The sequence below is a fragment of the Pan troglodytes genome, chromosome 13 (assembly GCF_028858775.2).
Source record: "Pan troglodytes isolate AG18354 chromosome 13, NHGRI_mPanTro3-v2.0_pri, whole genome shotgun sequence".
Taxonomy (NCBI): Eukaryota; Metazoa; Chordata; class Mammalia; order Primates; family Hominidae; genus Pan; species Pan troglodytes.
Window position 1 is genome coordinate 10660489 of NC_072411.2, and position 72089 is coordinate 10732577.

The window sequence follows — 72089 nt, forward strand, 5'->3', positions numbered from 1 at the left end:
AGGGGGTGCTGATCCCCAGAGGGAGGACAGATGGGCAAACAAACAGTAACCGGGCCACCACATGCTTCACACTCACTGATCAAGGACTTCTAAAACCACTTTTCTTTTCTCTGAATTTATATAGGATTTTGTATCACTCATAAAGGAATGTCTTATAGGCTGATAACACCTTTCTATTCAAGCTTACACTTAACGTTTAGGCTAGGATAATTTCCTAACCTCAGTGTCCTCACTATAAGATGGGAATTATTATAATCCCTACCTCATAAATTGTTGGAAGGATTAAAATACTTAGTAAAGTGCCTGACTAATAGAAAGGCATTCAATAAATGTTAGCTATTCATGGTGTCATCATCATTATATTTACCATTATTACTAATCTCCTGTATTGCAAGAATTACAGTTTATATTTTTGTAGACCATCACTGTAGCTAAAGGGTCTTTGGGCCATAGGTGATATTCCATAAAGGTTGGTTAAATTGATCTGTGGTTTTTGACTATGGAAACTCAGAACTCCCTCAAAATGTACAAAACAGATTTACCTGCTAAATAAATCTCTTCAAAGCTGACCCCAGGTTTGATTGAATTATTTCCAATGAATTTGTCACAATGATGGAGAAAGGAAACTTAGAGGGCCCCACAGTTGTTTGCTGGTAAAATGAGAAGTTTGGATTAGATCAATGTTTCCCAAAATATTTTCCTCAGAATGTTAGTGCCCCTCGAATCCTGCACAAAGCAAGAGTTTCATGACCAAGTAGCTTCTAAAACTCCTGTACACTCTACTCCCATTCTTCACAATGCACACTTTCATATTAAAAGTTCTGAGAGGTCCTCAACAGAAGACATCACTTAACTTTTTTTTTTTTTAAAGACAGATTCTCACTCTGTCACCCAGGCTGGAGTACAGTGGCTACCACTCCTGGCCTAAAAATTTTTTTAACCTGGTGCTTCCCAATCTAAACTCACAGGGACCAGTTTTCTTAATGAAAGAGAATCAGACTAACTTGTAACCATAGCTGGTGACACTCCCCTGCCCCATTCCTTGTATGTCCTCAGTGGACTAGGTCAGGAATAAATAAATTTTCCTGATTCTCAAGGGCTGGTCACTCCTTTGCACTGAGCTCAAAGCTTCTCTGTAGCATGGGTCACAATGAATGGTAGCCCTGATAGCCTAGAGTAGCCTTTCAGCCTTCTCTGAGCCTCTAAAGACTGAGGATCCTTGGCATGAAATGGAGCAACTGATATACCCTTGCTTCCCCTGGGGACTCTCTTGCTCTCAAAAAGGCATCAGCCATCATCTCCATCTAGAGAATATACTAGCTGACTCAGCTTGACCAGCCTGTACCAAAATGAGAATCTGGGTAAAATAAGCATTGAAACACTTCATTCCTTGTAGATTCACAAAACATATTAGCATATTAAAGACTATGAAGTTCTGCAGGAAAAAAACCTATTTAACTTTAATCCAACATTGCCAAGTTTTATTTGACCATGGAAGATTTTTCCAAAACACTTACAAACAGATCAAGGACATTAATCTTTCATGAAACACTAGATCCCCAAGGTCCTCTCCAGCTACATCATTCTGTGATTTTCTTTTTTATTTATGATGCATTAAAAGATTAATCTCTATCAGACTTCCATTTAGAAATTCACCAGAATGTGCAAAGGCAGCAGGTAAAATTGCTGAAGGGTATTATAAAAATACCCTCCAGTGATTTTTGAAACTTAAACTGAAATATTTATATAACTATATATTTCAGTTTGTATATTATATATATATGTATATACACACATATATATGTGTGTATATATATTGGTGTATGTATATCTATATCTATGTATATATGGCATTATATCCATTTTACAGATGCAGAAACTGAGCTTTAGAGGGGGTGAGCAATTGGTCCAAAGCCACACAGCACACAGGTAGTCATTGATAAAGGTAAAAACAAGAGTTGAAGCCTGAGGTGTAAGGACACAGAGACAAGTACACAAATGTTTACAAGTTACACATATGACACGTGCCTTTAACATGAATTTCTTGAACATTCCTTTAGAGGCCTTACAATGAAGACATCAGAGTGGCAGCAAGTTCTGTTGGAATCAGGGGAGCGTGTTCTTCTATAATCCCCTGGCTAACAGGAAAGCACACTGATTTGGCCCATGGTAGTTATACACTCCCATTGAGTCAGGGGCCACTTCTATGCACACAGGAGGTGCTAAAAATACGCTGTTGACTCATTGCCTCTAAGAGCAGAAGAAATGCCAAAAGTATAGGACAAGAGGCAGAAAAGCACACGGAAAAATGTCGTAGGGCAGTCCTCTGAGGAAGTGTTAGATCCCTTTGAAATCTGTCCAAACACTTTCTTGTGCTGGGGAAAGTCAATTACATATTTCAAGCAACCCCACATGTCATACGAGTATCTTGTACGTGTTTGTGTACTCGTGTCTGTGAACTTACATCTCAGACTTCAACTTCTCGCTCCCCACCCTTATCAATGACTGCCTGCATGGCCTTGGGCAAGTTGCTTTCCCTCTTCAAAGCTCAGTTTCTGCATCTATAAAATGGACATAATGCTACCTACCTCATGGGGTTAGTGATCACATTTAAGGAGCTAATATGTGGAAATTGCTTACACAGTACCTATCACATAATAAGGGTTTAATAAGTGTTTGATGTAATTGTTTTGATTATTACTACTATTACTAAAATAATAATTACTACAATAATAATGATTCTTATTCTCTATATTAGTATTATCTTTGAAAATGGGCATGGATTATGTCTATGTAACACTTTTGGCACAATATCTAGCATTATATCACACACAAATTAGAGAATTCATGTTATTAAGGATGAAAAAATATTTTTACTGACCCTTAAATTCTTCGTAAGTAACTGCAAAAGAAGCCATTGTCCCAACACATGAAATAAAAAAAAAAATTCAGTTCCTCTGGAGTTTGTTTTTGGAGGTAGCCACAGGATACCTAATATTTTTTTTCTTTTCAGAGAGACCGAGGGGCTCACTAGGTTGACCAGGCTGGTCTTGAACTCCTGGTCTCAAGCCATCCTCCCACCTCAGCCTCCCAAAGTGCTGGGATTACATGCATGAGCCACCACATCCAGCCTACCTAAAATATTGAATGCTGTTAATAAATCTCCTGAGGCCAGCATAAGAAGGTGATGGGCAAAACTAATGCAGGTATGTTTTTCTGGCTTTTTCATGTATTGGGCCAAACTTTGAAAAGCACTTACTATTAATGGCTAACTTGCAAAATTTGTGATTTATTAAAAGCAGATTTTAATTGTTTTACCTAAAAATAATAGGCCTCTGATCTGCCAAAGATGAAGATTTAATTTCTAGGTGTTCCCCACAATACCTAGAAACATCAGTGGAATCGAGTATTAAACACTTTAGAACTATTCTCATCAAAGTTCTTTAATATATAATACAGCAAAAGAAAAGTTTCTTTTCTAAAGGCTTCTCTATACTTTTTTTAATAGTTGAATTTCATTTCTGAAGGCTCCTAAAAAGAATAGAATTTAGATCTTTATTAAAGAGGAAATATATTTTCCATGTTTAATTTAAATTACATTCCATCAGTCATTTGCAATCTTAGCCTACACAGAATTTTTTTTTTTTGGTAGTTTTTATGTTTGGCTTTAGGAGGGGATTCCCAATAATCTCTATATAAATATTTCTAATCTCTATATAAATATTTTAACATTTCAATGTAAATTAGATTTTTAAAGCTATTTTATCCATAAAAATAATGAATTTGCATGGCTGAGGGTGAAATAATATGTTACCAGGACCCCTCAGTTTTAGGGGTTGTGAGTAGATCCCATCTTCATGTTCCTCCAGCCCAGCCCAAGCCTGGCTCAGGGCCTCCTCCCCCATTTGCCAGGAACCACCATCCCCAGGGATTCTATGTGCCCTGCCTGACCAGTGTTCTCCATCAGAGTTTACCAATCTTTTGTTCATTCCCTCAGAGCACAGCTAAGCAAGAGTACACTAATTTGAAAATTAACTCAAGCAAATAGAGGAACAATATCCCCAACACATTGCATTTTAACATAGGGTTTCCTGGACACACTGTTTCAACCCAAGAGTTGGGCTAATAGTAGGAGTTCCATCTGCTAAAATACGGCTGTCAGCTTCAGAGGGAAATTCATGAACGTCTTCGTAGTTTGTTTTTACGTTTCACTTGGCACTGTTTCTAAAATTTCCTCTGAAGCCAAAAAATAAGTTATTTCCCAGCACACTGGGCACTTTTCATTTATCATTGGATTGATTTTTGTAACTTGCAGTAGGAGCTGAAATCGACCAGGGGGTTCTTATCCAACAGACAGCAGCAAAACTCTTTGTGTATCTGCGTTCCTTTCAACAAGCGTGACTTCCTCAATGGCATCATTCGTGAGCGTAACACAGAGCTCAGCAATAACGTTTCTTCACTAACCCTACCAGGTATCCAACATAGGATGTTACTTCCTTTCACTGTTTTCCGACTCCTGGCAGATATTAATCATTGGGATTTGGGAACAAGGAAATAGAATTTCTGAGAATGCTTGGGAATTCCCAAATTCATATGATTTTCATAACACTTCACTTACAAGTTTTTGAAAAATAATAAGTGACTATAATAACAAACAAATAGTCGTTTTTTTCTGTAACAGGATTATATGAAAAGTTTTAGTAGTCTTCTGTTTTAAAGAGATATGATAACAAATGATGATTTCTTATTATTAGGAGCCAACATATTGTAACAAGATTATAAAATCCAATAGCATTAATAGAGAAAACATTAAAAAGAAATGAATGTTATCACAAAATAAATGCTAAGGAAAAGTCCTTTAAAGATTGAAAGGTAACACCACAAATACTTAATGCTTTAATCGTTGTTTACATCACATTGTTATACAAGGCATCAATCATCCCCTCCAATACCATTTAAATAACATAACATTCTGATCTCCTGGCAAGATGAATAGCCCTAGAAAGAAGCAACTGTCAAAATTGCCGATTTAAGGGTATATTTTGTTTCTAAAACTTGGCATTTCTTAGAAAACCTCTCATAGGATTTGTAAAACATATACTATGCCTAGGAACACATTAATATTTATTTGCAAAATGGTTCACTGTTAGCAGTGGACAAGGCCATGAACACACACTTGTAACACAGCAACAGATACAAGAAAGTCTGACTGAGGCTCCTTTACTGCTCCTGTCCTGTTCACCTTAACTTTCATCTCCACATGTCAGTGCTTCCTCATCTTGCTTGACTTGAAGTCAGTGCATTTCTTCAAGCCAGTAAGTTCTCTATACTGACTATTAAGCTGTAATTTTCACAGGAAAATTAGAATGTTCCTTCCCATTTTCCTAATTTCTCAACTGATTTTTCTCAGAATTCAGAATCCATAAATATTGAAATGCCAGGAGAGAATTTCCAAATGGAAATGCTGTTCCCTTCGTCCATTTTCAGAAGAAACCGTAGGATAGTGTTATCCTTCTCTTCTCCAATTTTTTTTTCCCTGCAAACTTATGGTTATCACCTCTTTAAGTGAGTAGCTCACAATTTTGCCTCCCCTGCAAATGGTCCCAAAACAGTGAAGTGGGTCCTCTTTAGCTGTGTCTTTAGTACATAATCCTGCATTTCTGACCATATGCAGGGAGTGTGACCCAGGGAAGGATCCCTGACTCAATGGGATTTCTCTTGCTGTCTCTAGAATTTGAACACCGGAACCCAGACGTACAGAGGCTGGGAGCCATCGTGGTGTGCTATATTGATGACGGCAGCAGTGGGTGGTGTGGGGGCAGTTAATTGACAGCTACCTGTTGCTGACATCCCAGGAACTGCCTGAACCTCCTCTTTCCCAGTCATAAGATATCTAAGATTCTGCAGTATTCTTCATTAAATCCTAGCATGGTTTAAGCTAGCCAGAATTAGGTTCTGTTTCTTTCAATCAACAGAACCTTAGCTAATACATTGTTATTTCCTGGTCTTTGTTCCTTTAATTTTCCAGGAAAAGAAGGGAAAATGGCTTACTGGTTTTAAAAAGAGACAAGGGACAACATACCATTTATGCAAAATTTAGAAGCACTCAAAGGAAACTCTGGAAAGTTCCTGAGACATATATATGTAGGATCAGCATACAACTTGAACAGTGTATCTAGACCATGGTTGCCATGGTTGCCTTGACACAATGAACATCTGTATCAAGATCATATTTTCTTGGTGGGACAGAGAGAAGCACAAGGCGGGACTCACATTTACAGTAATCCTTGTTTTCCAGGAACCATACAACCCAGTTTGTCCAGAGCTGTTCATCTTAAGTTTGTTATCCCACCATAATTATAAATAGAACCTCCTTTTTCTCTCAAGAATATACCACTTTGGATGATAATTTCTGTGACTACCCATTAAGAATATTTAATAACAATAGAAAACTGCTTCTCTATATTTTTTGTATGTTTGAAACATTTTATAACAGAAATAACTTTAAAGTTATCACCTACACAGAATATAGCTGCCAAATGCTCCTACTCTGCTATTCTAACCATGAATCCCTCTGGGGCCCCTTCCTCCTACGGCGCTTGTAAGGATGAAATGAAATAAGCTCTATGAAGTGCCCAACAGTGACCAACACTGAATAAAATACAGCCACCATAGGAGGCCTTCCCTTATGTTCACCAAACTCCTGATAAGTTATTCGGTGATGTTTTAATCTTAATATTTTATGTAGATTATACATTCATCTGATTCAAAATGCAAAAGGTACAAAAGCGTATACAGTTAAAAGTTTCCCAACCCACTACCATTTATCTCCCTGGAGGCAACTGTTTCCAGATTTTTGAATATCCTTAAAGAATATCATATGTATGGAAAAGAAAGATTATATATTTATATGCATCTGTGTATGCATTTTCCTATGAGAGGCTCACAAAGTCTCCTTGAAGAGATATCATTATTACAAATACCCCTCAATTTACAATGGGGTTATATTCCAATAAACTTATGAAAATATTGTAAGCTGAAAATGCATTTAATACACTTAACCTACTAAACATCATAGCTTAGCTCGGCCTACCTTAAACACTCACATTAACCTACAGTTAGGCAAAATCATCTAACAGAAAGCCCATTTTATAATAAAGTGGGCTTTGAATATCTCGTGTAATATAATGAATACTGTACTGAAAGTGGAAAACAGAATGGTTGTATGAGTACTCAAAGTACAGCTTCTGCTGAATGTGTATTGCTTTCAAACTATCTTAAAGTTGAAAAATCATAAGTCAAAATATTCTAAGTCAGGGATTGTTTGTACTTCTACTTTACATGATGAAATTGAGCCTTGAAAAGATTAAGTGACTCGCCCAAGGTCACACTGGCAGTTAAATAGTGAAACTTGGATCCAAATTGTTCAGTCACTACATGTATTGTCTTGAAATTTGAAAAAGAGGAAGAGGAATTAAACTACTAAATTGAAGGACTATTTTAGGCATAGAAGAAGCAGATGCCTTCATGTCCAAGTGATTGTGAAAAGCCCACTTGCCCCAAAATATGTCTCCTGGTCATATGAAATTCCACCATTTCAGATTTTTACCTGGGGATTTAGAGTAATCTGCTGTTTTCCTAGAGCTCCCCTAAAATAGAAATAGAAAATTTTGGAAGGCTAAATATATGCTAACATTGGAAAACTGATTTTCTCCCCTTCGTAAGGCAAGGTACTGAAGGAGGGGGCCCTGCGGGCCGTGCAGGGACATCCTGGAGGCATGGGGAGAAGAAACTGAAAGGCAAGTTTGTAAGGAACAAAGAATACCGATCTCAGGATTCTCCCTTGAACCTGCCCTAACTTTGTTCAAATAGACTTAGCCACTGACCTGCTGTCAAAAGACCACAGCCAATCTGACTTGTTTTCAATATAATGATGAATATTGATTTGGTCCCTTCATCCAACATTCTCAGCTGGATCTTTTTTGACCAAGGATATACATTACTAGGTGAGTACAGGCAGTTAATTCTTCCACACGGGACTTCGGAGTTTCTGAGTTAACCAGAATCACCCACCTTAACATCTGCCAGTTTATACCCCAAGTCCTGACCAGTGCCCCCTACCTGCTATGCCTCATGTTTTCAATAGAGCATAAAATCAGAAATGAAAGATGAAACATCATAGCCAATATCACAGAAATACAAAGGATCCTAAGAAACTGCTAGGTATAATTACACACTAACTAATTGGATCATCTAGAAGAAATGGATAAATTCCCAGACACATAAAACCTACCAAGATTGACTCATGAAGAAATTTAAAAATCTGAACAGACTAATAGCAAGCAAGGAGGTTGAATCCGTAAGAAAATGTCTCCTATCAATGAAAAACCCAAAACCAGATGGCTTCCCAGATTAATTCTACCAAATATTTTAAGAAGAACTAATACCAGTCCTTCTCAAACTCTTCCAAAAAGCTGAAGTGGAGGGAATACTTCCAAACTCATCTGACAGGGCCAGCATTACCCTGATTCCAAAGCCAGACAAGAACACTACAAGAAAGGAAAATGACAGGCCAATATCCTTGATCTACATAGATGCAAAAATCCTCAACAAAATCCTAGCAAACCAAATTCAATAGCACATTGAAAGAATCATTCACCATGATCATGTCATGGTTCAACATAAGCAAATCAATACATATAATATACCATATTAGAAAAATAAAGGATAGAAACTATATGGCCATCACAATAGATATAGAAAAAGTTTTTGACAAAATTCGAAACCCTTTCATGGTGAAAAAAAAAAAAACACCCAACAGATCACGTATTGAGGGACTGTATCCCAACAAAATAAAGGCCATATATGACAAACCCATAGCTAACACCATGATCAATGGTGAAAAGTTGAAACTTTTCCTCTACCATCAGGAACAAGACAAGGATGCCCACAGACACCACTTCTCAGGGTAATTAGGCAAAAGAAAGAAATAAAAGGCATCCTAATAGGAAAGGAAGAAGTGAAACTGTCTCTACTGACGGCATGATATTGTTATATATAGAAAACCCTACAAACTTCACTAAAAAAAGGTTAGAACTCAACACAAAGAAGGGAACAATAGACACTGGGGGACTCCAAAGGTGGGAGGGAAGGATGGTGGGAGCAAGGGTTGAAAAACTACCTATCGATTACTATGCTCACTGCTTGGGTGGTGGGATCATTAGAAGCCCAAACCTCAGCACCATGCAATATACCTGTTTAAGAAACCTGTACATCTACCCTCCTGACTCTAAAATGAAACATACAATATTTAAAAAACAAAAACAAATAAATAAAATTTGAAATCTGTTAGAACTGAACTGATAGGTGAAATCAGTAAAGTTGTAGGATACAAAATCAACAGATAGAGCCTTGAACACAGCAACATCCAGCTGTCTGACACGAAAGTCTCAGGGGCAAGAAAACCTCTATATGAACTCAGAAACAATGAGCTAAGTTGTGTTTATGTCTGAAAGGATGTTAAGAACTTCATTCATGTTACATCAGAGCCAACAGAAAGAACCAACAGGAAACCTGTACCCAAGAAACAGAAATGACAAGATGAAGGGAAAGCAGAGGTAAGGGCTTACCTTAGAAAGGGCAAGTGATTAGCTCAATATACAATACAATGTTTGCTCCTGAGCCAAAAATTTGTACAATAATTTGGACATTACTTGCACAACCAGAAAAATCAGCCACTCATTAGGAAAATGTGTTTCTGTAGAAGTCTTAGGACTCAGCTATCTATAATAACATGAAAAGACAATATTTTCATCCAAAATGAGTATTTTTGTTTGTCTTGGCTTGTTATTCTAACGTCAACAGCCTCTAAATAAACTGTTGAAGTACATGATATAACCACCTCTTTCTCCATCTTTCCCATTGCTCCCATAGGGCTTCAGTTGTGCAATTTCACCATTAGCAAAGCTTTTTGCTGAAATCTGGCTTTTCAAAGGGAGAGTATCCAGAAACAGAAGATGCTGATCTGGGAGGCTCTTCCTAATAGAACTGCTGCTTCAGTTTAACTTGAAAAAGCCCACACCCAGTTCCTAATGACAAACATCTGAACACCGGGTCTTCCCCTGAGCAAGACCATGCTATGCCTCCTGCTCGCTCTGTTCTATAAGCAACCCACAGATTGCTCCCTGTGAAGAGGAGCCTGCCAGGGGAGCAGCATTCCACCAGACCCTGATTTAGCAAGATATTTCCATATCATTCCCCCAACCATCTGGAAGTCCTCCACTGCTCTTGTGTAAAAATCTAACTCATCTCACTGAATTTCCTGATTTAAAAGTCTAATTCATTTCACCAAAAGTGTGACAGAAGGAAACCAAGTACACCATCTCTCTCTTACCAAACCAAAGCTATTGCATGTGCATTCTGGGGGGAAAACATGGTCCAAATATGTTATGGAGGGGGTGCCAGCCCAGTGTCATCCTCTTACTATTGCCATAGGATCTTGGCTGATGGCATCAGAGGAAAAACAAGTTTATCGATTACTTTCAACCATTAAGCTCACTCCTCCATGAAAAATATGTCACAAGTCCAATGTCTCTTATTAAAATAAGCACTGCAAAATATAAAGGAGTCACAGTTTTAAAATGGGACACACGTTCTCTAAGCGGTGAACCACGTTAGAGGTGCACTGTTTACAATGTATAAAGTCCCCTGGAGCCAGGGTTAGGAAGCGCATCTGTTCTTTGATGTTCTGGGATGAAGGAGAAAGGAAAATGTGCTGCCAGAAGTGAGTGGGAAGGAGCCCATGAGATAAAGGAAGTAAATCCATTTGCTGATTGCAATAATAATGGTAATACACGAAGCTATACATACATACATACATACATACATACATGCAAATTTTCACATTTTTTAAAAAAAAGAACTTAAGGCTTCCACTCATGTAATCAGCCCTTATGAACTCTCCTGATTAGCTGCAAGGAAAATCTTCCTTTCTCCTCTTTCTTGCACCATCCTGGGCTCCCTTTTGACTTTTTTTTTTTTAACTTATAAACGATCAGCTCATATTCTGAAGTTTGTAGTCCCCTCCCGCCCCCTCTCTCTCTATACGGCTCATTTACATTGGCAGCTGTCGTGCTGCTGGGCATCCTCAAACCCACAAGTTTCCCTTTAATGTTTGAGCAGACAAACATGATCATGCACTAGGCATCACTGTGCCTCTCAAAATGCTTTTTTTTTTTTTTTTATTGCATCTGAGAGAAATCTCAAGGTTGCAAACCTGGAGTCAGAATTGTTTCCATGTGTCTCAGTGGGAAGAGTATCGTGTGAAGGAACAAGTTGATTCTACTAATCAAAAGGATTTTTTTTTGATATCAGGTCAACCTCCGAATGAATTTATATTACCGAGTGGAGGGTCACATGAAGAAAATGGTCAAACAGCACCACCTAGAGCAAGAGCTGAGAAGTGCAGCGGAGCCGGGCTGTGTCAGGAAAGAAAAGCAAGCTGGGGCCTGGCTCAGCGCTCTCCCCTCTGCTCCTGTCTGCATGGAAAGATTAGGATGACAGTGGCAGGAAGCCTGTGCACCTAGTATGCATCACTTGAAGGGAACACACAGATTCCAGTAAACAGTTGGAAGGAAATGTTAATACCAGGCTCTGCTAAACAATATCAAATGAGTCCTAGATGAGGCAAGCGACTTTCATCAAAGTTTCCTGATACCTGAAAAGACAGCCCAGGGGATCCTGCGCTACATGTGGTGTATGTAAATTAAGCGGGTTTTTTTCCCCTTTGTAATCAAGGCTCATACACAAACAAAATCACACTTTAGAAATGGCCTATTTCAACTTGTAACTAGCTTGCTTTCAGGGGCTCCAGGTCAAAATGAAATAGAGCACAAAGACGCTTTCTCCTTAGGGATCATACACAAATTCACTCTGTCCGTTTCTTTCCCACATGGAGCAACAAAGCCGTCAGACCTCTCCATCCACACATCGGGTCCTTCCTGATTAAAGTGAGATAAATCACAGCCCTCTCTCTCCAGATGGCAGGCGACAAGAGGGGGATGCTTGCCTCAAGAAGTCCTCCCCATCCCTCTGCATTCATGCAAGCCCGAGCGGAGAGATGCAAGAAATTACGGATGCATTTTAATTCCCCAGACCCTGCAATTAAAAATGGAAATTTTTTGGCCACGCCTGTTGGCTCACGCCTGTAATCCCAGCACTTTCAGAGGCCGAGGTCGGCAGATCACCTGGGGTCAGGAGTTCGAGACCAGCCTGGCCAACATGGTGAAACCCTGTCTCTACTAAAAATACAAAAATTAGCTAGGAATGGTGGTGGGGGCCTTTAGTCCCAGCTACTCGGGAGGATGAGGCAGGAGAATCACTTGAACCCGGGAGGCAAAGTTTGCAGTGAGCCAAGATCGCACCACTGCACTCCACTCTGGGTGACAAAGCAAGACTTCATCTCAAAAAATGTTTTTAAAAAATGGAAGTGTTGTTCTTTCATTTGTAAATGTGTTTTGGTAAAAGAGGGGCAGTTTAAGCAACCCTTTCTATTGTCTACATTGTTAAAATTCATCCGACATGGACTCTTGACTCCGTTTTGCCTGGGCAGACCCAATTCAAGCATTTACAACAGCTATAACCTCCTCAAATCAAAAAGAGGAATCAGCATTATTGCTAAGTTCAAATAAGGTCTTGTTTTATTTCATTTTTATTTTTGAATGCAGCCATTTCTCCATGTGCTGTCATCAGGTAAGATTGTCAGTCCTGATTAGGTAAAGCTATTATTACAAAATGCAATTCTTAAAAATTCAGTGTCTAACTACACTTTTAATAAGCCTTTCCCCCTCCCCTATGTATTCTCCCTTAGACACCCCTTCTCAAATTTCAAATCACAGAAACTAAAATATGATGCCTAAAGAGAGCCTAGCCACTGCCCAGTCCTCTAATTTGATGAGTGGGAGTACTGAAGCCCAGAGGAGGTCAAGTAATTTGTTCCCAATGTCTTAGATAAGAAGAAAATGACCAGCTGGGAAATCCCACTCATGTCAAGGCAGAGGCACAGGGCCAGAGACTGTGGTTGAATTGTGCCACACTCCTACATCCTTCTTTAGGAATCACAGAACATTCCTGTGTTGAGTCGGAGTCACTGACTTCCTTTTCAGGCTGATTGAGTTCTGTCCTTACAGGCTGCGACAAGAAGTTTTGGTATTATGCTACACCAAGACCATTTATCTAGTTCAAGAAATGCACAGTCCTTAGAGCCCAGCAACTTTCCCCATGTCCAGTATATGTAGCTTCTCCATTAGAAGCTGTCAGAATGGAGCCTTCTGGCTCATCTTGATTTTGATTTGTGCAAGAATGAATGGTTGTGCTAAGACAGCTTTCCTAGCTGATAGAGAGCGAAACTTTTTTCTCATAATCTATAAAAAAATTAAATTAGAACTTTTTTCTCATAATCTGTGAAAAAATATTAAATTAAATCTGGCTCGTCTTGATTTTGATTTGTGCAAGAATGAATGGTTGTGCTAAGACAGCTTTCCTAGCTGATAGTGAGCAAAACTTTTTTCTCATAATCTATAAAAAATATTAAATTAGAAGCATAGAGTTTATTTCATGACTGTTATCTTCCTGCAATTTTCTTGTGGGCATAAATGATTTGTTTTTATCCTGCCTGCCCCCCAATCCCTTTTCCAAGAGACTAAAAGAGTATCTAGTGCAAAGTGGAGACTCAAATATTTTTTAATAAACAGTGATCCCAGCCACCCAGTGCATGTTGCCAAATGCCAACCCCATAAATAATCAAACACATCATCTCATTCAGCCAATCAAAATCAAGTGCTACCTATTTTTTTAAGTTTTCATAGCCCTTGGGCATCTGCTTTCTCAGCATTTCCCAAACTTGAGTCATTCTCATCCTGCCTTCCTAATTTTGATCTGTCAATTACCTCTACTATTATTTATTTCATATATTTTTAAATAGACCCACTTTTGAAACTTAAATACACGCCTTTTAAAAGGAAGCTTTCTTACTACTATACATCAAAAGCCATTATTACTTGTTCTAAGTACTCATAACAAGATGGTCACAACTATTAAAATTTACTAATGTGCATCCACATACTCTCTAAATTCATGGAGCATCTGCACACACTTTAAGAAACAATTCTGCATTACTCACTCAATTTTCTTGACATCCTTCTGAGGCAGGACAAACCTTGGGCCCAAAGAATTGAGGTAGGAGTCCAAGCAAGTTGCCAGCCACATAAAGGCAAACCTTGGCTCGGAAGTCAGGACTACCAGCCCCTAGGTTATGGTTCATGCTCTTTCCTCTGCTCTCCAGAACCTCCTATCTCCAAGTGTAGTTAGCAGCCCAGATGCAGCAGCATCCTCTAGAGACTTGTTAAAAATGCAGAAGCTCAGGCTCCACCCCAGGCCTTTGCAGACTGAATCTGCATTTTAACAAGGTCCAGGTAATTCACGTGCACATTAAGTTTGAAAAGGCCTGGTCTAGATCAGCGGTTCTCTAACTTAGCAGCACATTAGAACCATCTGTAGAGACTTTAAAAATACCAGTGCCTGGGCTTCACCTCCCAGAGAATCTGACTTAAGTGTCTGGGGTTTGCCCTGAGTCTAGGTATTTTTAAAAACTCCTCAGCTTATACAAAGCTGGCAGGGCCGGGCACAGTGGCTCATGCCTATAATCCCAGCAGTTCGTGAGGCCAAAGTGGGCAGATTGCTTGAGTCCAGGAGTTTGAGATTAGCCTGGGCTAAAACCCCATCCCTACAAAAAAAAATACAAAAAGTAGTTGGGCATGGTGGTGGCACATACCTGTAGTCCCGGCTACTCAGGAGGCTGAGTCCTCACTTCAACCCAGGAGGTCACGGTCTGGTCAACAGAGCAAGACCCTGTATCAAAACAAACAAACAAGCAAACAAAAAATGCTAGCAGCTTACCAGCTAGGGAGGCCTGTAGAGGCAAGTTTTCCAAATGGGGCTACATTAGTTGTTCCAGAACTTTAGCTGCATCAAAACCACCTGGATGGCTTGTTCAGCTACAGAGGGTCTGGCCATGCCCCTAGAGTTTCCAGCTGAGGGTCTGGAATGAGGCCCGATGATTTGCATTTCTAACAATCTCCAGGTGATGCTGATGCTGTGGGTCCAGGGACCACATTTTGAGAATCTATGCTAAATGAATCGGAGAAGACCAAAGCTCAAACTTATTCCAAGAACTTTTCAAGGCCCACCTGCAAGTTGTAGTGGAAGTAAGCATCTAAGGGTGCAAAAAAGTTTCACTGTAGACTAAGGCCTTTTACCTGAGCTCTCAAATGTTCACATTTCTCTTATCAACCTAAATAACAAACAGAGAGAGGCTCTCCACAAGAAAAAGATATTCGTTTGGAAACAGAGCCTTGCAATAGAAACAGGCAAGCCAGAGTAAACTATATGCATATTCATGGAGGTAAAGGAAGACAAAAGAAAAAATGAGGAAGATTATATGATCATTTGGAAATGATTATCCTTGGCTACAAAGATCAATAACAAAGGTCATGCCAGGCCCAGGTTGGACAGGCAGTTGTTGGGCAAATATCCTTCAGAAGCATTGTTGAGTGCAAAGTTGCAATGGGCTTTGTGCAAGATTGTGTTTTTTGCAGTCTTCTGTGATAAGTTTTTGTTATCAGGCATACAAGCCCAAGAATCCTTTATTGCATGGCCTTTCCTGGCTCTATAAGTCAGGGTTTTGGTTAGGGTAGGGGTATTTTTAACACTCTCAATGTAAAAAATGACATAAGGTAGGTAACCCAATGACTTGTTTGGTCTTCATAAAATAACTTTTCATAAAATCTCAGTAAACGTGGAAATATCTACACCGCTATCTCTGTAAATGTGTAAACATTTACAACGCAATCTGTATAAACATAGAACTATTTACACCGCCGTCTCTATAAACATGGAAATATCTACACCGCTATCTCTATAAACATGGAAATATCTACACCGCTATCTCTATAAACATGGAAATATCTACACCGCTATCTGTATAAACATGGAAATATCTACACTGCTGTCTCTATAAACAAGGAAATATCTACACCTCTATCTGTATAAACATGGAAATATCAACACAACTGTCTCTATAAACATGGAAATATCTACAATGCTGTCTCTATAAACACGCAAATATCTACATCACTGTCTCTATAAACATGGAAATATCTACACCGCTATCTCTATGAACATGGAAATATCTACACCGCTGTCTCTAGAAACATGGAAATATCTACAACGCTATCTCTATAAACGTGGAAATATATACACCGCTATCTCTAAAAACATGGAAATATCTACACCGCTATCTCTAGAAACGTGGGAACATCTACACCGCTAACTCTATAAACCTGGAAATATCTACACCGCTATAATTATAAATATGGAAATATCTACACCGCTATCTGCATAAACATGGAAATATCTACACCGCTATCTCTATAAACATGGAAATACTTACACCGCTATCTGTATAAACATGGAAATATTTACAAAGCTATCTCTCTAAACATGGAAATATCTACACCGCTATCTCTATAAACATGGAAATATCTACACCACTATCTGTAAAACATGGAAAAATCTACACCGCTGTCTGTATAAACATGGAAATATATACACGGCTATCTGTCTAAACATGGAAATATCTACACCACTGACTGTATAAACATGGAAATATCTACACCGCTATCTGTATAAACATGGAAATATCTACACCGCTGTCTCTATAAACATGGAAATATCTACACTGCTATCTGTAGCAACATGGAAATATCTACACCGCTATCTCTATAAACCTGGAAATATCTACACCGTTATCTGTATTAACGTGGAAATACCTACACGGCTATCTGTATACACGTGGAAATATCTACATCGCTATCTCTACAAAACTGGAAATAACTACACCGCTATCTGTATAAACATGGAAATATCTACACCGGTATGTGTATAAACGTGGAAATATCTGCAACGCTATGTGTATAAACTTGGAAATTTCTACACCGCAATCTGTATAAAAGTGGAAATATCTTCACCGCTATCTGTGCAAACGTGGAAATATCTACACCGCTATCTCTATAAACGGGGAAATATCTACACCGCTATCTGTATAAACGTGGGAATATCTACACCGCTATCCCTATAAAGGTGTAAACATTTACACGGCTATGTGTATTAACATGGAAATATTTACACCGCTATCTCTAAAAACATGGAAATACCTACACCGCTATGTCTATAAACATGAAAATATTTACACCGCTATATGTATAATCATGGAAATATTTACACCGCTATCTGTAAAAACTTGGATATATTTACACCGCTATGTCTATAAAAATGAAAATATCTACACCGCTATCTCCATAAACATGAAAATATCTACACTTTTGTTTGTATGAACATGAAAATATCTACACCGCTATCTCTATGAATATAGAAATATCTACATTGCTGTCTGTATAAACATGGAAATATCTACACAGCTATCTGTATAAACATGGAAATATCTACACCGCTATCTGTATAAACATGGAAATATCTACACGGAATGCTGTATAAACATGGAAATAACAAGACAGTCATCTCTATAAAGATGGAAATATCTCTACCGCTATCTGTATAAACATGGAAATACCCACACCGCTATCTGTATAAACATGGATATACCCACACGGCTATCTGTATAAAGATGGAAATATCTGCACCGATATCTTTATATACATGGAAATATCGGCAACTCTATCTGTGTAAACATAGAAATATCTACACGGCTATTTGTGTAACCATGGAAATATCTGCACTGCCATCTGTATAAAGATGGAAATATCTACACCGCGAGCTTTATAAACATGGAAATATCTACACCGCTATCTGTATAAACATGGAAATACCAACACCGTTATCTGTATAAACATGGAAATATCTACACCGCTATCTCTATAAACATGAAAATACACCACCATCTCTATAAGTATGGAAATATTTACACCGCTATCTCTATAAACATAGAAATATCTACACCGCCATCCCTATAAACATGGAAATATCTACACCGCCATCTGCATAAACATGGAAATATTTACACAGACATCTGTATAAACATGGAAATATCTACACAGCCATCTGTATAAACTTGGAAATATCTACACTGACATCTGTAGAAAGATGGAAATGTCTACAAAGCGATCAGTACAAACATGGGAATTTCTACACTGCTACCTGTATAAACATGGAAATATCTACACCACTATGTGTATCAACATGGAAATCACTACACAGCAATCTCTATAAACATGGAAATATCTACAAAGCTATCTCTGTAAACATGGAAATATCTACACAGTTTTCTGTGTAAACTTGGAAATACCTACACCGCTATCTGTGTAAATTTAGCAATAACTACACCGCAATCTGTGCAAAGATGGAAATGTCTACACCGCTATCTCTGTAAACATGGAAATATCTACACCGCTATCTGTATATACATGGAAATATCTACACTGCCATCTGTATAAACATGGAAATATCTACAGCGCCATCTGTATAAACATGGAAATATATACACTGCCATCTGTACACACATGGAAATATCTACACAGCCATCTGTATAAACATGGAAATATCTACACCGCTATCTCTATAAACATGGAAATATCTACACCGCTATCTGTATAAACATGGAAATATCTACAGCGCTATCTGTATAAACAGGGAAATATCTCCACCGCTATCTGTATAAACATGGAAAAACTACACCGCTATCTGTATAAACATGGAAATATCTACACCGCTATCTGTATAAACATGGAAATATATACAATGCTGTCTGTGTAAACATGGAAATATCTACACAGCTATCTGTGTAAACTTGGAAATATCTACACAGCTATCTGTGTAAAAATGGAAATATCTACACAGCAATCTGTGCAAAGATGGAAATATCTACACTGCTATCTCTGTAAACATGGAAATATCTACACCGCTATCTGTATAAACATGGAAATATCTATACCACAGTCTCTATAAACATGGAAATACCTCCACCGCTATCAGTATAAACATGAAAATATCTACACCGCTATCTGTATAATCATGGACATATCTACACCGCAATCTGTATAAACATGGAAATATCTGCCACGGTATGTGTGTAAACATGGAAATATGTACACAGATATCTGTGTAAACTTGGAAATATCTACACAGCTATCTGCGTAAACTTGGAAATATCTACACGGCAATCTGTGCAAAGATGGAAATAACTACATCGCTATCTCTGTAAACTTGGAAATATCTACACCGCTAACTGTATAAAAATGGAAATATCTACACCGCTGTCTGTATAAACAAAGAAATATTTACACCGCCATCTGTAGAAACATGGAAATATCTACACCACAATCTGTATAAACATGGAAATACCTACACCGCTATCTGTATAAATATGGAAATATCTACACCGCTATCTCTATAAACATGGAAATACCTACACCGCTTTCTCTATAAACATGAAAATATCTACACTGCTATCTGTATAAAGATGGAAATATCTACACCGCGAGCTGTATAAACATGGAAATATCTACACCGCTATCTGTATAAACATGGAAATACCAACACCGCTATCTGTATAAACATGGAAATATCTACACCGCTATCTCTATAAACATGAAAATACTTACACCACCATCTCTATAAACATGGAAATATTTACACCGCTATCTCTATAAACTTAGAAATAACTATACCGCCATCTCTATGAACATGGAAATATCTACAGCGCTATCTGCATAAACATGGAAATATCTACACAGACATCTGCATAAACATGGAAATATCTACACCGCCATCTCTATAAACATGAAAATATCTACACCGCCATCTTCAGAAACATGGATGTGTCTACACCGCCATCTGTATAAACATGGAAATATCTACACCACTATCTCTATGAACATGGAAATATATTCACTGCCATCTGTATAAACATGGAAATATCTACACCGCCATCAGTGTAAAGTTGGAAATATCTACAACGCAATCTGTATAAATATGGAAATACCTACACCACTATCTCTATAGACATGGAAATATCTACACCGATATCTGTATAACCATGGAAATATCTACACTGCCATCTGTATACAGATGGAAATATCTACACCGCTATCTGTATAAACATGGAAATACCAACATCGCTATCTGTATAAACATGGAAATATCTACACCGCTATCTCTATAAACATGAAAATACTTACACCACCATGTCTATAAACATGGAGATATTTACACCGCTATCTCTATAAACTTAGAAATAACTATACCGCCATCTCTATGAACATGGAAATATCTACAGCGCTATCTGCATAAACATGGAAATATCTACAAAGACATCTGCATAAACATGGAAATATCTACACCGCCATCTCTATAAACATGAAAATATCTACACCGCCATCTTCAGAAACATGGATGTATCTACACCGCCATCTGTATAAACATGGAAATATCTACACCACTATCTCTATGAACATGGAAATATCTTCACTGCCATCTGTATAAACATGGAAATATCTACACCGCCATCAGTATAAAGTTGGGAATATCTACACCGCAATCTGTATAAATATGCAAATACCTACAACGCTATCTCTATAGACATGGAAATATCTACACTGCTATCTGTATAACCATGGAAATATCTACACTGCCATCTGTATAAAGATGGAAATATCTACACCGCGAGCTGTATAAACATGGAAACATCTACACCGCTATCTGTATAAACATGGAAATACCAACATCGTTATCTGTGTAAAGATGGAAATATCTACACCGCTATCTCTATAAACATGAAAATACTTACACCACCATCTCTATAAACATGGAGATATTTACACCGCTATCTCTATAAACATAGAAATAACTACACCGCCATCTCTATAAAAATGGAAATATCTACACCGCCATCTGCATAAACATGGAAATATGTACACAGACATCTGTATAAACATGGAAATATCTACACTGCCATCTGTACAAACTTGGAAATATCTACACTGACATCTTTAGAAAGATGGAAATGTCTACAAAGCGATCTGTATCAACATGGGAATTTCTACACCGCTACCTGTATAAACATGGAAATATCTACACCGCTATCTGTATCAACATGGAAATAACTACACCGCAATCTGTATAAACATGGAAATATCTACAATGCTATCTCTGTAAACATGGAAATATCTACACAGCTATCTGTGTAAACTTGGAAATATCTACACCGCTATTTGTGTAAATTTGGCAATACCTACACCGCAATCTTTGCAAAGATGGAAATATCTACACCGCTATCTCTGTAAACATGGAAATGTCTACACCGATATCTGTATAAACATGGAAATATCTACACTGCCATCTGTATAAACATGGAAATACCTACACCGCTTTCTCTATGAACATGAAAATATCTACACTGCTATCTCTTTATACATGGAAATATCTACACCGCCATCTGTATAAACATGGAAATATCTACACCACTATCTGTATAAACATGGAAATACCCTCACTGCCATCTTTATAAACATGGAAATATCTACACCACCATCTGTATAAAGATGGAAATATCTACACCGCAATCTGTATAAATATGGAAATAACTACACCGCTATCTCTATAGACATGGAAATATATACACCGCTATCTGTATAAACATGGATATATCTACACTGCCATCTGTATAAAGATGGAAATATCTACACCGCGAGCTGTATAAACATGGAAATATCTACACCGCCATCTGTATAAACATGGAAATACCAACACCGCTATTTGTATAAACATGGAAATATCTACACCGCCATCACTATAAACATGAAAATATCTACACCGCCATCTTCAGAAACATGGATGTATCTACACCGCCATCTGAATAAACATGGAAATATCTACACCACTATCTGTATAAACATGGAAATACCTTCACCGCCATCTGTATAAACATGGAAATATATACACCGACATCTGTATAAAGATGGAAATATCTACACCTCAATCTGTATAAATATGGAAATACCTACACCGCTATCTCTATAGACATGGAAATATCTACACCGCTATATGTATAAACATGGAAATATCTACGCTGCCATCTGTATAACGATGGAAATATCAACACCGCAAGCTGTATAAACATGGAAATATCTACACCGATATCTGTATAAACATGGAAATAACAACACCGTTATCTGTATAAACATGGAAATATCTACACCGCTATCTCTATAAACATGAAAAACTTACACCACCATCTCTATAAAAATGGAGATATTTACACCGCTCTCTGTATAAACATAGAAATAACTACACCGCCATCACTATAAACGTAGAAATATCTACACCGCCATCTGAAAAAACATGGAAATATCTACACAGACATCTGTATAAACTTGGAAATATCTACAATGACTTCTGTAGAAAAATGGAAATGTCTACAAAGCGATCTGTATAAACATGGGAATTTCTACACCGCTACCTGTATAAACATGGAAATAACTACACCGCTATCTGTATCAACATGGAAATAACAACACCGCAATCTGTATACACACGGAAATATCTACAATGTTATCTCTGTAAACATGGAAATATCTACACAGCTATCTGTGTAAACTTGGAAATATCTACACCGGTATCTGTGTAAATTTGGCAATACCTACACCGCAATCTGTGCAAAGATGGAAATACCTACAACGCTATCTCTGTAAACATGGAAATATCTACACCGATATCTGTATAAACATGAAAATATCTACACTGCCATCTGTAAAAACATGGAAATATCTACACCACCATCTGTACCCACATGGAAACATCTACACAGCCAGCTGTATAAACATGGAAATATCTACACTGCTGTCTCTATAAAAATGGAAATATCTACACCGCTATCTGTATAAACATGGAAATATCTACATCGCAATCTGTATAAACAGGGATATATCTCCACCGCTATCTGTATAAACATGGAAATATCTACACCGCTATCTGTATAAACATGGAAATATCTACACAGCTATCTGTGTAAACTTGGAAATATCTACAAGGCTATCTGTGTAAAAATGGAAATATCTACACAGCAATCTGTGCAAAGATGGAAATATCTACACTGCTATCTCTGTAAACATGGAAATATCTACACCGCTATCTGTATAAACATGGAAATATCTATACCGCAGTCTCTATAAACATGGAAATATCTCCACCGCTATCTGTATAAACATGAAAATATCTACACCGCTTTGTGTATAAACATGGACATATCTACACCGCAATCTGTATAAACATGGAAATATCTACAACGCTATGTGTGTAAACATGGAAATACCTACACAGCTATCTGTGTAAACTTGGGAATATCTACACAGCTATCTGCGTAAACATGGAAATATCTACACGGCAATCTGTGCAAAGATGGAAATAACTACACCGCCATCTCCGTAAACATGGAAATCTCTACACCGCTACCTGTATAAACATGGAAATATCTGCACCGCTGTCTGTATAAACAAGGAAATATCTACACCACCATCTGTAGAAACATGGAAATATCGACACCGCAATCTGTATAAACCTGGAAATACCTACACCGCTATCTGTATAAATATGGAAATATCTACACGGCTATCTCTATAAACATGGAAATACCTACACCGCTTTCTCTATAAACATGGAAATATCTACACTGCAATCTCTATATTCATGGAAATATCTACACCGCCATCTTTACAAACATGAAAATATCTACACTGCCATCTTCAGAAACATGGATGTATCTACACCGCCATCTGTATAAACTTGGAAATATCTACACCACTATCTGTATTAACATGGAAATATCTTCAATTCTATCTGTATAAACATGGAAATATCTACACCGCCATCTGTATAAAGATGGAAATATCTACACCGCTATCTGCATAAACATGGAAATATCTACACCGCTATCTCTATAAACCTGGAAATATCTTCACCGTGATCTGTATAAACATGGAAATATTTACACCGCTATCTGTATAAACATGGAAATTTCTACACCGTGATCTGTATAAATATGGAAATATCTACACCTCTATCTCTATAAACATGGAAATATCTACACTACCATCTGTATAAACATGGAAATACCTATACAGTCATCGGTGTAAACTTGGAAATATCTACACCACCAACTGTATAAACATGGAAATATCTACAATGCCATCTGTATACACATGGAAATACCTACACGGCAATCTGTGTATAGATGGAAACATCAACACCGCCATCTGTACAAACATGGAAATATCTACTCTGCTATCTCTATAAACATGGAAATATCTACACTGCGGTCTGTATAAAGATGGAAATATCTACACCGGTATCTGTATAAACATGGAAATATCTACACCACGATCTGTATAAACATGGAAATATATACACCGCTATCTGTATAAACATGGAAATATCTGCACCGCTATCTCCATAAACATCGAAATATCTACAAAGCCATCTGTATAAACATGGAAATACCTACACAGTCATGTGTAGGAACATGTAAATATCTACACTGCCATCTGTATAAACTTAGAAATATCTACACAGCCCTCTGTGTAAATATGGAAATATCTGCATAGACATCTGTGTAAACATGGAAATATCTTCACCGCTATCTGCATAAACATGGAAATACCTACACCGCTGTCTCTATAAACATGGAAATATGTACACCGCTATGTGTATAAACATGGAAATATCTCCACTGCTGTCTGTATAAACATGGAATTACCTCCACCGTTATCTGTTTAAACAAGGAAATATCTACAGCGCCTTCTCTATAAACTTTGAAATATCTACACTGCCATCTGTTAAAACATGGTAATATCTACACAGTCATCTGAATAAACATGGAAATATCTACACCGCAATCTGTATAAACATGGAAATATCTACACCGCTATCTGTATAAATATGAAATATCTAAACCGCGATCTCCATAAAAATGGAAATATCTACACTGTTATCTGTATAAACATGGAAATATCCTCACTGCTATCTCTATGAACATGGATATATCTACACCGCTATCTCTATAAACATGGAAATATCTACACCGCCATCTATATATACATGGAAATATCTACACCGCCCCCTGTATAAACATGGAAATATCTACAGCGCTATCTGTATAAACATGGAAATATCTACACCGCCATCTGTATAAACATGGAAATATCTACACTGCGATCTGTATAAACATGAAATATCTGTACCGCGATCTGTATAAACATGAAATATCTGTACCGCGATCTGTATAAACATGGAAATATCTACACCGCGATCTGTATAAACATGGAAATATCTACACCGCGATCTGTATAAACATGGAAATATCTACACCGCCATCTGTATAAACATGGAAATACCTAAAAAGTCATCTGTATAAACTTGGAAATATCTACACAGCCATCTGTTTAAACATGGAAATATATACACAGACATCTGTTTATGCATGGAAATATCTACACCGCTATCTGTATAAACATGCTAATAACTACACCGCTATCTGTATAAATGTGGAAATATTTGCACCGCTATCCCTGTAAACATGGTAATATCAACACCGCAATCTGTATAAACATGGAAATATCTACACCATGATCTGTATAAACATGGAAATATCTACACCGCGATCTGTATAAACATGGAAATATCTACAACGTGATCTATATAAACATGGAAATATCTACACCACCTTCTCTGTAAACATGGAAATATCTACACCCCTATCTGTATAAATATGGAAATATCCACACAGCTATGTCTATAAACATGGAAAAATCAACACCGCTATCTCTATGAACGTGGAAATATCTACACCGCCATCTCTATAAACATGGAAATATCTACACCGCGATCAGTATAAACATGGAAATATCTACACCGCCATCTGTATTAACATGGAAATACTTACAAAGTTATCTGTATAAACATGGAAATATCTACACCGCCATCTGTACAAACAGGGAAATATCTACACAGCCATGTGTATATACATGGAAATATCTACACCGCTATCTATATAAACATGGAAATAACTACACCGCTATCTGTATAAACATGGAAATATCTCCGCTGCTATCTCTATAAACATCGAAATATCTACACCGCCATCTGTATAAACATGGATATACCTACAAAGTTATGTGTATAAACATGGAAATATCTACACCGCCATCTTTATAAACATGGAAATATCTACACAGCCATGTGTACATACATGGAAATATCTACACCGCTCCCTATATAAACATGGAAATAACTACACCGCTATTTATATATACATGGAAATATCTACACCGCCATCTACATATCCATAGAAATATCTGATCCGCCATCTGTATAAACATGGAAATATCTACACGGTCATCTGTGTATAGATGGAAATATCAACACCGGCATCTGTACAAACATGGAAATATCTTAACCGCGGTCTGCATAAACATGGAAATATCTACACCGCCATCTGTATAAACATGGAAATATCTACACGGTCATCTGTGTATAGATGGAAATATCAACACCGGCATCTGTACAAACATGGAAATATCTTAACCGCGGTCTGCATAAACATGGAAATATCTACACCGCTATCTGTATAAACATGGAAATATCTACACCGCTATCTCTATAAACATGGAAATATCTATAACGTGATCTGTGTAAACATGGAAATATTTACACCGCCATCTCTATAAACATGGAAATTTCTACACCGTTATCTGTATAAATATGGAAATATCTACACCGCTATCTCTATAAACATGGAAATATCTTCACCGCCATCTGTATAAACATGGAAATACCTATACAGTCATCTGTGTAAACATGGAAATATCTACAATGCCATCTGTATACACATGGAAATACCTACACGGCAATCTGTGTATAGATGGAAACATCAACACCGCCATCTGTACAAACATGGAAATATCTACACTGCTATCTCTATAAACATGGAAATATCTACACTGCGGTCTGTATAAACATGGAAATATCTACACCGGTATCTGTATAAACATGGAAATATCTACACCACGATCTGTATAAACATGAAAATACCTACACCGCCATCTGCATGTCCATGGAAATATCTACGCGGCCGTCTGTATAAACATGGAAATATCTACATGGCCATCTGTTTATAGATGGAAATATCAACACCACAATCTGTACAAACATGGAAATATCTACACCGCTATCTCTATAAACATGGAAATATCTGCACTGCCATCTGTAAAACATGGAAATACCTATACACTCATCTGTATAAACATGGAAATATCTACAATGCCAACTGTATACACATGGAAATATCTACACAGCCATCTGTATAAATATGTAAATATCTACACTGCTATCTCTATAAACACGGAAATATCTACACCGCCATCTCTATAAACATGAAAATATCTACACTGCCATCTCCATAAACATGGACCTAACTACTCCGCCATCTGTATAACCGTGGAAACATCTACACCGCCGTCTGTGTGAATAAGGAAATATCTACAATGCCATCTGTATAAAGATATAAATAACTGCACCGCTATCTCTATAAACATGGAAATACCTACACCGCTATCAGTAGAAACATGGAAATATCTACACCGCTATCTGTATAAACATGGAAATATCTACACCGCTATCTGTATAAACATGGAAATATCTACACCGCTATCTCTATAAACATGGAAATATCTACACCGTTATCTGTATAAACACGGAAATATCTACACCGCGATCTGTATAAACATGGAATTACCTACACCGCGATCTGTATAAACATGGATATATCTACACTGCAATCTGTATAAACATGGAAATATCTACAACGCTATGTGTGTAGACATGGAAATATCTACACAGCTATCTGTGTAAACTTGGAAATAGCTACACAGCTATCTGCGTAAACATGGAAATATCTACACGGCAATCTGTGCAAAGATGGAAATATCTACACCGCTATCTCTGTAAACATGGAAATATCTACACCGCTACCTGTATAAAAATGGAAACATCTACACCGCTGTCTGTATAAACAAGGAAATATCTACACCGCCATCTGTAGAAACATGGAAATACCTACACCGCAATCTGTATAAACATGGAAATACCTACACCACTTTCTCTATAAACATGGAAATATCTACACTGCAATCTCTATATACATGGAAATATCTACACCGCCATCTCTATAAACATGAAAATATCTACACCGCCATCTTCAGAAACATGGATGTATCTACACCGCTATCTGTATAAACTTGGAAATATCTACACCACTATCTGTATAAACATGGAAATATCTTCACTTCTATCTGTATAAACATGGAAATAGCTACACCGCCATCTGTATAAAGATGGAAATATCTACACCGCAATCTGTATAAATATGGAAATACCTACACCGCTATCTCTATCGACATGGAAATATCTACACCGCTATCTGTATAAACATGGAAATATCTCCACTCCCATCTGTATAAAGATGGAAATATCTACACCGCGAGCTGTATAAACATGGAAATATCCACACCGTTATCTGTATGAACATGGAAGTAGCAACACCGCTATCAGTATAAATATGGAAATATCTACACCGCTATATCTATAAACATGAAAATACTTACACCATCATCTCTATAAACATGAAAATATTTACAACGCTATCTCTATAAACATAGAAATAACTACACCGCCATCTCTATAAACATGGAAATATCTACACCGCCATCTGCATAAACATGGAAATATCTACACTGACATCTGTGTAAACTTGGAAATATCTACACTGACATCTGTAGAAAGATGGAAATATCTACATAGCGATCTGTATAAACATGGGAATTTCTACACTGCTACCTGTATAAACATGGAAATATCTACACCGCTATCTGTATCAACATGGAAATAACTTCACCGCAGTCAGTATAAACATGGAAATATCTACACAGCAATCTGTGCAAAGATCGAAATATCTACACCACAGTCTCTATAAACATGGAAATATCTACACCGCTATCTGTATAAACATGGAAATAACTACACCGCTATCTGTATAAACATGGAAATTTTTACACCGCCATCTGTATAAACATGGAAATACTTACAAAGTTATCCGTATAAACATGGAAATACCTACACCGCCATCTGTATAAACATGGAAATATCTACACAGCCATGTGTATATACATGGAAAACCCTACACCGCTCTCTATATAAACATGGAAATATCTACACCGCTATCTGTATAAACATGGAAATATCTACGCCACGATCTGTATAAACATGGAAATATATACATCGCTATCTGTATAAACATGGAAATACCTGCACCGCTATCTCTATAAACATGGAAATATCTACAAAGCCATCTGTATAAACATGGAAATACCTACACAGTCATGTGTAGGAACATGGAAATATCTACACTGGCATCTGTATAAACATAGAAATATCTACACAGCCCTCTGAATAAATATGGAAATATCTGCATAGGCATCTGTATAAACATGGAAATATCTGCACCGCTATCTGTATAAACATGGAAATACCTACACCGCTGTCTCTATAAACATGGAAAAATGTACACCGCTATGACTATAAACATGGAAATATCTCCAGTGCTGTCTGTATAAACATGGAAATAGCTCCACCGTTAACTGTATAAACATGGAAATATCTACAGCGCCATCTCTATAAACATTGAAATGTCTACACTGCCATCTGTAAAAACATGGAAATATTTACACAGTCATCTGAATAAACATGGAAATATCTACACCGCTATCTGTATAAACATGAAAATAACTACACCGCTATCTGTATAGACATGGAAATTTTTACACCGCTATCTGTATAAGCATGGAAATATCTCCGCCTCTACCTTTTAAACACGGAAATACCTACACCGGTATCTTTAAAAACATGGAAATACCTACACCGCTATCTCTATAAACAATGAAATATCTACAACGCTATCTGTGTAAACATGGAAATATTACACTGCTATCTGTGTAAACTTGGAAATATCTACACCGCAATCTGTGTAAGCATGGAAATATCTACAACGCTATCTGTGTAAACATGGAAATATTTACAACGCTATCTGTGTAAACAGGGAAATATCTACACAGCTATCTGTAAAACGTGGAAATATCTACACCACCATCTGTATAAACCTGAAAATTTCTACACCTCTACCTGTATCTACATGTAAATAACTACACCGCTATCTGTACAAACATGGAAATATCTAAAATGATATCACTGTAAACATGGAAATATCGACACAGGTATCTGTGTAAACTTGGAAATATCTACACCGCTATCTGTGAAAAGTTTGCAATTTCTACACCGCAATCTCTGCAAAGATGGAAATATCTTTACCTCTATATCTGTAAACATGGAAATATCTACACTGCTATATGTATAAACATGGAAATATCTACACTGCCACCTGTATACACATGGAAATATCTACACAGCTTTCTGTATAAACATGGAAATATCTACACCGCTATCTCTATAAACATGGAAATATCTACACCGCTATCTGTATAAGCAGGGAAATATCTATATCGCTATCTGTATAAAAAGGGAAATATCTCCACGGCTATCTGTGTAAACATGGAAATATCTACACCGCTATCTGTATATATATGGAAATATATACACCGCTATCTGTATAAACAAGGAAATATCTCCACCGCCATCTTTAGAAACATGGAAATATCTACACCGTCATCAGTATAAACATGGAAATACCTACACCGCTACCTGTATAAATATGGAAATGTCTACACCGCTATATCTATAAACATGGAAATACCTACACCACTTGCACTATAAACATGGAAATATCTACACCGCAATCTCTGTAAACATGGAAATATCTACACCGCCATCTATGTAAACATGGAAATAACTACACTGCCATATTCAGAAACATGGCTGTATCTACACCGCTATTTGTATAAACAAGGAAATATCTACACCGTGATCTGTATAAACATGGAAATATCTACACCGCCATCTCTATAAACAGGGAAATATCTACACCCCTATCTGTATAAACATGGAAATATCCACACCGCTATCTCTATAAACATGGAAAAATCAACACCGCTATCTCTATGAACATGGAAATATCTACACCGCCATCTCTATAAACATGGAAATGTGTACACCACGATCAGTATAAACATGGAAATACCTACACCGCTATCTGTATAAACATGGAAATATCTCCACTGCTATCTCTATAAACATCGAAATATCTACAGCGCCATCTGTATAAACATGGAAATACTTAGAAAGTTATCTGTATAAACATGGAAATATCTACACCGCCATCTGTATAAACATGGAAATACTTACAAAGTTTTCTGTATAAACATGGAAATATCTACACCGCCATGTTTATAAACATGGAAATATCTACACAGCCATGTGTACATACATGGAAATTTCTACACCGCTATCTATATAAACATGGAAATAACTACACCGCTATCTGTATAAACATGGAAATATCTACACCGCCATCTACATATCCATGGAAATATCTGCACCGCCATCTGTATAAACATGGAAATATCTACACGGTCATCTGTGTATAGATGGAAATATCAACACCGCCATCTGTACAAACACGGAAATATCTGCACCGTTATCTGTATAAACATGGAAATATCAACAGCGCCATCTATATAAACATTGAAATATCTACACTGCCATCTGTAAAAACATGGAAATATCTACACAGTCATCTGAATAAACATGGAAATATCTACACCACCATCTGTATAAACATGGAAATAGCTACAATACCATCTGTATACACATGGAAATATCTACACAGACATCTGTATAAATATGGAAATATCTACACGGCCATCTGTATAAACATGGAAATATCTACACTGCCATCTGTAGAAAGATGGAAATATCTACACCGCTATCTCTATAAATATGGAAATATCTACACCGCCATCTCTATGAACATGAAAATATCTACACTGCCATCTCCATAAAGATGGAAGTATCTACTACGCCATGTGTATAAACAGGGAAATATCTTCACCACCATCTGTGTAAACATGGAAATACCTACTCCGCTATCTGTATAAACATGGAAATAACTACACAGCCATCTGCATATCCTTGGAAATATCTACGCCACCATGTGAATAAACATGGAAATATCTACACGGCCATCTGCGTATAGAGGGAAATATCAACACCGCCATATGTACAAACATGGAAATATCTTCACTATTATCTGTATAAACATGGAAATATCTACACTGAGGTCTGTATAAACATGGAAATATCTACACCGGTATCTGTATAAACATGGAAATATCTACACCACGATCTGTATAAAAATGGAAATATATACACCGCTATCTGTATAAACATGGAAATATCTGCACCGCTATCTCTATAAACATGGAAATATCTACAAAGCCATCTGTATAAACATGGAAATACCTACACAGTCATGTGTAGGAACATGGAAATATCTACACTGCCATCTGTATAAACATAGAAATATCTACACAGCCCTCTGAATAAACATGGAAATATCTGCATAGGCATCTGTATAAACATGGAAATAACTGCACCGCTATCTGTATAAACATGGAAATACCTACACCGCTGTGTCTATAAACATGGAAGAATGTACAATGCTATGTGTATAAACATGGAAATATCTCCAATGCTGTCTGTATAAACATGGAAATAACTCCACCGTTATCTGTATAAACATGGAAATATCTACAGCGCCATCTCTATAAACATTGAAATATCTACACTGCCATCTGTAAAAACATGGAAATATCTACACATTCATCTGAATAAACATGGAAATATCTACACCGCTATCTGTATAAACATGGAAATATCTATACCGCTATCTGTATAAACATGGAAATTTTTACACCTCTATCTGTATAAAGATGTAAATATCTCCACCACTACCTTTTAAACACGGAAATACCTACAACGGTGTCGTTAAAAACATGGAAATACCTACACCGCTATCTCTATAAACAATGAAATATCTACAACGCTATCTGTGTAAACATGGAAATATTACACTGCTATCTTTGTAAACTTGGAAATATCTACACCGCAGTCTGTGTAAGCATGCAAATATCTACAACGCTATCTGTGTAAACATGGAAATATTTACAACGTTATCTGTGTAATCAGGGAAATATCTTCACAGCTATCTGTAAAACGTGGAAATATCTACACCACTATCTGTATAACCCTGAAAATGTCTACAGCGCTATCTGTATCAACATGTAAATAACTACACCGCTATCTGTACAAACATGGAAATATCTACAATGATATCAATATAAACATGGAAATATCGACACAGGTATCTGTGTAAACTTGGAAATATCTACACCGCTATCTGTGTAAAGTTTGCAATGTCTACACCACAAACTCTGCAAAGATGGAAATATCTTTACCGCTATATCTGTAAACATGGAAATATCTACACTGCTATATGTATAAACATGGACATATCTACATCGCCATCTGTATACACATGGAAATATCTACACAGCCTTCTGTATAGACATGGAAATATCTGCACCGCCATCTCTAAAAACATGGAAATACCTATACAGTCATCTGTATAAACATGGAAATATCTACAATGCCATCTGTAGAAAGGTGGAAATATCTACACCGCAATCTGTGTAAACATGGAAATATCTACACCGATATCTGTATAAACATGGAAATATCTACACCACGATCTGTATAAACATGGAAATATCTACACCGCGATCTGTATAAACATTGAAATATCTACACCGCGATCTGTATAAACATGGTAATATCTACACAGTTATCTCTATAAACATGGAAATATCTTCACCGCCATCTGTATAAACATGGAAATACCTACAAAGTCATCTGTATAAACATGGAAATATCTACACTGCCATCTGTAGAAAGATGGAAATATCTACACCGCTATCTCTATAAATATGGAAATATCTATACCGCCATCTCTATGAACATGAAAATATCTACACTGCCATCTCCATAAAGATGGAAGTATCTACTCCGCCATGCATATAAACACGGAAATATCTACACCACCATCTGTGTAAACATGGAAATACCTACACCGCTATCTGTATAAACATGGAAATAACTACACCGCCATCTGCATGTCCTTGGAAATATCTACGCCGCCATCTGAATAAACATGGAAATATCTACACGGCCATCTGTGTATAGATGGAAATATCAACACCGCCATCTGTACAAACATGGAAATATCTACACCGCTATCTCTATAGGCATGGAAATATCTGCACCGCCATCTGTAAAAACATGGAAATACCTATACAGTCATCTGTATAAACATGGAAATATCTACAATGCCATCTGTAGAAAGATGGAAATATCTACATCGCAATCTGTGTAAACATGGAAATATCTACACCGATATCTGTAAAAACATGGAAATATCTACACCGCTATCTGTATAAACATGGAAATATCTACACCGCGAACTGTATAAACATGGAAATATCTACACCGCGATCTGTATAAACATGGAAATATCTACACCGTGATCTGTATAAACATGGAAATATCTACACGGTTATCTCTATAAACATTGAAATATCTACACCGCCATCTGTATAAACATGGAAATACCTCCAAAGTCATCTGTATAAACATGGAAATATCTACATAGCCATCTCTATATACATGGAAATATCTACACCACTATCTGTATAAACATGGAAATAACTACACCGCTATTTGTATAAACAAGGAAATATGTACACCGTGATCTGTATAAACATGGAAATATCTACACCGCCATCTCTATAAACAGGGAAATATCTACAGCCCTATCTGTATAAACATGGAAATATCCACACCGCTATCTCTATAAACATGGAAAAATCAACACCGCTATCTCTATGAACATGGAAATATCAACAGCGCCATCTCTATAAACATGGAAATGTCTACACCACGATCAGTATAAACAGGGAAATATCTACACCGCTGTCTGTATAAACATGGAAATATCTCCACTGCTATCTCTATAAACATCGAAATATCTACACCGCCATCTGTATAAACATGGAAATACTTACAAAGTTATCTGTATAAACATGCAAATATCTACACCGCCTTCTCTATAAACATGGAAATATCTACACAGCCATGTGTACATACATGGAAATATCTACACCGCTATCTATATAAACATGGAAATAACTACACCGCTATCTGTATGAACATGGAAATATCTACACCGCCATCTACATATCCATGGAAATATCTGCGCCGCCATCTGTATAAACATGGAAATATCTACACGGTCATCTGTGTATAGATGGAAATATCAACACCGCCATCTGTACAAACATGGAAATATCTGCACCGCTATCTCTATGAACATGGAAATAACTACAAAGACATCTGTATAAACATGGATATACCTACACAGTCATGTTTAATAACATTTAAATATCTACACTGCCATCTGTATAAATATAGAAATATCTACACAGCCCTCTGTATAAATATGGAAATATCTGCATAGGCATCTGTGTAAACATGGAAATAACAGCACCGCTATCTGTATAAACATGGAAATACCTACACCGCTGTCTCTATAAACATGGAAATATGTACACCGCTATGTGTATAAACATGGAAATATCTCCACTGCTCTCTGTATAAACATGGAAATATCTCCACCGTTATCTGTATAAACATGGAAATATCAACAGCGCCATCTATATAAACATTGAAATATCTACACTGCCATCTGTAAAAACATGGAAATATCTACACAGCCATCTGAATAAACATGGAAATATCTACACCACCATCTGTATAAACATGGAAATAGCTACAATACCATCTGTATACACATGGAAATATCTACACAGACAGCTGTATAAATATGGAAATATCTACACGGCCATCTGTATAAACATGGAAATATCTACACTGCCATCTGTAGATAGATGGAAATATCTACACCGCTATCTCTATAAATATGGAAATATCTACACCGCCATCTCTATGAACATGAAAATATCTACACTGCCATCTCCATAAAGATGGAAGTATCTACTCCGCCATGTGTATAAACACGGAAATATCTACACCACTATCTGTGTAAACATGGAAATACCTACACCGCTATCTGTATAAACATGGAAATGACTACACCGCCATCTGCATGTCCTTGGAAATATCTACGCCGCCATCTGAATAAACATGGAAATATCTACATGGCCATCTGTGTATAGCTGGAAATATCAACACCGCCATCTGTACAAACATGGAAATATCTACACCGCTATCTCTATAGACATGGAAATATCTGCACCGCCATCTCTAAAAACATGGAAATACCTATACAGTCATCTGTATAAACATGGAAATATCTACAATGCCATCTGTAGAAAGATGGAAATATCTACACCGCAATCTGTGTAAACATGGAAATATCTACACCGATATCTGTATAAACATGGAAATATCTACACCACGATCTGTATAAACATGGAAATATCTACACCGCGATCTGTATAAACATGGAAATATCTACACCGCGATCTGTATAAACATGGTAATATCTACACAGTTATCTCTATAAACATGGAAATATCTTCACCGCCATCTGTATAAACATGGAAATACCTACAAAGTCATCTGTAGAAACATGGAAATATCTACACTGCCATCTGTAGAAAGATGGAAATATCTACACCGCTATCTCTATAAATATGGAAATATCTACACCGCCATCTCTATGAACATGAAAATATCTACACTGCCATCTCCATAAAGATGGAAGTATCTACTCCGCCATGCGTATAAACACGGAAATATCTACACCACCATCTGTGTAAACATGGAAATACCTACACCGCTATCTGTATAAACATGGAAATAACTACACCGCCATCTGCATGTCCTTGGAAATATCTACGCCGCCATCTGAATAAACATGGAAATATCTACACGGCCATCTGTGTATAGATGGAAATATCAACACCGCCATCTGTACAAACATGGAAATATCTACACCGCTATCTCTATAGGCATGGAAATATCTGCACCGCCATCTGTAAAAACATGGAAATACCTATACAGTCATCTGTATAAACATGGAAATATCTACAATGCCATCTGTAGAAAGATGGAAATATCTACACCGCAATCTGTGTAAACATGGAAATATCTACACCGATATCTGTAAAAACATGGAAATATCTACACCGCTATCTCTATAAACATGGAAATATCTACACCGCGAACTGTATAAACATGGAAATATCTACACCGCGATCTGTATAAACATGGAAATATCTACACAGTGATCTGTATAAACACGGAAATATCTACACGGTTATCTCTATAAACATTGAAATATCTACACCGCCAGCTGTATAAACATGTAAATACCTCCAAAGTCATCTGTATAAACATGGAAATATCTACACAGCCATCTCTATATACATGGAAATATCTACACCACTATCTGTATAAACATGGAAATAACTACACCGCTATTTGTATAAACAAGGAAATATCTACACCGTGATCTGTATAAACATGGAAATATCTACACCGCGATCTGTATAAACATGGAAATAACTACACCGCTATTTGTATAAACAAGGAAATATCTACACTGTGATCTGTATAAACATGGAAATATCTACACCGCCATCTCTATAAACAGGGAAATATCTACACCCCTATCTGTATAAACAAGGAAATATCCACACCGCTATCTCTATAAACATGGAAAAATCAACACCGCTATCTCTATGAACATGGAAATATCTACACCGCCATCTCTATAAACATGGAAATGTCTAGACCACGATCAGTATAAACATGGAAATATCTACACCGCTATCTGTATAAACATGGAAATATCTACACTGCTATCTCTATAAACATCGAAATATCTACACCGCCATCTGTATAAACATGGAAATACTTACAAAGTTATCTGTATAAACATGGAAATATCTACACCACCATCTGTATAAACATGGAAATATCTACACAGCCATGTGTACATACATGGAAATATCTACACCGCTATCTATATAAACATGGAAATAACTACACCGCTATCTGTATAAACATGGAAATATCTACACCGCCATCTACATATCCATGGAAATATCTGCGCCACCATCTGTATAAACATTTAAATATCTACACGGTCATCTGTGTATAGATGGAAATATCAACACCGCCATCTGTACAAACATGGAAATATCTGCACCGCTATCTGTATAAACATGGAAATATCTACACCGCGGTCTGTATAAACATGGAAATATCAACACCGCTATCGGTATAAACATGGAAATATCTACACCGCTATCTCTATAAACATGGAAATATCTACACCGTGATCTGTATAAACATGGAAATATTTACACCGCTATCTGTATAAACATGGAAACTTCTACACCGTTATCTGTATAAATATGGAAATATCTACACCGCTATCTCAATAAACTTGGAAATATCTACACCACCATCTGTATAAACATGGAAATACCTATACAGTCATCTGTGTAAACATGGAAATATCTACACCACCATCTGTATAAACATGGAAATATCTACAATGCCATCTGTATACACATGGAAATACCTACACGGCAATCAGTGTATAGATGGAAACATCAACACCGCCATCTGTACAAACATGGAAATATCTACACTGCTCTCTCTATAAACATGGAAATATCTACACTGCGGTCTCTATAAACATGGAAATATCTACACCATGATCTGTATAAACATGGAAATATATACACCGCTATCTGTATAAACATGGAAATATCTGCACCGCTATCTCTATAAACATGGAAATAACTACAAAGACATCTGTATAAACTTGGAAATACCTACACAGTCATGTGTAGGAACATTTAAATATCTACACTGCCATCTGTATAAATATAGAAATATCTACCCAGCCCTCTGTATAAATATGGAAATATCTGCATAGGCATCTGTGTAAACATGGAAATATCTGCACCGCTATCTGTATAAACATGGAAATACCTACACCGCTGTCTCTATAAACATGGAAATATGTACACCGCTTTGTGTATAAACATGGAAATATCTCCACTGCTCTCTGTATAAACATGGAAATATCTCTACCGTTATCTGTATAAACATGGAAATATCAACAGCGCCATCTATATAAACATTGAAATATCTACACTGCCATCTGTAAAAACATGGAAATATCTACACATTCATCTGAATAAACATGGAAATATCTACACCACCATCTGTATAAACATGGAAATAGCTACAATACCATCTGTATACACATGGAAATATCTACACCGACATCTTTATATATATGGAAATATCTACACGGCCATCTGTATAAACATGGTAATATCTACACTGCCATCTGTAGAAAGATGGAAATATCTACACCGCTATCTCTATAAATATGGAAATATCTACACCGCCATCTCTATGAACATGAAAATATCTACACTGCCATCTCCGTAAAGATGGAAGTATCTACTCCGCCATCTCTATGAACATGAAAATATCTACACTGCCATCTCCATAAAGATGGAAGTATCTACTCCGCCATGTGTATAAACACGGATATATCTACACCACCATCTGTGTAAACATGGAAATACCTACACCGCTATCTGTATAAACATGGAAATAACTACACCGCCATCTGCATGTCCTTGGAAATATCTACGCCGCCATCTGAATAAACATGGAAATATCTACACGGCCATCTGTGTATAGATGGAAATATCAACACCGCCACCTGTATAAACATGGAAATATCTACACCGCTATCTCTATAGACATGGAAATATCTGCATCGCCATCTGTAAAACCATGGAAATACCTATACAGTCATCTGTATAAACATGGAAATATCTACAATGCCATCTGTAGAAAGATGGAAATATCTACACCGCAATCTGTGTAAACATGGAAATATCTACACCGATATCTGTAAAAACATGGAAATACCTACACCGCTATCTGTATAAACATGGAAATATCTACACCGCAATCTGAATAAACATGGAAATATCTACACCACGATCTGTATAAACATGGAAATATCTACACCGCTATCTGTATAAACATGGAAATATCTACACAGTTATCTCTATAAACATGGAAATATCTACACCGCCATCTGTATAAACATGGACATACCTACAAAGTCATCTGTATAAACATGGAAATATCTACACAGCCATCTGTATAAACATGGAAATATCTACACAGCCATCTGTATATACATGGAAATACCTACACCACTATCTGTATAAACATGGAAATAAAAACACCGCTATTTGTAGAAACAAGGAAATATCTACACCGTGATCTGTATAAACATGGAAATATCTACACCGCCATCTCTATAAACAGGGAAATATCTACACCCCTATCTGTATAAACATGGAAATATCCACACCGCTATCTCTATAAACATGGAAAAATCAACACCGCTATCTCTATGAACATGGAAATATCTACACCGCCATCTCTATAAACATGGAAATGTCTACACCACGATCAGTATAAACATGGAAATATCTACACCGCTATCTGTATAAACATGGAAATATCTCCACTGCTATCTCTATAAACATCGAAATATCTACACCGCCATCTGTATAAACATGGAAATACTTACAAAGTTATCTGTATAAACATGGAAATATCTACACCGCCATCTGTATAAACATGGAAATATCTACACAGCCATGTGTACATACATGGAAATATCTACACCGCTATCTCTATAAACATGGAAATATCTACACCGCGATCTGTATAAACATGGAAATATCTACACGGTCATCTGTGTATAGATGGAAATATCAACACCGCCATCTGTACAAACATGGAAATATCTGCACCGCTATCTGTATAAACATGGAAATATCTACACCGCGGTCTGTATAAACATGGAAATATCAACACCGCTATCGGCATAAACGTGGAAATATCTACACCGCTATCTCTATAAACATGGAAATATCTACACCGTGATCTGTATAAACATGGAAATATTTACACCGCTATCTGTATAAACATGGAAACTTCTACACCGTTATCTGTATAAATATGGAAATATCTACACCGCTATCTCTATAAACTTGGAAATATCTACACCGCCATCTGTATAAACATGGAATTACCTATACAATCATCTGTGTAAACATGGAAATATCTACACCACCATCTGTATAAACATGGAAATATCTACAATGCCATCTGTATACACCTGGAAATACCTACACCGCCATCTGTATAAACATGGAATTACCTATACAATCATCTGTGTAAACATGGAAATATCTACACCACCATCTGTATAAACATGGAAATATCTACAATGCCATCTGTATACACCTGGAAATACCTACACAGCAATCAGTGTATAGATGGAAACATCAACACCGCCATCTGTACAAACATGGAAATATCTACACTGTTATCTCTATTAACATGGAAATATCTACACTGCGGTCTGTATAAACATGGAAATATCTACACCGGTATCTGTATAAACATGGAAATATCTACACCATGATCTGTATAAACATGGAAATATATTCACCGCTATCTGTATAAACATGGAAATATCTGCACAGCTATCTCTATAAACATGGAAATAACTTCAAAGACATCTGTATAAACATGGAAATACCTACACAGTCACGTGTAGGAACATTTAAATATTAACACTGCCATCTGTATAAATATAGAAATATCTACACCGCCCTCTGTATAAATATGGAAATATCTGCATAGGCATCTGTGTAAACATGGAAACATCTGCACCACTATCTGTATAAACATGGAAATACCTACACCGCTGTCTCTATAAACATGGAAATATGTACACCGCTATGTGTATAAACATGGAAATATCTCCACTGCTCTCTGTATAAACATGGAAATATCTCCACTGTTATCTGTATAAACAAGGAAATATCAACAGCGCCATCTATATAAACATTGCAATATCTACACTGCCATCTGTAAAAACATGGAAATATCTACACAGTCATCTGAATAAACATGGAAATATCTACACCACCATCTGTATAAACATGGAAATAGCTACAATACCATCTGTATACACATGGAAATATCTACACAGACATCTGTATAAATATGGAAATATCTACACGGCCATCTGTATAAACATGGAAATATCTACACTGCCATCTGTAGAAAGATGGAAATATCTACACCGCTATCTCTATAAATATGGAAATATCTACACCGCCATCTGTATGAACATGAAAATATCTACACTGCCATCTCCATAAAGATGGAAGTATCTACTCCGCCATGTGTATAAACACGGAAATATCTACACCACCATCTGTGTAAACATGGAAATACCTACACCGCTATCTGTATAAACATGGAAATAACTACACCGCCATCTGCATGTCCTTGGAAATATCTACGCCGCCATCTGAATAAACATGGAAATATCTACACGGCCATCTGTGTATAGATGGAAATATCAACACCGCCACCTGTATAAACATGGAAATATCTACACCGCTATCTCCATAGACATGGAAATATCTGCATCGCCATCTGTAAAACCATGGAAATACCTATACAGTCATCTGTATAAACATGGAAATATCTACAATGCCATCTGTAGAAAGATGGAAATATCTACACCGCAATCTGTGTAAACATGGAAATATCTACACCGATATCTGTAAAAACATGGAAATACCTACACCGCTATCTGTATAAACATGGAAATATCTACACCGCAATCTGAATAAACATGGAAATATCTACACCACGATCTGTATAAACATGGAAATATCTACACCGCTATATGTATAAACATGGAAATATCTACACAGTTATCTCTATAAACATGGAAATATCTACACCGCCATCTGTATAAACATGGACATACCTACAAAGTCATCTGTATAAACATGGAAATATCTACACAGCCATCTGTATAAACATGGAAATATCTACACAGCCATCTGTATATACATGGAAATACCTACACCACTATCTGTATAAACATGGAAATAAAAACACCGCTATTTGTAGAAACAAGGAAATATCTACACCGTGATCTGTATAAACATGGAAATATCTACACCGCCATCTCTATAAACAGGGAAATATCTACACCCCTATCTGTATAAACATGGAAATATCCACACCGCTATCTCTATAAACATGGAAAAATCAACACCGCTATCTCTATGAACATGGAAATATCTACACCGCCATCTCTATAAACATGGAAATGTCTACACCACGATCAGTATAAACATGGAAATATCTACACCGCTATCTGTATAAACATGGAAATATCTCCACTGCTATCTCTATAAACATCGAAATATCTACACCGCCATCTGTATAAACATGGAAATACTTACAAAGTTATCTGTATAAACATGGAAATATCTACACCGCCATCTGTATAAACATGGAAATATCTACACAGCCATGTGTACATACATGGAAATATCTACACCGCTATCTCTATAAACATGGAAATATCTACACCGCGATCTGTATAAACATGGAAATATCTACACGGTCATCTGTGTATAGATGGAAATATCAACACCGCCATCTGTACAAACATGGAAATATCTGCACCGCTATCTGTATAAACATGGAAATATCTACACCGCGGTCTGTATAAACATGGAAATATCAACACCGCTATCGGCATAAACGTGGAAATATCTACACCGCTATCTCTATAAACATGGAAATATCTACACCGTGATCTGTATAAACATGGAAATATTTACACCGCTATCTGTATAAACATGGAAACTTCTACACCGTTATCTGTATAAATATGGAAATATCTACACCGCTATCTCTATAAACTTGGAAATATCTACACCGCCATCTGTATAAACATGGAATTACCTATACAATCATCTGTGTAAACATGGAAATATCTACACCACCATCTGTATAAACATGGAAATATCTACAATGCCATCTGTATACACCTGGAAATACCTACACAGCAATCAGTGTATAGATGGAAACATCAACACCGCCATCTGTACAAACATGGAAATATCTACACTGTTATCTCTATTAACATGGAAATATCTACACTGCGGTCTGTATAAACATGGAAATATCTACACCGGTATCTGTATAAACATGGAAATATCTACACCATGATCTGTATAAACATGGAAATATATTCACCGCTATCTGTATAAACATGGAAATATCTGCACAGCTATCTCTATAAACATGGAAATAACTTCAAAGACATCTGTATAAACATGGAAATACCTACACAGTCACGTGTAGGAACATTTAAATATTAACACTGCCATCTGTATAAATATAGAAATATCTACACCGCCCTCTGTATAAATATGGAAATATCTGCATAGGCATCTGTGTAAACATGGAAACATCTGCACCACTATCTGTATAAACATGGAAATACCTACACCGCTGTCTCTATAAACATGGAAATATGTACACCGCTATGTGTATAAACATGGAAATATCTCCACTGCTCTCTGTATAAACATGGAAATATCTCCACTGTTATCTGTATAAACAAGGAAATATCAACAGCGCCATCTATATAAACATTGCAATATCTACACTGCCATCTGTAAAAACATGGAAATATCTACACAGTCATCTGAATAAACATGGAAATATCTACACCACCATCTGTATAAACATGGAAATAGCTACAATACCATCTGTATACACATGGAAATATCTACACAGACATCTGTATAAATATGGAAATATCTACACGGCCATCTGTATAAACATGGAAATATCTACACTGCCATCTGTAGAAAGATGGAAATATCTACACCGCTATCTCTATAAATATGGAAATATCTACACCGCCATCTGTATGAACATGAAAATATCTACACTGCCATCTCCATAAAGATGGAAGTATCTACTCCGCCATGTGTATAAACACGGAAATATCTACACCACCATCTGTGTAAACATGGAAATACCTACACCGCTATCTGTATAAACATGGAAATAACTACACCGCCATCTGCATGTCCTTGGAAATATCTACGCCGCCATCTGAATAAACATGGAAATATCTACACGGTCATCTGTGTATAGATGGAAATATCAACACCGCCATCTGTATAAACATGGAAATATCTACACCGCTATCTCTATAGACATGGAAATATCTGCATCGCCATCTGTAAAACCATGGAAATACCCATACAGTCATCTGTATAAACATGGAAATATCTACAATGCCATCTGTAGAAAGATGGAAATATCTACACCGCAATCTGTGTAAACATGGAAATATCTACACCGATATCTGTAAAAACATGGAAATATCTACACCGCTATCTGTATAAACATGGAAATATCTACACCGCGTTCTGTATAAACATGGAAATATCTACACCGCGATCTGTATAAACATGGAAATATCTACACCGCTATCTGTATAAACATGGAAATATCTACACAGTTATCTCTATAAACATGGAAATATCTACACCGCCATCTGTATAAACATGGAAATACCTACAAAGTCATCTGTATAAACATGGAAATATCTACACAGCCATCTGTATAAACATGGAAATATCTACACAGCCATCTGTATATACATGGAAATATCTACACCACTATCTGTATAAACATGGAAATAAAAACACCGCTATTTGTATAAACAAGGAAATATCTACACCGTGATCTGTATAAACATGGAAATATCTACACCGCCATCTCTATAAACAGGGAAATATCTACACCCCTATCTGTATAAACATGGAAATATCCACACCGCTATCTCTATAAACATGGAAAAATCAACACCGCTATCTCTATGAACATGGAAATATCTACACCGCCATCTCTATAAACATGGAAATGTCTACACCATGATCAGTATAAACATGGAAATATCTACACCGCTATCTGTATAAACGTGGAAATATCTCCACTGCTATCTCTATAAACATCGAAATATCTACACCGCCATCTGTATAAACATGGAAATACTTACAAAGTTATCTGTATAAACATGGAAATATCTACAGCGCCATCTGTATAAACATGGAAATATCTACACAGCCATGTGTACATACATGGAAATATCTACACCGCTATCTATATAAACATGGAAATAACTACACCGCTATCTGTATAAACATGGAAATATCTACACCGCCATCTACATATCCATGGAAATATCTGCACCGCCATCTGTATAAACATGGAAATATCTACACGGTCATCTGTGTATAGATGGAAATATCAACACCGCCATCTGTACAAACATGGAAATATCTGCACCGCTATCTGTATAAACATGGAAATATCTACACCGCGGTCTGTATAAACATGGAAATATCAACACCACTATCGGTATACACATGGAAATATCTACACCGCTATCTCTATAAACATGGAAATATCTACACCGTGATCTGTATAAACATGGAAACTTCCACACCGTTATCTGTATAAATATGGAAATACCTACACCGCTATCTCTATAAACTTGGAAATATCTACACCGCCATCTGTATAAACATGGAAATACCTATACAGTCATCTGTGTAAACATGGAAATATCTACACCACCATCTGTATAAACATGGAAATATCTACAATGCCATCTGTATACACATGGAAATACCTACACGGCAATCAGTGTATAGATGGAAACATCAACACCGCCATCTGTACAAACATGGAAATATCTACACTGCTATCTCTATAAACATGGAAATATCTACACTGCGGTCTGTATAAACATGGAAATATCTACACCGGTATCTGTATAAACCTGGAAATATCTTCACCATGATCTGTATAAACATGGAAATATATTCACCGCTAACTCTATAAACATGGAAATATCTGCACCGCTATCTCTATAAACATGGAACTAACTTCAAAGACATCTGTATAAACATGGAAATACCTACACTGTCATGTGTAGGAACATTTAAATATTAACACTGCCATCTGTATAAATATAGAAATATCTACACAGCCCTCTGTATAAATATGGAAATATCTGCCTAGGCATCTGTGTAAACATGGAAACATCTGCACCACTATCTGTATAAACATGGAAATACCTACACCGCTGTCTCTATAAACATGGAAATATGTACACCGCTATGTGTATAAACATGGAAATATGTACACTGCTCTCTGTATAAACATGGAAATATCTCCACCGTTATCTGTATAAACATGGAAATATCAACAGCGCCATCTATATAAACATTGAAATATCTACACTGCCATCTGTAAAAACATGGAAATATCTACACAGTCATCTGAATAAACATGGAAATATCTACACCACCATCTGTATAAACATGGAAATAGCTACAATACCATCTGTATACACATGGAAATATCTACACAGACATCTGTATAAATATGGAAATATCTACACGGCCATCTGTATAAACATGGAAATATCTACACTGCCATCTGTAGAAAGATGGAAATATCTACACCGCTATCTCTATAAATATGGAAATATCTACACCGCCATCTCTATGAACATGAAAATATCTACACTGCCATCTCCATAAAGATGGAAGTATCTACTCCGCCATGTGTATAAACACGGAAATATCTACACCACCATCTGTGTAAACATGGAAATACCTACACCGCTATCTGTATAAACATGGAAATAACTACACCGCCATCTGCATGTCCTTGGAAATATCTACGCCGCCATCTGAATAAACATGGAAATATCTACACGGCCATCTGTGTATAGATGGAAATATCAACACCGCCATCTGTACAAACATGGAAATATCTACACCGCTATCTCTATAGACATGGAAATATCTGCACCGCCATCTGTAAAAACATGGAAATACCTATACAGTCATCTGTATAAACATGGAAATATCTACACCGCCATCTCTATAAACAGGGAAATATCTACACCCCTATCTGTATAAACATGGAAATATCCACACCGCTATCTCTATAAACATGGAAAAATCAACACCGCTATCTCTATGAACATGGAAATATCTACACCGCCATCTCTATAAACATGGAAATGTCTACACCACGATCATTATAAACATGGAAATATCTACACCGCTATCTGTATAAACATGGAAATATCTCCACTGCTATCTCTATAAACATCGAAATATCTACACCGCCATCTGTATAAACATGGAAATACGTACAAAGTTATCTGTATAAACATGGAAATATCTACACCGCCATCTGTATAAACATGGAAATATCTACACAGCCATGTGTACATACATGGAAATAACTACACCGCTATCTATATAAACATGGAAATAACTACACCGCTATCTGTATAAACATGGAAATATCTACACCGCCATCTACATATCCATGGAAATATCTGCGGCGCCATCTGTATAAACATGGAAATATCTACACGGTCATCTGTGTATAGATGGAAATATCAACACCGCCATCTGTACAAACATGGAAATATCTGCACCGCTATCTGTATAAACATGGAAATATCTACACCGCCATCTCTATAAACAGGGAAATATCTACACCCCTATCTGTATAAACATGGAAATATCCACACCGCTATCTCTATAAACATGGAAAAATCAACACCGCTATCTCTATGAACATGGAAATATCTACACCGCCATCTCTATAAACATGGAAATGTCTACACCACGATCAGTATAAACATGGAAATATCTACACTGCTATCTGTATAAACAAGGAAATATCTCCACTGCTGTCTCTATAAACATCGAAATATCTACACCGCCATCTGTATAAACATGGAAATACTTACAAAGTTATCTGTATAAACATGATAATATCTACACCGCCATCTGTATAAACATGGAAATATCTACACAGCCATGTGTACATACATGGAAATATCTACACCGCTATCTATATAAACATGGAAATAACTACACCGCTATCTGTATAAACATGGAAATATCTACACCGCCATCTACATATCCATGGAAATATCTGCGCCGCCATCTGTATAAACATGGAAATATCTACACGGTCATCTGTGTATAGATGGAAATATCAACACCACCATCTGTACAAACATGGAAATATCTGCACCGCTATCTGTATAAACATGGAAATATCTACACCGCGGTCTGTATAAACATGGAAATATCAACACCGCTATCGGTATAAACCTGGAAATATCTACACCGCTATCTCTATAAACATGGAAATATCTACACCGTGATCTGTATAAACATGGAAATATTTACACCGCTATCTGTATAAACATGGAAACTTCTACACCGTTATCTGTATAAATATGGAAATATCTACACCGCTATCTCAATAAACTTGGAAATATCTACACCACCATCTGTATAAACATGGAAATATCTACACAGTTATCTCTATAAACATGGAAATATCTACATCGTCATCTGTATAAACATGGAAATACCTACAAAGTAATCTGTATAAACATGGAAATATCTACACAGCCATCTGTATACACATGGAAATATCTACACAGCCATCTGTATATACATGGAAATATCTACACCACTATCTGTATAAACATGGAAATAAAAACACCGCTATTTGTATAAACAAGGAAATATCTACACCGTGATCTGTATAAATATGGATATATCTACACCGCCATCTCTATAAACAGGGAAATATCTACACCCCTATCTGTATAAACATGGAAATATCCACACCGCTATCTCTATAAACATGGAAAAATCAACACCGCTATCTCTATGTACATGGAAATATCTACACCGCCATCTCTATAAACATGGAAATGTCTACACCACGATCAGTATAACCATGGAAATATCTACACTGCTATCTGTATAAACAAGGAAATATCTCCACTGCTGTCTCTATAAACATCGAAATATCTACACCGCCATCTGTATAAACATGGAAATACTTACAAAGTTATCTGTATAAACATGATAATATCTACACCGCCATCTGTATAAACATGGAAATATCTACACAGCCATGTGTACATACATGGAAATATCTACACCGCTATCTATATAAACATGGAAATAACTACACCGCTATCTGTATAAACATGGAAATATCTACACCGCCATCTACATATCCATGGAAATATCTGCGCCGCCATCTGTATAAACATGGAAATATCTACACGGTCATCTGTGTATAGATGGAAATATCAACACCGCCATCTGTACAAACATGGAAATATCTGCACCGCTATCTGTATAAACATGGAAATATCTACACCGCGGTCTGTATAAACATGGAAATATCAACACCGCTATCGGTATAAACCTGGAAATATCTACACCGCTATCTCTATAAACATGGAAATATCTACACCGTGATCTGTATAAACATGGAAATATTTACACCGCTATCTGTATAAACATGGAAACTTCTACACCGTTATCTGTATAAATATGGAAATATCTACACCGCTATCTCAATAAACTTGGAAATATCTACACCACCATCTGTATAAACATGGAAATATCTACACAGTTTTCTCTATAAACATGGAAATATCTACATCGTCAACTGTATAAACATGGAAATACCTACAAAGTAATCTGTATAAACATGGAAATATCTACACAGCCATCTGTATACACATGGAAATATCTACACAGCCATCTGTATATACATGGAAATATCTACACCACTATCTGTATAAACATGGAAATAAAAACACCGCTATTTGTATAAACAAGGAAATATCTACACCGTGATCTGTATAAATATGGATATATCTACACCGCCATCTCTATAAACAGGGAAATATCTACACCCCTATCTGTATAAACATGGAAATATCCACACCGCTATCTCTATAAACATGGAAAAATCAACACCGCTATCTCTATGTACATGGAAATATCTACACCGCCATCTCTATAAACATGGAAATGTCTACACCACGATCAGTATAACCATGGAAATATCTACACCGCTATCTGTATAAACATGGAAATATCTCCACTGCTATCTCTATAAACATCGAAATATCTACACCGCCATCTGTATAAACATGGAAATACTTACAAAGTTATCTGTATAAACATGGAAATATCTACACCGCCATCTGTATAAACATGGAAATATCTACACAGCCATGTGTACATACATGGAAATATCTACACCGCTATCTCTATAAACATGGAAATATCTACACCGCGATCTGTATAAACATGGAAATATCTACACGGTCATCTGTGTATAGATGGAAATATCAACACCGCCATCTGTACAAACATGGAAATATCTGCACCGCTATCTGTATAAACATGGAAATATCTACACCGCGGTCTGTATAAACATGGAAATACCAACACCGCTATCGGCATAAACGTGGAAATATCTACACCGCTATCTCTATAAACATGGAAATATCTACACCGTGATCTGTATTAACATGGAAATATTTACACCGCTATCTGTATAAACATGGAAACTTCTACACCGTTATCTGTATAAATATGGAAATATCTACACCGCTATCTCTATAAACTTGGAAATATCTACACCGCCATCTGTATAAACATGGAATTACCTATACAATCATCTGTGTAAACATGGAAATATCTACACCACCATCTGTATAAACATGGAAATATCTACAATGCCATCTGTATACACCTGGAAATACCTACACAGCAATCAGTGTATAGATGGAAACATCAACACCGCCATCTGTACAAACATGGAAATATCTACACTGTTATCTCTATTAACATGGAAATATCTACACTGCGGTCTGTATAAACATGGAAATATCTACACCGGTATCTGTATAAACATGGAAATATCTACACCATGATCTGTATAAACATGGAAATATATTCACCGCTATCTGTATAAACATGGAAATATCTGCACAGCTATCTCTATAAACATGGAAATAACTTCAAAGACATCTGTATAAACATGGAAATACCTACACAGTCACGTGTAGGAACATTTAAATATTAACACTGCCATCTGTATAAATATAGAAATATCTACACCGCCCTCTGTATAAATATGGAAATATCTGCATAGGCATCTGTGTAAACATGGAAACATCTGCACCACTATCTGTATAAACATGGAAATACCTACACCGCTGTCTCTATAAACATGGAAATATGTACACCGCTATGTGTATAAACATGGAAATATCTCCACTGCTCTCTGTATAAACATGGAAATATCTCCACTGTTATCTGTATAAACAAGGAAATATCAACAGCGCCATCTATATAAACATTGCAATATCTACACTGCCATCTGTAAAAACATGGAAATATCTACACAGTCATCTGAATAAACATGTAAATATCTACACCACCATCTGTATAAACATGGAAATAGCTACAATACCATCTGTATACACATGGAAATATCTACACAGACATCTGTATAAATATGGAAATATCTACACGGCCATCTGTATAAACATGGAAATATCTACACTGCCATCTGTAGAAAGATGGAAATATCTACACCGCTATCTCTATAAATATGGAAATATCTACACCGCCATCTGTATGAACATGAAAATATCTACACTGCCATCTCCATAAAGATGGAAGTATCTACTCCGCCATGTGTATAAACACGGAAATATCTACACCACCATCTGTGTAAACATGGAAATACCTACACCGCTATCTGTATAAACATGGAAATAACTACACCGCCATCTGCATGTCCTTGGAAATATCTACGCCGCCATCTGAATAAACATGGAAATATCTACACGGTCATCTGTGTATAGATGGAAATATCAACACCGCCATCTGTATAAACATGGAAATATCTACACCGCTATCTCTATAGACATGGAAATATCTGCATCGCCATCTGTAAAACCATGGAAATACCCATACAGTCATCTGTATAAACATGGAAATATCTACAATGCCATCTGTAGAAAGATGGAAATATCTACACCGCAATCTGTGTAAACATGGAAATATCTACACCGATATCTGTAAAAACATGGAAATATCTACACCGCTATCTGTATAAACATGGAAATATCTACACCGCGTTCTGTATAAACATGGAAATATCTACACCGCGATCTGTATAAACATGGAAATATCTACACCGCTATCTGTATAAACATGGAAATATCTACACAGTTATCTCTATAAACATGGAAATATCTACACCGCCATCTGTATAAACATGGAAATACCTACAAAGTCATCTGTATAAACATGGAAATATCTACACAGCCATCTGTATAAACATGGAAATATCTACACAGCCATCTGTATATACATGGAAATATCTACACCACTATCTGTATAAACATGGAAATAAAAACACCGCTATTTGTATAAACAAGGAAATATCTACACCGTGATCTGTATAAACATGGAAATATCTACACCGCCATCTCTATAAACAGGGAAATATCTACACCCCTATCTGTATAAACATGGAAATATCCACACCGCTATCTCTATAAACATGGAAAAATCAACACCGCTATCTCTATGAACATGGAAATATCTACACCGCCATCTCTATAAACATGGAAATGTCTACACCATGATCAGTATAAACATGGAAATATCTACACCGCTATCTGTATAAACGTGGAAATATCTCCACTGCTATCTCTATAAACATCGAAATATCTACACCGCCATCTGTATAAACATGGAAATACTTACAAAGTTATCTGTATAAACATGGAAATATCTACAGCGCCATCTGTATAAACATGGAAATATCTACACAGCCATGTGTACATACATGGAAATATCTACACCGCTATCTATATAAACATGGAAATAACTACACCGCTATCTGTATAAACATGGAAATATCTACACCGCCATCTACATATCCATGGAAATATCTGCACCGCCATCTGTATAAACATGGAAATATCTACACGGTCATCTGTGTATAGATGGAAATATCAACACCGCCATCTGTACAAACATGGAAATATCTGCACCGCTATCTGTATAAACATGGAAATATCTACACCGCGGTCTGTATAAACATGGAAATATCAACACCACTATCGGTATACACATGGAAATATCTACACCGCTATCTCTATAAACATGGAAATATCTACACCGTGATCTGTATAAACATGGAAACTTCTACACCGTTATCTGTATAAATATGGAAATACCTACACCGCTATCTCTATAAACTTGGAAATATCTACACCGCCATCTGTATAAACATGGAAATACCTATACAGTCATCTGTGTAAACATGGAAATATCTACACCACCATCTGTATAAACATGGAAATATCTACAATGCCATCTGTATACACATGGAAATACCTACACGGCAATCAGTGTATAGATGGAAACATCAACACCGCCATCTGTACAAACATGGAAATATCTACACTGCTATCTCTATAAACATGGAAATATCTACACTGCGGTCTGTATAAACATGGAAATATCTACACCGGTATCTGTATAAACATGGAAATATCTTCACCATGATCTGTATAAACATGGAAATATATTCACCGCTAACTCTATAAACATGGAAATATCTGCACCGCTATCTCTATAAACATGGAACTAACTTCAAAGACATCTGTATAAACATGGAAATACCTACACTGTCATGTGTAGGAACATTTAAATATTAACACTGCCATCTGTATAAATATAGAAATATCTACACAGCCCTCTGTATAAATATGGAAATATCTGCCTAGGCATCTGTGTAAACATGGAAACATCTGCACCACTATCTGTATAAACATGGAAATACCTACACCGCTGTCTCTATAAACATGGAAATATGTACACCGCTATGTGTATAAACATGGAAATATGTACACTGCTCTCTGTATAAACATGGAAATATCTCCACCGTTATCTGTATAAACATGGAAATATCAACAGCGCCATCTATATAAACATTGAAATATCTACACTGCCATCTGTAAAAACATGGAAATATCTACACAGTCATCTGAATAAACATGGAAATATCTACACCACCATCTGTATAAACATGGAAATAGCTACAATACCATCTGTATACACATGGAAATATCTACACAGACATCTGTATAAATATGGAAATATCTACACGGCCATCTGTATAAACATGGAAATATCTACACTGCCATCTGTAGAAAGATGGAAATATCTACACCGCTATCTCTATAAATATGGAAATATCTACACCGCCATCTCTATGAACATGAAAATATCTACACTGCCATCTCCATAAAGATGGAAGTATCTACTCCGCCATGTGTATAAACACGGAAATATCTACACCACCATCTGTGTAAACATGGAAATACCTACACCGCTATCTGTATAAACATGGAAATAACTACACCGCCATCTGCATGTCCTTGGAAATATCTACGCCGCCATCTGAATAAACATGGAAATATCTACACGGCCATCTGTGTATAGATGGAAATATCAACACTGCCATCTGTACAAACATGGAAATATCTACACCGCTATCTCTATAGACATGGAAATATCTGCACCGCCATCTGTAAAAACATGGAAATACCTATACAGTCATCTGTATAAACATGGAAATATCTACACCGCCATCTCTATAAACAGGGAAATATCTACACCCCTATCTGTATAAACATGGAAATATCCACACCGCTATCTCTATAAACATGGAAAAATCAACACCGCTATCTCTATGAACATGGAAATATCTACACCGCCATCTCTATAAACATGGAAATGTCTACACCACGATCATTATAAACATGGAAATATCTACACCGCTATCTGTATAAACATGGAAATATCTCCACTGCTATCTCTATAAACATCGAAATATCTACACCGCCATCTGTATAAACATGGAAATACGTACAAAGTTATCTGTATAAACATGGAAATATCTACACCGCCATCTGTATAAACATGGAAATATCTACACCGCCATGTGTACATACATGGAAATAACTACACCGCTATCTATATAAACATGGAAATAACTACACCGCTATCTGTATAAACATGGAAATATCTACACCGCCATCTACATATCCATGGAAATATCTGCGGCGCCATCTGTATAAACATGGAAATATCTACACGGTCATCTGCGTATAGATGGAAATATCAACACCGCCATCTGTACAAACATGGAAATATCTGCACCGCTATCTGTATAAACATGGAAATATCTACACCGCCATCTCTATAAACAGGGAAATATCTACACCCCTATCTGTATAAACATGGAAATATCCACACCGCTATCTCTATAAACATGGAAAAATCAACACCGCTATCTCTATGAACATGGAAATATCTACACCGCCATCTCTATAAACATGGAAATGTCTACACCACGATCAGTATAAACATGGAAATATCTACACTGCTATCTGTATAAACAAGGAAATATCTCCACTGCTGTCTCTATAAACATCGAAATATCTACACCGCCATCTGTATAAACATGGAAATACTTACAAAGTTATCTGTATAAACATGATAATATCTACACCGCCATCTGTATAAACATGGAAATATCTACACAGCCATGTGTACATACATGGAAATATCTACACCGCTATCTATATAAACATGGAAATAACTACACCGCTATCTGTATAAACATGGAAATATCTACACCGCCATCTACATATCCATGGAAATATCTGCGCCGCCATCTGTATAAACATGGAAATATCTACACGGTCATCTGTGTATAGATGGAAATATCAACACCGCCATCTGTACAAACATGGAAATATCTGCACCGCTATCTGTATAAACATGGAAATATCTACACCGCGGTCTGTATAAACATGGAAATATCAACACCGCTATCGGTATAAACCTGGAAATATCTACACTGCTATCTCTATAAACATGGAAATATCTACACCGTGATCTGTATAAACATGGAAATATTTACACCGCTATCTGTATAAACATGGAAACTTCTACACCGTTATCTGTATAAATATGGAAATATCTACACCGCTATCTCAATAAACTTGGAAATATCTACACCACCATCTGTATAAACATGGAAATATCTACACAGTTATCTCTATAAACATGGAAATATCTACATCGTCATCTGTATAAACATGGAAATACCTACAAAGTAATCTGTATAAACATGGAAATATCTACACAGCCATCTGTATACACATGGAAATATCTACACAGCCATCTGTATATACATGGAAATATCTACACCACTATCTGTATAAACATGGAAATAAAAACACCGCTATTTGTATAAACAAGGAAATATCTACACCGTGATCTGTATAAATATGGATATATCTACACCGCCATCTCTATAAACAGGGAAATATCTACACCCCTATCTGTATAAACATGGAAATATCCACACCGCTATCTCTATAAACATGGAAAAATCAACACCGCTATCTCTATGTACATGGAAATATCTACACCGCCATCTCTATAAACATCGAAATGTCTACACCACGATCAGTATAACCATGGAAATATCTACACCGCTATCTGTATAAACATGGAAATATCTCCACTGCTATCTCTATAAACATCGAAATATCTACACCGCCATCTGTATAAACATGGAAATACTTACAAAGTTATCTGTATAAACATGGAAATATCTACACCGCCATCTGTATAAACATGGAAATATCTACACAGCCATGTGTACATACATGGAAATATCTACTCCGCTATCTATATAAACATGGAAATAACTACACCACTATCTGTATAAACATGGAAATATCTACACCGCCATCTACATATCCATGGAAATATCTGCGCCGCCATCTGTATAAACATGGAAATATCTACACTGTCATCTGTGTATAGATGGAAATATCAACACCGCCATCTGTACAAACATGGAAATACCTGCACCGCTATCTGTATAAACATGGAAATATCTACACCGCGGTCTGTATAAACATGGAAATATCAACACCGCTATCGGTATAAACATGGAAGTATCTACACCGCTATCTCTATAAACATGGAAATATCTACACCGTGATCTGTATAAACATGGAAATATTAACACCGCTATCTGTATAAACATGGAAACTTCTACACCGTTATCTGTATAAATATGGAAATATCTACACCGCTATCTCTATAAACTTGGAAATATCTACACCGTCATCTGTATAAACATAGAAATACCTATACAGTCATCTGTGTAAACATGGAAATATCTACACCACCATCTGTATAAACATGGAAATATCTACAATGCCATCTGTATACACATGGAAATACCTACACGGCAATCAGTGTATAGATGGAAACATCAACACCGCCATCTGTACAAACATGGAAATATCTACACTGCTATCTCTATAAACATGGAAATATCTACACTGTGGTCTGTATAAACATGGAAATATCTACACCGGTATCTGTATAAACATGGAAATATCCACACCATGATCTGTATAAACATGGAAATATATACACCGCTATCTGTATAAACATGGAAATATCTGCACCGCTATCTCTATAAACATGGAAATAACTACAAAGACATCTGTATAAACATGGAAATACCTACACAGTCATGTGTAGGAACATTTAAATATCTACACTGCCATCTGTATAAATATAGAAATATCTACACAGCCCTCTGTATAAATATGGAAATATCTGCATAGGCATCTGTGTAAACATGGAAATATCTGCACCGCTATCTGTATAAACGTGGAAATACCTACACCGCTGTCTCTATAAACATGGAAATATGTACACCGCTATGTGTATAAACATGGAAATATCTCCACTGCTCTCTGTATAAACATGGAAATATCTCCACCATTATCTGTATAAACATGGAAATATCAACAGCGCCATCTATATAAACATTGAAATATCTACACTGCCATCTGTAAAAACATGGAACTATCTACACAGTCATCTGAATAAACATGGAAATATCTACACCACCATCTGTATAAACATGGAAATAGCTACAATACCATCTGTATACACATGGAAATATCTACACAGACATCTGTATGAATATGGAATTATCTACACGGCCATCTGTATAATCATGGAAATATCTACACTGCCATCTGTAGAAAGATGGAAATATCTACACCGCTATCTCTATAAATATGGAAATATCTACACCGCCATCTCTATGAACATGAAAATATCTACACTGCCATCTCCATAAAGATGGAAGTATCTACTCCGCCATGTGTATAAACACGGAAATATCTACACCACCATCTGTGTAAACATGGAAATACCTACACCGCTATCTGTATAAACATGGAAATAACTACACCGCCATATGCATGTCCTTGGAAATATCTATGCCGCCATCTGAATAAACATGGAAATATCTACACGGCCATCTGTGTATAGATGGAAATATCAACACCGCCATCTGTATAATCATGGAAATATCTACACCGCTATCTCTATAGACATGGAAATATCTGCATCGCCATCTGTAAAACCATGGAAATACCTATACAGTCATCTGTATAAACATGGAAATATCTACAATGCCATCTGTAGAAAGGTGGAAATATCTACACCACAATCTGTGTAAACATGGAAATATCTACACCGATATCTGTAAAAACATGGAAATGTCTACACCGCTATCTGTATAAACAAGGAAATATCTACACCGTGATCTGTATAAACATGGAAATATCTACACCGCCATCTCTATAAACAGGGAAATATCTACACCCCTATCTGTATAAACATGGAAATATCCACACCGCTATCTCTATAAACATGGAAAAATCAACACCGCTATCTCTATGAACATGGAAATATCTACACCGCCATCTCTATAAACATGGAAATGTCTACACCACGATCAGTATAAACATGGAAATATCTACACCGCTATCTGTATAAACATGGAAATATCTCCACTGCTATCTCTATAAACATCGAAATATTTACACCGCCATCTGTATAAACATGGAAATACTTACAAAGTTATCTGTATAAACATGGAAATATCTACACCGCCATCTGTATAAACATGGAAATATCTACACAGCCATGTGTACATACATGGAAATATCTACACCGCTATCTATATAAACATGGAAATAACTACACCGCTTTCTGTATAAACATGGAAATATCTACACCGCCATCTACATATCCATGGAAATATCTGCGCCGCCATCTGTATAAACATGGAAATATCTACACGGTCATCTGTGTATAGATGGAAATATCAACACCGCCATCTGTACAAACATGGAAATATCTGCACCGCTATCTGTATAAACATGGAAATATCTACACCGCCATCTCAATAAACAGGGAAATATCTACACCCCTATCTGTATAAACATGGAAATATCCACACCGCTATCTCTATAAACATGGAAAAATCAACACCGCTATCTCTATGAACATGGAAATATCTACACCGCCATCTCTATAAACAAGGAAATGTCTACACCACGATCAGTATAAACATGGAAATATCTACACCGCTATCTGTATAAACATGGAAATATCTACACTGCTATCTCTATAAACATCGAAATATCTACACCGCCATCTGTATAAACATGGAAATACTTACAAAGTTATCTGTATAAACTTGGAAATATCTACACCGCCATCTGTATAAACATGGAAATATCTACACAGCCATGTGTACATACATGGAAATATCTACACCGCTATCTATATAAACATGGAAATAACTACACCGCTATCTGTATAAACATGGAAATATCTACACCGCCATCTACATATCCATGGAAATATCTGCGCCACCATCTGTATAAACATGGAAATATCTACACGGTCATCTGTGTATAGATGGAAATATCAACACCGCCATCTGTACAAACATGGAAATATCTGCACCGCTATCTGTATAAACATGGAAATATCTACACCGCGGTCTGTATAAACATGGAAATATCAACACCGCTATCGGTATAAACCTGGAAATATCTACACCGCTATCTCTATAAACATGGAAATATCTACACCGTGATCTGTATAAACATGGAAATATTTACACCGCTATCTGTATAAACATGGAAACTTCTACACCGTTATCTGTATAAATATGGAAATATCTACACCGCTATCTCAATAAACTTGGAAATATCTACACCACCATCTGTATAAACATGGAAATATCTACACAGTTATCTCTATAAACATGGAAATATCTACACCGTCATCTGTACAAACATGGAAATACCTACAAAGTCATCTGTATAAACATGGAAATATCTACACAGCCATCTGTATACACATGGAAATATCTACACAGCCATCTGTATATACATGGAAATATCTACACCACTATCTGTATAAACATGGAAATAAAAACACCGCTATTTGTATAAACAAGGAAATATCTACACCGTGATCTGTATAAATATGGATATATCTACACCGCCATCTCTATAAACAGGGAAATATCTACAACCCTATCTGTATAAACATGGAAATATCCACACCGCTATCTCTATAAACATGGAAAAATCAACACCGCTATCTCTATGAACATGGAAATATCTACACCGCCATCTCTATAAACATGGAAATGTCTACACCACGATCAGTATAACCATGGAAATATCTACACCGCTATCTGTATAAACATGGAAATATCTCCACTGCTATCTCTATAAACATCGAAATATCTACACCGCCATCTGTATAAACATGGAAATACTTACAAAGTTATCTGTATAAACATGGAAATATCTACACCGCCATCTGTATAAACATGGAAATATCTACACAGCCATGTGTACATACATGGAAATATCTACTCCGCTATCTATATAAACATGGAAATAACTACACCACTATCTGTATAAACATGGAAATATCTACACCGCCATCTACATATCCATGGAAATATCTGCGCCGCCATCTGTATAAACATGGAAATATCTACAGTGTCATCTGTGTATAGATGGAAATATCAACACCGCCATCTGTACAAACATGGAAATACCTGCACCGCTTTCTGTATAAACATGGAAATATCTACACCGCGGTCTGTATAAACATGGAAATATCAACACCGCTATCGGTATAAACATGGAAATATCTACACCGCTATCTCTATAAACATGGAAATATCTACACCGTGATCTGTATAAACATGGAAATATTAACACCGCTATCTGTATAAACATGGAAACTTCTACACCGTTATCTGTATAAATATGGAAATATCTACACCGCTATCTCTATAAACTTGGAAATATCTACACCGTCATCTGTATAAACATAGAAATACCTATACAGTCATCTGTGTAAACATGGAAATATCTACACCACCATCTGTATAAACATGGAAATATCTACAATGCCATCTGTATACACATGGAAATACCTACACGGCAATCAGTGTATAGATGGAAACATCAACACCGCCATCTGTACAAACATGGAAATATCTACACTGCTATCTCTATAAACATGGAAATATCTACACTGTGGTCTGTATAAACATGGAAATATCTACACCGGTATCTGTATAAACATGGAAATATCCACACCATGATCTGTATAAACATGGAAATATATACACCGCTATCTGTATAAACATGGAAATATCTGCACCGCTATCTCTATAAACATGGAAATAACTACAAAGACATCTGTATAAACATGGAAATACCTACACAGTCATGTGTAGGAACATTTAAATATCTACACTGCCATCTGTATAAATATAGAAATATCTACACAGCCCTCTGTATAAATATGGAAATATCTGCATAGGCATCTGTGTAAACATGGAAATATCTGCACCGCTATCTGTATAAACGTGGAAATACCTACACCGCTGTCTCTATAAACATGGAAATATGTACACCGCTATGTGTATAAACATGGAAATATCTCCACTGCTCTCTGTATAAACATGGAAATATCTCCACCGTTATCTGTATAAACATGGAAATATCAACAGCGCCATCTATATAAACATTGAAATATCTACACTGCCATCTGTAAAAACATGGAACTATCTACACAGTCATCTGAATAAACATGGAAATATCTACACCACCATCTGTATAAACATGGAAATAGCTACAATACCATCTGTATACACATGGAAATATCTACACAGACATCTGTATGAATATGGAAATATCTACACGGCCATCTGTATAAACATGGAAATATCTACACTGCCATCTGTAGAAAGATGGAAATATCTACACCGCTATCTCTATAAATATGGAAATATCTACACCGCCATCTCTATGAACATGAAAATATCTACACTGCCATCTCCATAAAGATGGAAGTATCTACTCCGCCATGTGTATAAACACGGAAATATCTACACCACCATCTGTGTAAACATGGAAATACCTACACCGCTATCTGTATAAACATGGAAATAACTACACCGCCATATGCATGTCCTTGGAAATATCTATGCCGCAATCTGAATAAACATGGAAATATCTACACGGCCATCTGTGTATAGATGGAAATATCAACACCGCCATCTGTATAATCATGGAAATATCTACACCGCTATCTCTATAGACATGGAAATATCTGCATCGCCATCTGTAAAACCATGGAAATACCTATACAGTCATCTGTATAAACATGGAAATATCTACAATGCCATCTGTAGAAAGATGGAAATATCTACACCGCAATCTGTGTAAACATGGAAATATCTACACCGATATCTGTAAAAACATGGAAATGTCTACACCGCTATCTGTATAAACAAGGAAATATCTACACCGTGATCTGTATAAACATGGAAATATCTACACCGCCATCTCTATAAACAGGGAAGTATCTACAACCCTATCTGTATAAACATGGAAATATCCACACCGCTACCTCTATAAACATGGAAAAATCAACACCGCTATCTCTATGAACATGGAAATATCTACACCGCCATCTCTATAAACATGGAAATGTCTACACCACGATCAGTATAAGCATGGAAATATCTACACCGCTATCTGTATAAACATGGAAATATCTCCACTGCTATCTCTATAAACATCGAAATATTTACACCGCCATCTGTATAAACATGGAAATACTTACAAAGTTATCTGTATAAACATGGAAATATCTACACCGCCATCTGTATAAACATGGAAATATCTACACAGCCATGTGTACATACATGGAAATATCTACACCGCTATCTATATAAACATGGAAATAACTACACCGCTTTCTGTATAAACATGGAAATATCTACACCGCCATCTACATATCCATGGAAATATCTGCGCCGCCATCTGTATAAACATGGAAATATCTACACGGTCATCTGTGTATAGATGGAAATATCAACACCGCCATCTGTACAAACATGGAAATATCTGCACCGCTATCTGTATAAACATGGAAATATCTACACCGCCATCTCTATAAACAGGGAAATATCTACACCCTATCTGTATAAACATGGAAATATCCACACCACTATCTCTATAAACATGGAAAAATCAACACCGCTATCTCTATGAACATGGAAATATCTACACCGCCATCTCTATAAACAAGGAAATGTCTACACCACGATCAGTATAAACATGGAAATATCTACACCGCTATCTGTATAAACATGGAAATATCTACACTGCTATCTCTATAAACATCGAAATATCTACACCGCCATCTGTATAAACATGGAAATACTTACAAAGTTATCTGTATAAACATGGAAATATCTACACCGCCATCTGTATAAACATGGAAATATCTACACAGCCATGTGTACATACATGGAAATATCTACACCGCTATCTATATAAACACGGAAATAACTACACCGCTATCTGTATAAACATGGAAATATCTACACCGCCATCTACATATCCATGGAAATATCTGCGCCACCATCTGTATAAACATGGAAATATCTACACGGTCATCTGTGTATAGATGGAAATATCAACACCGCCATCTGTACAAACATGGAAATATCTGCACCGCTATCTGTATAAACATGGAAATATCTACACCGCGGTCTGTATAAACATGGAAATATCAACACCGCTATCGGTATAAACCTGGAAATATCTACACCGCTATCTCTATAAACATGGAAATATCTACACCGTGATCTGTATAAACATGGAAATATTTACACCGCTATCTGTATAAACATGGAAACTTCTACACCGTTATCTGTATAAATATGGAAATATCTACACCGCTATCTCAATAAACTTGGAAATATCTACACCACCATCTGTATAAACATGGAAATATCTACACAGTTATCTCTATAAACATGGAAATATCTACACCGTCATCTGTACAAACATGGAAATACCTACAAAGTCATCTGTATAAACATGGAAATATCTACACAGCCATCTGTATACACATGGAAATATCTACACAGCCATCTGTATATACATGGAAATATCTACACCACTATCTGTATAAACATGGAAATAAAAACACCGCTATTTGTATAAACAAGGAAATATCTACACCGTGATCTGTATAAATATGGATATATCTACACCGCCATCTCTATAAACAGGGAAATATCTACAACCCTATCTGTATAAACATGGAAATATCCACACCGCTATCTCTATAAACATGGAAAAATCAACACCGCTATCTCTATGAACATGGAAATATCTACACCGCCATCTCTATAAACATGGAAATGTCTACACCACGATCAGTATAACCATGGAAATATCTACACCGCTATCTGTATAAACATGGAAATATCTCCACTGCTATCTCTATAAACATCGAAATATCTACACCGCCATCTGTATAAACATGGAAATACTTACAAAGTTATCTGTATAAACATGGAAATATCTACACCGCCATCTGTATAAACATGGAAATATCTACACAGCCATGTGTACATACATGGAAATATCTACTCCGCTATCTATATAAACATGGAAATAACTACACCACTATCTGTATAAACATGGAAATATCTACACCGCCATCTACATATCCATGGAAATATCTGCGCCGCCATCTGTATAAACATGGAAATATCTACAGTGTCATCTGTGTATAGATGGAAATATCAACACCGCCATCTGTACAAACATGGAAATACCTGCACCGCTTTCTGTATAAACATGGAAATATCTACACCGCGGTCTGTATAAACATGGAAATATCAACACCGCTATCGGTATAAACATGGAAATATCTACACCGCTATCTCTATAAACATGGAAACATCTACACCGTGATCTGTATAAACATGGAAATATTAACACCGCTATCTGTATAAACATGGAAACTTCTACACCGTTATCTGTATAAATATGGAAATATCTACACCGCTATCTCTATAAACTTGGAAATATCTACACCGTCATCTGTATAAACATAGAAATACCTATACAGTCATCTGTGTAAACATGGAAATATCTACACCACCATCTGTATAAACATGGAAATATCTACAATGCCATCTGTATACACATGGAAATACCTACACGGCAATCAGTGTATAGATGGAAACATCAACACCGCCATCTGTACAAACATGGAAATATCTACACTGCTATCTCTATAAACATGGAAATATCTACACTGTGGTCTGTATAAACATGGAAATATCTACACCGGTATCTGTATAAACATGGAAATATCCACACCATGATCTGTATAAACATGGAAATATATACACCGCTATCTGTATAAACATGGAAATATCTGCACCGCTATCTCTATAAACATGGAAATAACTACAAAGACATCTGTATAAACATGGAAATACCTACACAGTCATGTGTAGGAACATTTAAATATCTACACTGCCATCTGTATAAATATAGAAATATCTACACAGCCCTCTGTATAAATATGGAAATATCTGCATAGGCATCTGTGTAAACATGGAAATATCTGCACCGCTATCTGTATAAACGTGGAAATACCTACACCGCTGTCTCTATAAACATGGAAATATGTACACCGCTATGTGTATAAACATGGAAATATCTCCACTGCTCTCTGTATAAACATGGAAATATCTCCACCGTTATCTGTATAAACATGGAAATATCAACAGCGCCATCTATATAAACATTGAAATATCTACACTGCCATCTGTAAAAACATGGAACTATCTACACAGTCATCTGAATAAACATGGAAATATCTACACCACCATCTGTATAAACATGGAAATAGCTACAATACCATCTGTATACGCATGGAAATATCTACACAGACATCTGTATGAATATGGAAATATCTACACGGCCATCTGTATAAACATGGAAATATCTACACTGCCATCTGTAGAAAGATGGAAATATCTACACCGCTATCTCTATAAATATGGAAATATCTACACCGCCATCTCTATGAACATGAAAATATCTACACTGCCATCTCCATAAAGATGGAAGTATCTACTCCGCCATGTGTATAAACACGGAAATATCTACACCACCATCTGTGTAAACATGGAAATACCTACACCGCTATCTGTATAAACATGGAAATAACTACACCGCCATATGCATGTCCTTGGAAATATCTATGCCGCAATCTGAATAAACATGGAAATATCTACACGGCCATCTGTGTATAGATGGAAATATCAACACCGCCATCTGTATAATCATGGAAATATCTACACCGCTATCTCTATAGACATGGAAATATCTGCATCGCCATCTGTAAAACCATGGAAATACCTATACAGTCATCTGTATAAACATGGAAATATCTACAATGCCATCTGTAGAAAGATGGAAATATCTACACCGCAATCTGTGTAAACATGGAAATATCTACACCGATATCTGTAAAAACATGGAAATGTCTACACCGCTATCTGTATAAACAAGGAAATATCTACACCGTGATCTGTATAAACATGGAAATATCTACACCGCCATCTCTATAAACAGGGAAGTATCTACAACCCTATCTGTATAAACATGGAAATATCCACACCGCTACCTCTATAAACATGGAAAAATCAACACCGCTATCTCTATGAACATGGAAATATCTACACCGCCATCTCTATAAACATGGAAATGTCTACACCACGATCAGTATAAGCATGGAAATATCTACACCGCTATCTGTATAAACATGGAAATATCTCCACTGCTATCTCTATAAACATCGAAATATTTACACCGCCATCTGTATAAACATGGAAATACTTACAAAGTTATCTGTATAAACATGGAAATATCTACACCGCCATCTGTATAAACATGGAAATATCTACACAGCCATGTGTACATACATGGAAATATCTACACCGCTATCTATATAAACATGGAAATAACTACACCGCTTTCTGTATAAACATGGAAATATCTACACCGCCATCTACATATCCATGGAAATATCTGCGCCGCCATCTGTATAAACATGGAAATATCTACACGGTCATCTGTGTATAGATGGAAATATCAACACCGCCATCTGTACAAACATGGAAATATCTGCACCGCTATCTGTATAAACATGGAAATATCTACACCGCCATCTCTATAAACAGGGAAATATCTACACCCCTATCTGTATAAACATGGAAATATCCACACCACTATCTCTATAAACATGGAAAAATCAACACCGCTATCTCTATGAACATGGAAATATCTACACCGCCATCTCTATAAACAAGGAAATGTCTACACCACGATCAGTATAAACATGGAAATATCTACACCGCTATCTGTATAAACATGGAAATATCTACACTGCTATCTCTATAAACATCGAAATATCTACACCGCCATCTGTATAAACATGGAAATACTTACAAAGTTATCTGTATAAACATGGAAATATCTACACCGCCATCTGTATAAACATGGAAATATCTACACAGCCATGTGTACATACATGGAAATATCTACACCGCTATCTATATAAACACGGAAATAACTACACCGCTATCTGTATAAACATGGAAATATCTACACCGCCATCTACATATCCATGGAAATATCTGCGCCACCATCTGTATAAACATGGAAATATCTACACGGTCATCTGTGTATAGATGGAAATATCAACACCGCCATCTGTACAAACATGGAAATATCTGCACCGCTATCTGTATAAACATGGAAATATCTACACCGCGGTCTGTATAAACATGGAAATATCAACACCGCTATCGGTATAAACCTGGAAATATCTACACCGCTATCTCTATAAACATGGAAATATCTACACCGTGATCTGTATAAACATGGAAATATTTACACCGCTATCTGTATAAACATGGAAACTTCTACACCGTTATCTGTATAAATATGGAAATATCTACACCGCTATCTCAATAAACTTGGAAATATCTACACCACCATCTGTATAAACATGGAAATATCTACACAGTTATCTCTATAAACATGGAAATATCTACACCGTCATCTGTATAAACATGGAAATACCTACAAAGTCATCTGTATAAACATGGAAATATCTACACAGCCATCTGTATACACATGGAAATATCTACACAGCCATCTGTATATACATGGAAATATCTACACCACTATCTGTATAAACATGGAAATAAAAACACCGCTATTTGTATAAACAAGGAAATATCTACACTGTGATCTGTATAAACATGGAAATATCTACACCGCTATTTGTATAAACAAGGAAATATCTACACTGTGATCTGTATAAACATGGAAATATCTACACCGCCATCTCTATAAGCAGGGAAATATCTACACCCCTATCTGTATAAACATGGAAATATCCACACCGCTATCTCTATAAACATGGAAAAATCAACACCGCTATCTCTATGAACATGGAAATATCTACACCGCCATCTCTATAAACAAGGAAATGTCTACACCACGATCAGTATAAACATGGAAATATCTACACCGCTATCTGTATAAACATGGAAATATCTACACTGCTATCTCTATAAACATCGAAATATCTACACCGCCATCTGTATAAACATGGAAATACTTACAAAGTTATCTGTATAAACATGGAAATATCTACACCGCCATCTGTATAAACATGGAAATATCTACACAGCCATCTGTATAAACATGGAAATATCTACACCGCGGTCTGTATAAACATGGAAAAATCAACACCGCTATCTCTATGAACATGGAAATATCTACACCGCCATCTCTATAAACATGGAAATGTCTACACCACGATCAGTATAAACATGGAAATATCTCCACTGCTATCTCTATAAACATCGAAATGTCTACACCGCCATCTGTATAAACATGGAAATACTTACAAAGTTATCTATATAAACATGGAAATATCTACACCGCCATCTGTATAAACATGGAAATATCTACACAGCCATGTGTACATACATGGAAATATCTACACCGCTATCTATATAAACATGGAAATAACTACACCGCTATCTGTATAAACATGGAAATATCTACACGGTCATCTGTGTATAGATGAAAATATCAACACCGCCATCTGTACAAACATGGAAATATCTGCACCGCTCTCTGTATGAACATGGAAATATCTACACCGCGATCTCTATAAACATGGAAATAGATACACCGTGATCTGTATAAACATGGAAATATTTACACCGCTATCTGTATAAACATGGAAACTTCTACACCGTTATCTGTATAAATATGGAAATATCTACACCGCTATCTCAATAAACTTGGAAATATCTACACCGACATCTGTATAAACATGGAAATACCTATACAGTCATCTGTGTAAACATGGAAATATCTACACCACCATCTGTATAAACATGGAAATATCTACAATGCCATCTGTATACTCATGGAAATACCTACACGGCAATCAGTATATAGATGGAAACATCAACACCGCCATCTGTACAAACATGGAAATATCTACACTGCTATCTCTATAAACATGGAAATATCTACACTGCGGTCTCTATAAACATGGAAATATCTACACCATGATCTGTATAAACATGGAAATATATACACCGCTATCTGTATAAACATGGAAATATCTGCACCGCTATCTCTATAAACATGGAAATAACTACAAAGACATCTGTATAAATATGGAAATACCTACACAGTCATGTGTAGGAACATTTAAATATCTACACTGCCATCTGTATAAATATAGAAATATCTACACAGACCTCTGCATAAATATGGAAATATCTGCATAGGCATCTGTGTAAACATGGAAATATCTGCACCGCTATCTGAATAAACATGGAAATACCTACACCGCTGTCTCTATAAACATGGAAATATGTACACCGCTATGTGTATAAACATGGAAATATCTCCACTGCTCTCTGTATAAACATGGAAATATCTCCACCGTTATCTGTATAAACATGGAAATATCAACAGCGCCATCTATATAAACATTGAAATATCTACACTGCCATCTCTAAAAACATGGAAATATCTACACAGTCATCTGAATAAACATGGAAATATCTACACCACCATCTGTATAAACATGGAAATAGCTACAATACCATCTGTATACACATGGAAATATCTACACAGACATCTGTATAAATATGGAAATACCTACACGGCCATCTGTATAAACATGGAAATATCTACACTGCCATCTGTAGAATGAAGGAAATATCTACACCGCTATCTCTATAAATATGGAAATATCTACACCGCCATCCCTATGAACATGAAAATATCTACACTGCCATCTCCATATAAGATGGAAATATCTACTCCGCCATGTGTATAAACACGGAAATATCTACACCACCATCTGTGTAAACATGGAAATACCTACACCGCTATCTGTATAAACATGGAAATAACTACACCGCCATCAGCATGTCCTTGGAAATATCTACGCCGCCATCTGAATAAACATGGAAATATCTACACGGCCATCTGTGTA